Here is a 59010-nt window from a genome sequence, read left to right on the forward strand (position 1 = left end):
CGGGGTTCGGACTCTATGGGCTCAGGAGCTCCGGGTTCGCCGCAATTGGGGACCTCGGGCTCGACCTGTGGGGCTTCGTGGCTGAAAGTGCACTCGGCGATAAAATCTGCCAAAGCTTGGGCCTTGATAGCGGTTCTCGGTTTGTACTGGAGGTCGTACTCGCTGAGTTCGATGGCCCATTTCGTCAGTCGACCGGAGACTTCGGGTTTGAGTAAAACTTGTCAGAGAGGTTTGTCAGTTAGGACGATGACGGTGTGAGCCTGGAAGTACGGGCGGAGTTTACGAGTTGCTATTACTAGGGCATATGCTAGTTTTTCTATCTCCGGGTACCTTGCCTCTGCTCCCTACAAAATTTTACTAACATAATATATGGGTCGTTGGACCCGGTCTATTTCCTTTATTAGTACCAAACTGACCGCCTTGTCGCTCGCCGAGAGGTACAGTTCTAAGACCTCGCCCACCTCGGGCCGGGCTAAGGTTGGCACACTAGCGAGGTAACCTTTTAGTTCGTTGAACGCGAACTGGCAGTCCTAGGTCCACTCGAACCATTTGCCTTTGACTGCCTTGAAGAAGGGTAGGCAGCGGTCTGCTGACTTAGACAAGAAGCGGCTTAGAGCGGTTATGCGGCCGTTTAGCCTCTGAACCTCTTTTACTTTCCGAGGTGGTTTCATATCTAGAATGACTTTTATTTTGTTCGGGTTTGCCTCAATACCGCGTCGATTGACAATGTAGCCTAGGAACTTGCCCGAGGTGACGCCGAAGACACACTTGTTGGGATTCAACTTCATGCTAAACTGACGCAGGATTTGGAAAACAGAATCTAAGTCTTGTATTAACTCTTGTGAAAACTGAGTCTTGACGACCATGTCGTCTACATAGCACTCTATCTTCGCACCCATCAGGGGCCGAAATAGCTTATTTACAAGTCTTTGGAAAGTTGCCCCGGCAATTTTTAGTCCGAAGGGCATGACTTTGTAGCAATACAGGCCGAACTCGGTTATGAAGCTGGTTTTTTCCTCATCGGATGGGTCCATCCTAACTTGGTTGTAGCCCGAGTAGGCGTCCAGGAAGCTTAGCAACTCGTTTCCCGAGGTCGCGTCCACTAGGCGGTCAATTCTGGGGAGGGAGAAGCAATCTTTCGGGCAAGCTCGGTTTAGGTCGGTATAGTCGACGCACATGCGCCACTTGCCGCTTTCCTTTTTTACCAACACCGGGTTGGCCACCCAGCTCGGGTAGTGGACTTCCCTTATGAAGTTTGCTGCGAGGAGCTTCTCAACCTCCTCGTCGACCGCTCTCCAGCGTTCTAGGGCTAAGTTGCGTTTCTTCTGTCTAACGGGTCTGACTACAGGGTCAGTATTAAGCTTGTGAGTTATCAGTCCGGGGCTAATGCCCGCCATGTCAGCCGCGGACCAGGCAAAAATATCTAAATTTTGAAGTAAAAAACTCACCAGTTCGGCTCGTAGGGGGTCTTCGATGGAAGCTCCGATGCTTAGTGTGCGAGCTGGGTCCGTAGCTGAAGTCGGGATTGCGACTGTTTCCTCCGTGGGCGAAGCTCGCTCCTCACCTTGCTCCGCCGGCCGCTCCAGTTCGAGGTCGTCGGCCGCCTTGGTTTTTCCCTTTAGGGCGGCAACGTAGCACTTGCGGGACTCAAGCTGGTCGCCCCGCGCTACCCCTATACCGAAGTCCGTAGGGAACTTCATGGCCAAATAGTAGGTGGAGACCGCCGCCCGTAGGATATGTGTGATCGGCCGCCCTATTATGGCATTGTATGGGGAAGGGGTCGCGACTACTAGGAAATCATGGTTGAGTCTGACCGCACAAGGCCATGTGCCGACTTCCACAGGGACAGTTACTTTTCCGAGGGGCCTGACTTCCTCTCCGCTGAAACCTATCAGGGGAGTGTTCGCGGGCTTCAGCTCGCTCCTCTTTAATTGCAGCTGGTCAAATGCTGATTTGAAGAGGATGTCCGCTGAGCTGCCCGAATCTACGAGTATGCACCTGACCTCGAAGTCGCTGATCCTTAGCTTAATGACAAGCGTGTCATCATGGGGGTAGTGGACTCCTCGCGCGTCCTCCGTGAAAAAGATTGGTTCTTCGGTCTTTGGTCTCTTTGGGGGGTTCCGTTCTTCGAGGGCCGCTTCGCGAATTGAAGTCTGGGCTGCTGCCGAGGTACACCCCGCTACCACCGAACCTCCCACTATTACATGGATGGTTCCCCGAACTGGCCTCTCTTCCGGAGGCTGCTTCTGCAACGGTTCGGCAGGTCTGTTGCTAGACTCGGGGGCATCCTTTTCATGCTCCCTTTGCCGACATGCTTTATTGTTATTGCTGTGCTATACAAAATTTCTCAAGTATCCGCGACGGATGAGTCCCTCTATCTCGTCCCGGAAGTCACTGTTCGGTGCTATGACCATGGTCTCTATGGAAATTACAATACAAATTCTTGTTTCTTTCGTTCGGATTTCCTTTTAGGCGAGGTGGCCACTTAACGTACGGAGCGTCTTTGATCGTCATTAAGATCTTTGTCCGCCTCGTGTTTAACGGCGTGTAGTTCGTCCGAACTGCTAGGGGGGCCCGGAAGGACTGGTTCGGCTTCGGCTCCCGGGTCGGGTTTTTTCTATTCATCGGGTTGGAGAGCTCACCTTCTCTCTTTCTTTTCTCGTTCCCGCCTTCGGTTCGTTGGTTGATTTCTTCCTCTGTCCTCATGAACTTATTCGCAAGTTTGAGGAATTCGGTCACGGTCGCGGGCTGGTTGGCCACCATGAGCCATTTGAACTCTTTGTGCGTCACCCCTCTTTTGGCTGCCGCGAGCTGCACTGCGGGGTCCAACCGCGGTATTTGCAAGCATGCTTCGTTGAACCGCTTGATGTAGCCCCGAATAGATTCTCCTTCTCTTTGGACCACTCCGAAGATGCTTTCCTCTGTTTTGGGGCACCGTCGGCTGGTGACGAAGTGTGTGGTGAAGACTTGCACGAACTAGTTCCAGCACTTTATCGACCCGGGGGCCAGGTTCCTGTACCAAGTGCGGGCTACCCCCCTGTGGGTGGTGGTAAAGGCCACGCACATGCACGATTCGCTAGCCCTGGCGAGGTGCATTTGTGACTAAAAGGCGTCAACGTGGTCGTTGGGGTCGAAGGACCCGTCGTACTTGTCCAGAGGTGGGAGCTTGAAGTCTCTGGGTAAGGGGACCGCCAGGAGTTCCGATGCGAGGGGGGAAGGAACGGAGAGAGTCGGGGCAGCCTCTACCCCGTCTGGGCTCGTGTCTTTGCCTCTGAATTCCGACAAGGCGCGGGTGGTGGTTTGGCGACTTCGCTGGCGCCTTCGCCGTTGAGCCGGCCTTGTGCTGGCGCTGCTGGCCTCCGTGTTACCGAGCTTGATGGGCCCGGAGTGCTGGTAGTCTGCCGCCAGGGCGCTGAATCGGTTTTCGGTGAGCGGGAGCTCGGGCTGGGAGCGTCGGGGTGCCGACTTCGCGGGCGAGGTTCCCGACCCGCCTGCGGGTTGCGAGGCGTGGATGACATTTTTCTCTCTTCGGCCTGGGGACGAGGCCTGGCTGTTGGGGTGGTTCTGGGGCCGGGAGGCCTTCGCCTGGCGGGGGCGCCTATCCTACGGGGAGGCCTTGACCGGCCTCAGAGCGGGGTGGCGAGGTGGAAGTTGGGGGAACTGCTGTTGATAGTGATACTGGGAGATGTTGTGCAACACTTGGTGCTGGTGAAGCTGGTGTTGCTGGAACTGTTGCATTTGGGCTTGCTTTGCCCGCATGCACTGCATCAGGTCCTCCAATCGGTTTTAGCTAGCTGCTAGGGGGACGGCAGTTGGTTCAGTGAAGGTTGTCTCAATGGGGAGAGGAAAGGGGACGCTTGTGGTAGGAGGGTTTACGGGTGCCACTGCTTGTGGCGTGTTCAATATGGGGATCCCATCCGTCGAAAGGGGGATGGTGAACTGTCCAACGCACACTACGGGGACCTGAAATTGCTCCCCGGTGGCGTTTGTCTCCGTGCCACGTCCGGTGTTGCTGGAGGAGGCGATGAGTGTTGGGTTTTTTGAAAAAAAAAGGGGGTATCAAAGTTTGGAGGGAGGCTTTTTGAAGCGTTTCCCACAGACGGCGCCAATTGATGGAGCGCGATCCGGCTGGTCTTAGCTGTCTGCTGCCTTGCTTCCGAACGGGGTAGCAGGGAACCTGAAACAGAGGAGATGGGAAAGCTCCGGGGGGAACCCGGTGTAGAGGCTCCGAAGCTCAAGTTAGAATCCTTCAAAAGCAAGGTAATACCAGATAGCGCAAAGTTTGCATACCTCCATTGTCGAGGGGCAGGGGGCTCTTATAGTCACTTCGTGTACTCGTCCCGAGTCCCTTGTCAGACCGGGTATGATTACCCTTGTGCTTGTCAATTCAGCCGTCGTCCTTTCTGCTGAGACAGAACCGTCACTGCCTAACCGTCTAATTGGAGATGGCGGCGTCAGTGGTGGTGGCAGGTGGCCGTTTAGAGTGCTGCTGCCAAACGTCAGATCCCAAGTCAGTCAGGCGTGGTGCCCTCGGGCACGGACTTCCCTAGTGTCAGGCATGGTACGACTTGTTTGGCTTTGGTGCCCAGAAGGTGATGCGAAGTGCTGAGCGAGGCGGTCTTGAGCTTGGAGGTATCTATAGGGCAGGTCAGTTTCGGCGAGGTGTTTCCCGAACTGTTACAAGGTGGGTCAGTTCGGCGAAGTGTATCCCGAGCTGTTACAAGGTGGGTCAGTTCGGCGAAGTGTATCCCAACCTGTTACAAGGGTCAGTACGGCGAAATGTATCCCGAGCTGTTACAAGGTGGGTCAGTTCGGCGAAGTGTATCCCGAGCTGTTACAAGGGCCAGTTTGGCGAAGTGTGTCCCCTTGTTCCCGCCTAAGCTTAGCCACTTTTGCCGAGCTGTTGTTTCTGCCACGTGTCACATGAGAGAGGTCGGGCCAAATCTTCATCAATAACTATCTAGGCTATTCCTCCTAAACAATCAAGTCATTGTTAGTAACTATCAAAAGTACAACAATAAGAAAATGTATATATGAATAATTCAAATTTTTGATAGGTCCGAGGAAAGAAAATGCATTCATTGTAGAAATCCATGATGTATAAGGCTGATATTTGTAATAATGAACCTTATCCAGTTTATATGTACATAAACCTTACATATGCCATCTATAATTGCACTTGTTAAACAACCAAGTTAACCATTTCATTGGGTAGAAATCAATAAGTTTGTATCCTTTTTCCAAGTTTCTTAGCAAAATCCTATGCAAAGAAGATTAGGGCTGATAATAAAGTGAAGATTTTCTATGCAATCACTTTATGCTAAAATGAAAGCTATAGAAAGAAAAGTACAAATAAAGTTCATAACCCAAGGAGATCAATTAATCAAGAGATGCAAGAAATATTGGAATATAGTAGAAAATTTATGGGGATATACAACGCAACATAATAAATGCCATTGGTCCTTACGAAAAATATAAATAAATGAATAATGAATGCCTTGAGGACTCTAATGTTGCTAGGGGATCTTATATGAGTATGTACCTTTATTAACTAACTGCTGAAGCTTGTCTTTTTCTTCTATCAAAATTGTTCACCCTTGAATCCCAAAGGTGGGTATCAAGAGTCAAGATTATATATTATTCTAATTTGGGAAAAAAACATAGTAGAATTCTCTGTTTCCTTTTACAATTTAGATTATACAAAATTGAGTAGAATCTCATTCTCATATTTGAATTGAACACTTAATCATTAAAATATTATGAAAATTAAGTTAAGAAAACACAACTCTTATCACTATTGCTTTACCCAAGATGTGCTCAAATACTCGATGAGTTTATTTATTTATTTATTTTTGATAATTTGTGCTCAAATGCTCAATGAGTATGTTAATTTACAATTGTGCTACATCCCAGCTGGTTCGATAGAAAAACTTCTAAACTTCCCTTACAATGCCCTCTTTTCTCATTGGCAACAATGGTTTAACTTGATATTATTAGCTCATTGTGTCTTATTTGTCAGTTACAAGTCTTTGAAATACATTTATGAGATTCAAAATTTGAATCAAGAAAAGAAATTGAATATTAAACGGTATCTTTAGACTCCCAAACATGTCATGGAGACCACAAATACAATAGTACAAATTACAAAACCAGCATTCATGTATCAAAGTCCAATTCTTGAGCCGTATCTTATTTGAGATGTAAATATACAAAGACACATGTATCATATAAACATATAAAACAATGTTTTTTTAGGAATTATTTCAATAAAAAACAGATATATGCTAAATAGGATAGAATACGCCTAGCTTTCTACTTTAAATCACTAATTTGAAAATCTGCTTGTTCCATACTTTCATCTATTTGTATCAGGTTTTCCTTGAAAGTTTGAATTAAAAACAAAACCGGGGCAGGAAATCCTCCTAGCCTTAAACTCACAAATAGTGAAAATCTCTCTCACTGTTAGTGAAGGCAAGTCCCTTGTTGTGGTATGAGTCCCCTCAATGGAGAGTATTCACTGCACCAAAAAAAAAGGAAAAGAGAAAAAAATAAATGTTCAAACTCCTTGGAATTTGCAAATAAAAGCAAAGCGAACATTAGTGTCATCATAAAATTACTCTTGAATTGTATGCATTCTACAACATGAAGTTCCATCGAAAGGTAATTGAAACCCTTAGCTGAGCCTTCACTTGCTTTTGAGCAAATGTTGTTGTCAACTGAAATAAGTCTATGACTCTTCAGATCATAGCCGATATTGCAAAGCATTAATATTTGTACGTACTAACCTTTATGGGCTTATAAACAAAACCAAAGATTTTAGCTTTCGTTAGATTAATATATGGCCAACACCATACGCAAATTCAGCTTCATGATTTTGAACAAATTCATGGGCCAAACTATAAAAATAAGAAAATATTGTGTTAGAAATAAGCTCTAGATAATGAGTACAAAATACCAAATTAATTCCATAAGTGAATAACAAGACAAAAAAAAAAAAAAAAACATAAAGAAACCATCTTTAAACAAAAGCTACAAAAAATCCACTCTTCGAGGTAAGCAGGATGCAAAAAAGCCCACTCTTTGAATATGCATTTCCCCCTTTTCTGTGCCCTGAAAAGAGGGGGGGGGGAGCTCCCCCCTCCCTCTCCCCCCATCTGCGAATCATAAAAGAGTAGAAAGCTAAAAAAAACCTCAAAACCACCTAAATAATTCAAAATTCACAATTACTTTTTCCACGTTTTTTTTGGTATCTACCTACAAGAATTCTCTCACTCTGTCCAATTACTTTACTAATATTTATGTACATACCCTCTCTCCATCTTACTCCCCCATTGATACAACTATTTCTAACTTTTCTATTTCTATTCATCATTAACACAGCAATGTTGTCAAGACACTCTCTCTATGTAGTCAAGGAATCTTGGACAAATGACAAAATTTGTAAAATAAAAATTTCTTAAATTCCAAAATAGAAAAACAAAACTACAATTTCCTACTATCAACTACAGTCAGTTGAACAAATACAAATGCAAAACAAGACATGAAACAGTAATCAACAAGTTCCAATAAATGTAAAGAGAATCCTACCAGGGAATTAGACTAGTGCCTACATTCCACTATTCTTCTCAAATATAGAAATTTTCTAGACAATACCAAAGGTTGAAAATATATCGATCCCCCAAGCATATTTTTATTTTTATTTTTTATATGTTGGCATTCCCTCAAGCAGATTGACAACATAAATGTAAATCCAAAATCTAGGCTATAGCTATTAAAGTCAAACCCAAAACCCAGGCTATAGCTATTAAAGTCAAACATAAGACTAAGATCTAAGGTACAACTAACCCAAATATTAGATTTAATCTCATTGCCCCACTTCAAATCCATTTGCATGCCCAGAATGCACGAATAAGTCATACACAAAACAGAATACATAGAAAATTGAAATGCAAAGGGAACATACCAAGGTTACCCTTGCCTTTGGAATGCATCGGTTTCAAAACCTAGCTTCATGCAAGCCATTTCAAGAAATGGAAAACGAGAAGAAATCTAAAGTAAAAGATGGGATTTAAACAAAGGCTATTTCAAGTGTAGTAAAAACTTCCAATTGAAGCTCAATGTTGACTAAGAGAGAACCGAACTAAAGAAAACCTAAACCCTAACTGAAGCAAAGAGGAAAATCACCCCTGACTGGAGCTCGACCTAATCTGCAACCAACAGGAATAATGAGCCTCTAAAATACACCATGCAAGAAAGAGAAATCGAACCCTCAACAAACCCTTAAACAAAAAGAAAACAAAACCCTAAAAAGACAATGCACTTACAAATCCTAAAACAGATGCAACAATCCTTATAACCATGCAATGGTGAACATTTGTAGAGAGAGATGAAGATAGGACCATGAGGATATTCTTGCAATTGAAAGCCAGACCAATGAAATAATGGGCGGGGTTAGGAAGACATAAGTTTAGGGAGAGAAAGGGACAAAGGGAAGATAGAGACATGCCTAGGAACAGTTTAAGGCAGCAAAGCGATCAACATATTGAGGAGTAAACCAGAGAGATCATTCCTAGGATTTACTCCAATTCGGCTTATTGAGTGAACAATGTTGGATGGACAGGCTACTGAGGAGTGATGACAAAGAGAGACAAAGCTTTTATGCAATGCTTGTTAGGAAGAAACGATGAGAGAAATAGTGAGAAAGGGCTTGAATCGGCTTTTTCTGTTAGCTTTTCCAGTGAGGAGACAAGAAGACGATAAGAAGGAAATGGAGGTAGTAGAGAAATTTCAACGGAGGCTAGGGGAGGTAAAAACTCGAGCGGCATGTTTGAATGGCGTTAAACGAATGATACCATTCAATAGATTTCACACGCTTACTTTATGTCGCTCGTGGGGATACCATTTACTAATGATTGTGCTGCCATGAATCACCATATATATATATATATATATATAAATGACCTCAAGAATATTTCTGTGATTTTTTAAGGATAATATTTACCCCTCTATATTTAAATTTAATGATAAAAAAAGTGAGGGCAAATAAGGTAATTTGTTCTTGATATTAAATGGGTTGAGAATAGGTAATTTTAAGATATTCGATGCATTTAATTCCCTTCTCATTAAATCCAGTATTTAAGTTATTAATTTGCATTCATGTTCATTGAATCAAATATTTAAATCATTTTTATTTCTTCTTATCATTAAGTTCTATTAATTAAATCCATTCTTAATAAATTATTAATTCCAATAACATAAAAGCTTATACCTTTAAAATCGACCTAGCAAAAATAGTGTTTTCATCTATGTGGTGATAAGAAATTAAATCATTTTGGGTCAAATGGGTTAATCCATGTTGCCATGATTAAATAATAAAATTAAAAAATAAATAAAATTAAAAAAATTGGAAACATTTTTAACAAACATATTAAACAATAAAAAAGTATTAAATAAGAAATGTTTTCATTAATGAAGAAAATGAAATGTAAAATTTAAAACCAAATGGAAATAAAAATACTTTCCTATTCTCTCTCATTAAATCTTATATTTAAAATATATTTTTCTCATCATTAAATTCTTGTAATTAAATCCACAATATTGATTTTAATAGTATAAAAATAAATATTTTGAAAAGTAATTTGAAAACAAAACCATTTTCTTCCCTCCCGGTGGTGGGCAAGCAATTTGACTGTTTGGGGTCAAATGGGTTAATAAATAATGTCATAATTAAATAATAAAAATTTAAAATAAATAACTATGAAATGTAAGAAGTATTTTTATTAATGACGAAAATGAAAAGCCAATTTCAAAATCTACCTAGAAATTAAATGATGTTATAGTCAAATAATAAAATTTTTAATAATAGAAAACAAAAAATCACAAAAATAATAAAAAAAGATGAGAGAAAATTTTGGGCACATATCTAATGTTATATATTTATAAAAAGTAAAATATTGAGTACATCTCTAATATTGTACATTCATTATATTGAACAAAAATAAAATTTATACATGAGAAATAATTTTATCAATGATGGAAATGTAATACAAAATTTATTGTCAACCTAGAAATCAAACAATTTTTATTTTTAGATGGTGAGTTAGTGGTTTGAGTAAAATGATACTATAAACAAACAAAAATTAAATGTGATAAGTAAAATATGTTTTATATAATGTAAATGAAATATATAATTTAAAGAGAAAATTATACTCAAAGTCGGTTGCACATTTAAAATTAGGTGCAGGTTGGTCCATAAACCAACAAAACTTTGAAAACCAACTCTACATTTCAAATTATAAAACCCCCGCCATGTCATTAGAGGCTTATGTGGTAGTTTCCAACATGGGACTCTTATTCCATGTTGGACACAACAAAAAACCTATATCGAAAATAGGTTTTCAGTTTCTCTCCCACTCCCTCTGTCTCGATCTCCCTCTCTTCTTTCTCACTATCACATTCATCTCTCGATCTCCCGCTTCCTCTGTCCCCCCACTCTCTCTGCTTCGGTCTGTAGCCAAATTAAAACCTCTATCTCTCTATTGTTCTCCCTCAATCTCTCATTCTTCTCCCTCTCCCTCTTGGTCAAAATCTCCTTCTCCATCAATCTCTATGATCAATCACTACACTACATCCTCTCCTAATTTGCTTCCATTCCCTAAAACTCTTATTTTCTCTCTTCCACCCAAAAAATTATCCTCTCAGTTTGGGATTTTTATTTTTAATTTTGTTCTTCATGTTGTCATTTACACATGCATAGCTCTCTTATTAGTATGCATGTAAGGTTTCTCCTTCAAAGAGGCATTATATTGGTAATAAGGATACCCTTGTATTCATGGTTTGTGGTTGAAACTGAAAGAATTTTGGAATTTTGATTTTGACAACTCGTGAACTTTACAAAAAATACCACTTTTGACTCTAAATATTCAAAATAACCACTTTTGCCCTCAAACTATGGTGAAAAGGCTATTTTAAGGTAAAAGCATACAATGTTAAGGATGTTGTTCACAATTCTACTAAACAAATAATAAAATAATCAAGTTTTTCGTAGATTTACTTTAGCTCAGTTTTTTCGTAATTTTTTCTAGATTTACTTTAATTCAAATTTCGCAGATTTACTTTAATCCAGTTTTGTTTTTTTTTTTGCAGATTTACGTTAATCTTGTTTTTGCAGTTTTCTTCCTAGATCTAGTATTCACAGATTTACTTTAATCCAATTTTCATAGATGCACCCAGATCTAGTTTTCGAAGATGTACCCCGATTCCGTAAGGTTCTTGATACCTAGGAGGGGTCTTTTCTCCAAATAGTTTTCATATTATCAATCGTTTTATTTATTTTCTTTCAAGGCAAATGTACCATGATTTCGAAGGTTCTTAATACCTAAGAAAAGTCACTTTGCCAAGAATAAATTTGGCCCGAACACGATGAAACAATGTTGCAGAAGAACTTTTCCTTTTCACCTTGCCATAATCCTCTATCCTCGGCTCATCCCTCTTCAAAACTTGCCCTTTGCAAAAATCTTTGTGTGCTTCTTTTGGTCTTTGTTGTTCCATAGTTTCCTGCCCCACAACAAAGAGGGGCAGCTGCTAGCACTTGATTTTTGCTCAGTCTGCCGCCTGAACCTCCAAGGTACCCAAACACCCGGTCAAACCCTTCCGATCCCTCCAAAACACCCAAAAACCCAAAAATCCCAACTTTTACCCTGAAATCCCTCAGATCCACTATTAAACCTACCCGATACTTATCTGATAGCCCCGATCGACCTCCACTTACACCTTAACCATTGAATTGGACACAACCATCATACCCAATACCTCCCAAAACACCCACCTGTGAAATCTCAACCCAAAATACCTTCGTTACCCTTTAAACGCACCAAGATTCCATTTCAAGGTTCCAAGTTGATCAGATTACAAATTTGTCCAATCCGGGCCCAGTTGGCTCAATCTAACCTTACCAATCACATCATATGGCCCAAAAACCCTACCTTGTGAAATTTCACCCAAAATAAACTTTATTTACCCCTTGATCGCACAAAGATTCCATTCTAAGGCTCTAGATTAGCCATATCAAGCCCTTTCCAAATCTGCCTGATCTGGGCCCAAGTGGGCCAATCTTACCTCACTAATCAACCCAGAATACCAAAAACCCCACCTTGCCAAATTTCAGCCAAAAATACCCACATTTACCCTTCTACCTAAAAAGATTCCATTTTAGTCAGTCTCATTAGCCCATGGACACAAAACCCCCTTGGTGGTCAGACCCATCTCAACCCTCTATTTTCTAACCCAAAAATCCCCACCATTGGACCAGAAACCTAGCCCAACCCCCTTAAACCCAGTTTGACCCATTTTCCCAAAATTAAAAAAATACCCCCACCAAATTACCCAAATTACCCTTGACCTAATTTCCATATTACCCCCACTAAAATTACCAAAATACCCCCTCAAACCAAAATTACCCGAACTACCCCTTTGACCAATTCCCAAATTACCCCCAACCTAATTCCCAAAAATGCCCTCTTTCTAAAACCTTCCTAAAATCACCAAAAAAACCTTGACCAAAATTACCAAATACCTTTCACTTCAAATACCCTAAATTCCCAATTCCCAAAATACCCCTTGACCAAAATTGTCAAATATCCTTTATTTCAAATACCTTAAATTCCCAATTCCCAAAATGTCATGCACCAAATTCCCAAAATACCCTTAACCGAAATTACTTGAACTACCCTTATGACTTTGGTCCCAAAATACCCTCTAACTTAATATCCCTCCTACCAAAATTACCAAAATACCCCTTCTTCTATAATTACCAAAATACCCCTTCCATAATCACCAAAATCCCCTTGACCATAGTTATCTGAAACCTGATTCCCAAAATACCCTCTGACTTAATACCCTCTTACCAAATTACCAAAATACCCATTTCCCAAAATTCCCATAATCCTACCAAAATTACCAAAATACCCCATTTCCTTAAATCCTCAAAATACCCTTTAAACCTAAAATTACCAAAATGCCTTCACCTCAAATTACCATAGATTACCCTTTGGACCCCAAATATTGAACCGTCGTGTCCTTTTAAACTTGACTTACCTAAACCCCCCTTTCATTTTTGGAAAATTGACAGAACCATCCCTTGGCCTTAGACCTAGCAAAAAGTTGACCCAACCCAACTCGAAAAAACAGGGTTAGGGTCTCATATTTGCTACCCAAATGTGAAAATGACACGACCCGACCCACCCGGAAAAATGGGTTGGGTCATGGGTCAACCCGTTGACTCGATTATCAAGTCATCGAGATTATTTATGCATTGTTAGAAGTTTTCACTCTTTAATTTTTTCTATTTAGTCTTTACTTTTTATTGTTTACTCTAAATTGTTAAATATTTAAGTTTTTTATTTTAAATTTGGAATTTTAAGGTTAATTCTTTTAATTTTGACATTTTTCATTTATTTATTTTTTATTTTTTGAAATTTCAATTATTTTTGGGATGATTCGAATTGACCCATGGGTCAACCCTAACCCAAATATATAGGGTTAGGGTATAGCATTTGACAATCCAACCCAATCCGAACCCGATCCCACTCAACCCAATTGCCACGTCTACTTGGCCTCCATTATAAATAAAGGCGCCATTCCCAAGAGAGAAGAGAGGGAGAGTCTTTGGAAGAGAAGAGGGGATCGAAAGAGGGGAGTCTCTTTTGAAGAGAATAGGAGAGGCTCTCGGCTTTCCTCTTTAAGGAGCTGTCGAGTTAAGAAGAGAGAGAAAGAGAACGAAGAGAAGAGAGGGGAGATTTCGGGCAAGAAGAGAGCGCACAGGGTAGAAAGGGGACAGGTGAGAACAGAGGAATTCGAGAGAGGGAGAAGTTTTTTTTTTTCTTCTTTGAGAAGTCATCGAGGGTTTACAGTTCATCGTCCCCTTCCCTGAGACGAAGAGCAGAACGGCGGCCTTCCTTTCCCGCCATTGGTTCCTGGTCCTTCATTCCCTCTGAAGAGGGCGGAAGAGCGGCGGTGGAGTGTGTTTCCTTTCTTTGATTCGGCGCATATTCAGATTCCCCACCTGAACCAGTTGCAGTAAACTCTACCGGAAATCATCTCAAAGTTCTATTCCAGTGAAATTATTCAAAACCATTTGGGATTTTGAATAGGAAGAATACATTTGAGAAGTTCTATTCCAGTGTGTTTCGTCCCTTTGAGAAGTCATTAATGAGGTGACATGATTCCACTTTCCACCATTAGCTGTTGAACCGTGGTCGAGCCGCTTTACGGATCAACGAACGGTCTGAGTCGTCAAATTCTGGAAGGCGGTATATAAGAAGTTAAGAACTGATTGGAAGAATACAGACCCCTTTTGGGCCCCGACGACGAAACGGGATGCTGTTCAATCCAACCCTCTTTCGGGATAAACCCCTTTAAGGTCCCGGGGCCTCGACACGCACGTCTCCGTCTTTCTTTTAAGTCCGGCCTTCATCTTTCGTATCAGAGATAAGGCGTTAGGAAGAGAAGAAAAAAATGGCGCACAGATTGTTAAGAGATCCAGAGGCAGATGGTTGGGAACGCTCTGATTTCCCCATTATTTGCGAGTCCTGCCTCGGAGACAATCCCTACGTTCGGATGGTAATCTTCCCCTTATTTTGTTCAACCCTAATTTGCTTTCTTGGTTATTGATCTTTAGGGATGGTCGACAAAGAAGGAAAAGAAAAATATTCGCAGTTCGTCTTACTTCATCTGTAAAATAAAGCACTTTACCCCGGCTGATTAGTTGTTATTAACAAACTATGCACCGATTGGGAAATGGGCCTCCTATGTACTGGGTTTGGGAAGACGAGTTAATTGAGAGCTCGATTTGCCCTTTTCACGTTGGCCCAATTGTTTTGTAGTTTAATCCAGATTTTGATCATTGCTGAGAACACGGTGACTCTGTTTTCGATGTTTTGTACTAGTAGACAGTTTTTGTGCATATGATAGCGTTTGTAATTATACAAATTAGAAGCCATTAGATTACCCAGTACCCACATTAATGAGAGAAAAACTACTAGAAGCCATTGCAGAAAGCCACGTTAATGTTGTAGTCTTTATCTGCAACATCATCGGCATTGGTATGTTCAGGTCAAATTAACTTTATTTTAGTGTTGGCCCAGAAGAAGCCTATAACACTTTTTTTTTTTTTTATGAATAACCTACACGTTCACTTATGGCTATTGCATCTTTTTTCTCTCATGCAGACAAAAGCAGATTTTGACAAGGAATGTAAGATTTGTACACGGCCTTTCACGGTTTTCAGGTGGAGACCGGGTCGTGATGCAAGATTTAAGAAGACAGAGGTTTGCCAAACCTGCAGTAAGCTTAAGAATGTGTGTCAAGTGTGTCTCTTGGATCTTGAGTATGGGCTGCCAGTTCAGGTTCGTGATACTGCACTTGCTATCAACTCAAACGATGCCATTCCAAAGAGTGATGTGAACAGGGAGTACTTTGCAGAGGAGCATGACCGCAGGGTATGTTTGTGGCAAAATCCTTGTTTATCCATGTGACAACCCCACCCCTATTAGTAGCATTGATACCGAGTAATCTAGAGGCACAATAAAAAAATAGTAGTCAAAGTGATTCATGCTGCTAGTAATATTCTCGAGAATGTTAAACTAATCATCATTTCATTTCTGCTAGTTTTCTAATGCATCTAAGTGAGAGTATGCATGCTGTATCTTTTACAAAATTCTGGAACCTGTGAGCCATACTTTTCTTTTTTGATCAATAGGAAAGTTAACTTATTGATACTTTTTTGAGAAGTGCACAAGTAAGGAGGACATGGTATCCTCATTATACAAAGTTGAGATAAAACATATAAAAGCTGCATCAAGGCTTTACCCCCACATCGGTGTCTACTGAAATTAATCCATCTTTCAAGATCTAGGAGCAACTAAGTATTTTGGAGCATATCTGAGGAAAAAAATCTGAAGGCCCATTGAAGGGCGCTCCTATTTTCTTCTTTAGAAAGTCCTCAGATGATCTCAAATGGGGCAACATTCATATCATCGAGTCCTGTTTTTCTCAAACCTTTCTATCTACCTTCTCTATTTGCATCTTCATTTTGGGCCTGTTTTTCAGGGCCAGATTTCTTCTTTAAAGACCCCTTTTCTGATAGAATTTTAATGCCAATCAAGAAAATAAAAGATTAAATAAATGACAAGTTCATGCAGATCATGCTTGCGATTGCTTAGGGCTTACAGATTCATTGGTTTGTTTCAGATATTCAAACCAAAATTGTGAGATGTGCTTTCTGTTCTGGAATGGTTTTATTGAATATTCAATAAAAAATAAAAGATTAAATAAACAACAAGTTCATGCGAAACATACTTGCAATTGCTTAGGGTTTATAAATGCATTCATTTTGTTTCAGATATTCAAACAGAAATACTGAGATGTGCTTTATGGAATGGTTTTATTTCAATATGCAATGTTATTTTCCCCCTGATGGGGGCATTATCTTATGCTCATTGAGTGTGGTTATACTTGACAGGCTAGAGCTGGATTAGATTATGAATCTTCATATGGAAAGGTTCGTCCAAATGACACTATATTAAAGCTTCAAAGGACAACACCATATTACAAAAGAAACAGAGCGCATGTTTGCAGTTTCTATGTACGTGGTGAATGCACAAGAGGCGCTGAGTGTCCATATCGGCATGAAATGCCCATTACTGGCGAGTTATCTCAACAAAATATAAAAGATCGTTACTATGGGTATGTGGAATAGTTTACTAACTTCCCATTTTCATGTATGATAAAGCGTATCTTCTATTTCTTTTGTGCTTATATATCTTACTTGAATGCACTAAGTCATGGTACAACCACATTTTGTGATAAATGAAAAACTGCTTGGATGCATATAAGCCTTGGCTTTACTGAAGTTACATGCTAGACACATCATGGAAGGGATGATGTTTAAAATTTGATATGGCTTCCCATTAACTATGACATGAAGTTGGGTTGCCCGATTTGAAGAATTCCAACTACATCGGGCTCAGGCCCATTGAAAACTTAACAAATCCCCAAATCAAATCAACCCAATCCAACCCAACCCGAGTTGCAACCCCACCATTGTCACTTTTCTATGGCATTTGATATGGCTTATAAATTCTTGGATTTCAAAGTTCTCTTTGCTTTGAAATTGTCTTCCTACTTGATGAAAAAAAATGCCCACCTACTTCAAAATTGTGGTGCTAGACTGTGGATGACATGTATAAATACCAGCAAGTTACCATATGTAGAAGATTTTTGCTTGTGGATGAGTCCCGAAGCAAAAGTGTAAAACTAATAAATACCTTCTTCCTATTGTATCAAAAAAAAAAAAAAACCAGTTTTCTTGGTATGTAGTTAAATACTTGAATACCATACATAGTTGTCAAGGCAACGCCTAGGCGACAAGGCGCCCTTTGAGGCTTGTCTCGCCTAATCGCCAAGCAGTTTTCTACTTCCTACTATAAAATACTTTTTATTCATTATTTTTTGAGATTATAATTATAAAATAGACATTAAACTAAAATAATCATTTTGTGTGTTTATATACTAATTTCTTTTTATTATTTTCTTATTTATTAGTGATTAATCAAAACAAACATTGTTAAATGCTGTATTGAACCCTCAAAGACTTAAAACCTGAACCAATAAGTAATGAAGAACTTAAAATTTTATCTAATCAGCACATTTTCCTCTTCCATGTATTCTTCTTCTTCTACTTCTTCTTCTTCTTCTACTACTACTACCAATACTTTTTATTTTCTTCTTTTCCTATAACAAAAATAAGGGTTCAGCCCCTATATTTTTTGAAATTTATTTTCCTTCTTCCTTTTCTTTTCATGAATATGTTGATTTTCTATACTTTAATATGGAATTTATACTTCTCTTATGAAAATCATGAATAGTTATTAAAGAACTATGGTTATGATACCTAGGGAACTACCCTAGGATCTATGTTTTAACATAAAAAAATCCATTGCCTAGGCAACTAGATGCCAAGGCGCTCCCCAGTCGCCTAGCCTTGCCTTGGTGCCTTGAAAACTATGATACCCATATAAATGAGTTACTAATTTAGTTAGATTGTATTCTCTTATAGTTTTATTACCTTTTTGTAAATTGCATCTTTGGTAGATATCATGGAACTTGTAAAATTGATAATTAGCTCTCTTGAATCTAGGGGGTTCTTTTCTCCAATCAATAATACATATGAACAGTTGTGTATGCATGGCTATTTTTACAGTTGTATACAATGTACATATGCATTTACATATATTTGATAATACGTGAACATAATTAGTGCTACTGAGGTTCTGGTCAATCAATTATTTGCTAGTGAGTTTACTGCAAGTCGAGTCGACTCTTCAAGTTAACGTGTTTCAATCTCAAGATGTCAGATTGACCTTCATGTTCCCCTGGTAGAAAGTTGAGTAAGGTGGGGTTTACTTGTGATTTTAACTTCTTTTTGCATTGTATATTCTCTTTTCCCAGTACAGTGGATCAAGAATTAGCTTCCCCTAACCCTGCTTCGATGTGCTTAAAAACTTTGCCTATGGCATCAGGTCAAACTGCCATTGGGTGGTGAACCAAATCCTTAGTCCATCTTATTCAATATAATTCATTACCTTTATTCTCTTTCTGTCAAGGCATTGAGTGTACTGTAACAGTACCTATTGGTAGTAGCTTTTGTGTTACTTTGCAAATCTTACCTGTTTGTACCATGCTTATGATCTCCAACTTGGCATTAGCTCTGAGTCAAATTTATGATTATTGTCTCCATTTCTGCAGAGTGAATGATCCAGTTGCACTGAAACTTCTGAACAAAGCGGGTGAAATGCCATCTTTGGTGCCCCCTGAAGATGAAAGTATTAAGACTCTTTATGTTGGTGGGCTCGATGGAAGGATCACTGAGCAGGATCTGAGGGACCACTTCTATGCCCATGGTGAGATCGAGTCTATAAGAATGGTTCTTCAGCGTGCTTGTGCCTTTGTAACCTACACAACAAGAGAAGGTGCAGAGAAAGCTGCAGAAGAGCTCTCCAATAAGCTGGTCATAAAGGGTGTGAGACTAAAGCTAATGTGGGGAAGGCCCCAGGCCCCAAAACCAGAGTCGGAGAACCCAGATGATGAGGCCTCAAGACAGCAGGCAGTAGCACATGGTGGTATGCTACCAAGGGCTGTTATATCTCAACAGCAGAACCAGCAGCTGCAACCACCAGGGACGCAGGACCAGCCACAAACGATACACTACTTTAATATTCCACCTCCACTCCCGCCAGAGCGGACCTATTATCCTTCAATGGATCCTCAAAGGATGGGTGCACTTGTTTCATCTCAGGAAGGGTCCGGTAGTGCCCCAAGCGGATCAGGTGAGGCAAAAGCAGCAGGTTCAGAGAAGCAGCAACATGGAGGGCCACCATTTGGTTACCAAGGTATGCCTCCGCATGGTCAGTATCCCCCTTATTATCCACCATATGGATATATCCCGCCACCTCCACCTTATCAGCAATATCCCCCACCATATCAGTCTGTGGTGCCGCCACCCCCCCCAGCAGCGCAGCAATATCAACCACCTCCTGGCCCACCAGGATCTTCTCAGTACTAGAACTTTCTGTTATTGTTTAATCCTTTCTTTTTACCAGGATCTGGATTATCTATTAATCGATCTTGTATTTGGATGTTGATTTCCTTGTTTGTTCCATGTAGTTTTCATCCTTTATTCCATATATGATCCAAGGAAGGTATTCATGTTTGCCGATAAAAAAAAGAAAGAAAGAAAGAGGATGCTTGGGCTTCAATCCGTCTTGTATTTATTTGTTTGTGGTTATACTAGTTAGTGTCGGGTTAGCCAAAGCCAATACTTGAAAATATAAAAATTCGTCATATATTTCTCATCTTTGTTCTTTTTAAGTCATCAAGTAAAATGGATTGATTGATTGTCAACGGGAGAGGACATGTCACAGGGATGGCTATTTGTTGATGAGTATGGATTGTGTGATGGGTACCCATACCCATTGGGGTGGTTTCATATGCTATGAGGCTGGTCTGGTTTTATTAGTAAAGCATTATCCTGGTAAATGAAAAGCCCAAAAAAAAAAAAAAGATCACGATAACTTTGCCATATCAAAATATGACCCCTGCGTTCTTAACTTCTTATTGCTTGTATTGTCAATTCCTAGTTTTTTTCCATTTTTCGTTCTTGTTCTTAGTTCCTACTTTTTAGGAGTTACGAGTAGCGAAGCTCTCCCGTTTATGGTCCGTTTGGTTGCTGAGACGGGAGGAATGGAAAATTTTATTTTTTTCATTTTGGCATTTTGGTGTTTGATTGCTGAGAAAACTTTTTGCTTGATTTTTTATATTTTAACAAAAATACCCTTTAAGGATACCTAAATTTATAAAAATACCCTTAATCAGAAAAAATAAGTTTTTCATTTGATTTATTATATCGTTCATGGTCTTCCTTCGAACTCGAACCAGCATCATCTTCCTCCTTTTGAACTCAAAACTAGTGGCATCGAGGAGGTGAATTCCAATCTCCCCTCGTCTCTCTCTCTCTCTCCCCTCTTTTCCCCCTCTCCCTCTTTCTGTTTTTTTCCCTCTTCTTCATCTTTTTCTTCGCTTGCCTCTGCTACTTGAACCAGTAACGATAGCAAGACATTTGTCCCTCCCGTTTTCCTTGATTTCAACCACCCCTGTTTTACCATACCTTGTTCGCCGCCTCATCACTTGCACCTCCACCGGACCTCTCTCCACCTCTGATGATGCCACTACTATTTTAGTGCGGCTGTTTCAATGCGCCTCCATTGGATCTCGATCGAATTGGCTTGTATTTTTCGCGTGTTCGTTGCTTCATCACTTGTGCCTCTATCGGACTATCATCACTTGCGCCTCCACTGGACCTCTCCATCCCTAACGGTGCCACTGCTATTTCAGTGCAACCGTTTCAATGTACCTCCACGGGACCTCGACCAGCTTGACTTTGTACTTTTCGCACATGGTTTCCCTTCTCACTAGGGTCGCACCGTTTTAGTGCGAGCATTCCAAGTTTCGGGAAACCACATCTCACTATTTCTCGATCATTGCATCAACCAAACAGGCTGTTAAGGGATGTTGAATATCAAAATCCAACAAATGGAAGGCTGTTATAAATAAAAGAATTTAATACGTTAATTATTATTATTATTATTATTATTATTATTTGTATTGTTTTAATATTATTTTAAGGTTGACATTTATTTTTTATGAGATAATGCAAATTGAATTCGACATTTCCAAATAGTATGTTGTAGGGATAAAATAATAAAATCAGTAAATTTCATATGGTAAATGGTTGATCTAACACAAACTAACTCATGGATTTAAAGCCTCTGAAAAGTAGAAAATCACATATGTTTCTTTTCGGATTTCAAACACAATATATCTTTTTAACTTTCCATATATGAAATTTCAGATTTATCAAATGCCACCTTAGCCTAATGGTGGCACCCGATTGAGACAGCAGATTAATTAAATAGGGATAACTTATGGTCATGTTGGTACTCTTTTTGTTTCTATCTGTAATTTTGGGGTTGAATCAGTGCAGATTTGTGAGAGATTTGTTGTCACATTACATACAAGACTACAAAGAGTCTCTTGAACTATAATGATCAGGTAGAAACAACATCCTCCCTTTATGTATTTTTAATGTATCAATTATAGACAACCTCAAATTACAATTATATGCTAATTTATGTTGATAAACTCAAAACATTTCAAGTTGTACCTAAAACAACATTAATAAAAAAAAAATTAGGATCACAAGATAATTTTCAAGAAAACATCTCACAAAGAATTAATCAATAGTGGAAAGTAAAATATATGGATGGAGAGTTATACAGGTCCCAGCCCTAAACCCAGCTGCTCATATAGAATGGCCCAAAATTGCCCACAAAAAACAGATATAGGCAATGTTTGATTGTTTGGTATTATGGTATTGTGTGTCCCTTCCATTCATGCATCCTAAATTGAAAAATGCAACAAAGTATCAAAATGATATTTCCTTTAAAAGTGAGTTTTACATAACCAAAGATAAAAGATACAAAAACAGTTGTACTTAATCAACCTAGTAAACAAGGAATTCGACTTTATTCAGGGCAAAGTTCATTCAAGCAACCTTTACTGCCTTGCATTGAGAATATCTCCGTACTTGTGTGCTTTATTTCATGGAGAGATATTCTCAATGCAAGGTTGCAAAAGGCTGTTAGAATGGCGTGGGCACAAATTTTCCCTAATGGAAGTTGATCTCATAAACAAGAATCCGGCATAATCGCTCATTTATGTGTTACTAAAGGAAATGACAACAGTTTCACAACACCTTGATACCAAACACCACCTATATTGATGATGAGTTCAGATCTAATCCCAACAAGGGTGTAATCATACCAACACTAATATACCAAACCTTATCAGAATTCTGAAGTTAAATGTGCTTGGGTGAGAATTGTACTATGATGGGTGACCTCCTAAGAAATCCTCGTGTTGCACTCGAACTTTTGTAAGATGCCAACTAGTTGGTTGGTAAGATCTCCTTTTGGAAACTTGGGATCGAATCCCCCCTTGCACTTAGGTTGGGGGATGGGCTACCTCGTTGTATAGTCTTTCAAAAAAAATTAAAAAAAACGGGTCCCAAGAGCCATTGCACCTGTATATTGGGAATCTCTCTCCATTAAGGACAAGGGAGATGTTTCCAATTCACTGCTTTAAACTTCATGGTTTTAAAAAATGAACCGGTGATCGAACTAGTCAAGGGTTTGGTTATCGGTTCGAACAGTCTGATCGTTCGATCTGAACGATTGGCCCGTTCCGATAAAAAAATAAAAAAAAATCTAAAAAAATTGGAAAACGGTCAAAACCGTTTGAACGATTAACCGTCGGTTCAGCGGTTTGCTGGCCAAAATTGACAGTTTTGGGGAAAAAAACAGTTTTGGGGGAAAATGGAATTGGTCAGGTGATCGGTCCCAGTTTTTCTGGTCCGACCGTCCAGGTCGGTCTAGTTTTGAAAACCATGGTAAACTATATTGTGACCGGCTGTTGAGACCCTAGGTTGCTAACTGATTCCGCTCCCCAATGCCCACGCCATATCAATCGAGGGCTGGCACGTTGGTGTGTTAACTGGTTTGTCCCAACATTGACTCGGAATCAAATCCCGCAACCAGCACTTTGAGAGAAAAAAAGGGGGTAAAAGGGGAAAAGGGGAAAGTTATTGCTCTGATTAACCAAAAAAAATCCTTGGTCTGAGGTTGGGCTTGGGCTTATTTATTCAGGGCTCTCTGGGCCCAAGTCATTTGTTCGACTCTACGAGAAACCCGTGGATTATCTGATCGTGTTTGTAGGTTAGGTCCACAGGGCGTCCAAGTATCGGAAACCGCGGGGCATTTCCAAAAGACAATCCCGATCCCTGTATTCCAAATTTTTAACTGTTTCAATCATGTCCTAAGGCTCGACCAAAGATCATCCCTGTCGTCGCCGAGAAAGTCAGATTTCTCCTGAACCCTGTTTAGGGTTTTTGTTCGGATTGTTTATCACTCGAATTACACGATACCCTGGCTAGGATTTCTCTCGCATTTGATTAGCTAACTATCTATTAATTACTTGAACTGATTTTTATCTACTGAGACCGAGCTGAATCTCGGGTCAGGCGAGGATCTGATGAAATCTCCGACGACGACGGTTTTTTTGCTCTACTTCCTCCTTCTTGCATCTTTCAATCTCATATATGGCGTCTCCGGATCGCAACCGGATGAAGCGAAGAAAAATAAGTTTCGCGCAAGAGAGGCTACCGACGATTCCCTTGGGTATCCAAACATGTAAGTCAATATGTCTCTCTTTGGGTTCAGGGTTATTTTTTTGCTCAATTAAGAAAATGGAATCAAGTAACTTTTCTTTTTCTTCGACCACAAAGTTTGAATTTAGACGTAATATACAGGGAATTAGAACTGCGAATGACAACGCTTAGTTCATTGGGTGTTTTTTTTTTTTTATTTAATATACTTGAAGTGTTTCAATTGCTTCCTAGTAACATAAGGAAAGCCCTTTGGACTGTCATGATCGTGATGTTGACGATGTATCAAAGTGCTTACTAAATATTGTGGTGCTATTGGATCTTTTGAAGAGACGAAGATTCTCTGTTGAACACTCGATGCCCTCGGAATTTAGAACTAAGATGGCAGACAGAGGTCAGTTCTAGTATATATGCAACGCCATTGATCGCAGATATCAACAGGTAAATACTCTCTTTAACTCATATAAGATACTGAAATACAACTTTTATGCAATAAATGTGTCAAATGTGGTGCCTTTTTTCCTCTTATTTTCACTGCTTTTAGTTGATGGACAGCTTTTCTTTGTCTCCTTTGATTGGTAACAAACTGGAGTACTGGACTATCATATTTTTATTTCTAGATTCACATTGTATGGGTCTTTATACTTGGAATCAGACCTATCGGAAGTACTTACAATCTTTTTGAATTTCAGTGACGGGAAGCTTGAAATAGTGGTGCCTTCTTTTGTCCACTACTTGGAAGTACTGGAGGGTGCTGATGGAGATAAAATGCCAGGTATACTTTTTGATCTTTCAATTGGAAGACGGTTTAGTTACAGAAAATTTCCTGCCAATTGTACTGAGTTGAAGTGAGAACATTCTCTAATTAGTCATGGTAACTAAAACTACTGCAGAATATTTCCAGTTTAGAGGTTAGAAATCTGCATTTGCTTCTTTTATCCTTTTCTACTTTATTGCATCTTACAGGGTGGCCTGCCTTTCACCAGTCTACTGTTCATTCCACACCTCTCCTATTTGACATTGACAAGGATGGTGTAAGAGAAATAGCTTTAGCCACCTACAATGGCGAAATCCTCTTTTTTAGGTAATTATCTCATTATCAGTTATTAAGATGATTCTGGTAATTCTTTAAACTTCATTTCCTGTGTACTTTTACTCCAAAGCTTCCTGGGTTTGGACTAGTTCCTATTTTGTTGTATTTTAGGGTGTCAGGATACTTGATGTCAGATAAACTGGAGGTACCTCGGCGAAAAGTTCATAAAGATTGGTATGTAGGCTTGCATTCAGATCCAGTCGATCGATCTCATCCAGATGTCCATGATGAGTTGCTTGTTAAGGAGGCCGAGGCTGCTAGCTTGAAGTCAATGCTTCGTAAGTAATCTTCTATTTCAAGATAATTTCCATGAGAGGCTGATTGTATGATTTTTTATATGTGGTCTGTAGTTTGTATTACTATTTTTGGTGTCTTATTTTTCTTTTCTTTTCTTTTTTTTTTTCTTTTTTCATTTTCCTTTTTGTTCAAAATCAAGCTAATAATTGCTATCCAAAATATAGAGGAACTCACAAGTATATAGATGACACATGTACAACAAATTACTATACAATGGGATCCTAATTATCTCCCAACAAATTGTGAAACCTTTTCTACTCACCAAAAGACATATTGTCTTTTTGTGGAGTTTAGTGGTACTGGTTTAGTTTATCCATTTGTTACCTTCAATTATTTCTTCCTAATGATTTAAGATAGAAAGTTTCAGTGTCAGAACTCTTGCGGGACATACAGTTGCAAAAAAGTACATTATTCCCAGACTTAGGTGAAAATAACAAAGCTAAATCATGAAATTGTTGAACAATATTGTCCTTATCCCATTGTCTTTTGTTGACCCTCTGTGTCATAACATACATTTTTTGTCAGCCATTTATACTTCCTTAGCTTGTTCTTGTAAATCCATGCAACCTCCTTTGAATTATTTAGCCACCCCACTATCTTAGAGTCCCCTTCAATCAACAGCTGCTCCACACCCAATTCTTTTGCGAGAAGGATTCCTTGTATGGCAGCTAACAATTCTTCTCTAACAGAATTCCCAACTCTCAATGGGCCAGAGTAAAGAAGGATGACCTCTCCAGCCTCATTTCTCAGAACTCCTCCCAATCCAGAGGGCCCTGGGTTGCCCTGGCTGCTCCCATCAAAATTCTGTTTTAGAAAACCTTGTGGTGGAGGGGCCCAGTTTGTAGAAACCCTGTCCTTTATGGATGAGCAGCTTGCTACTGCTGTCCAGTTCCTCCATAGATCAATAAAGGAGAAAGGCTGAAACAGTTCCATAGACTTTAACCGGTGTATCGCCCTATTCATGATGCAACCCTTCAAGGCCTGGCTGCTCCTTTCCTTCTCTTGGAATAACCTATTATTCCTTTCTTCCCAAACTGTCCAGATCAAAGCTGCTCTTGCACACCTCCACATGCTTCTTCTTTTATGGGGCCATGAGAAGGTAGATGAGTTGAACAACAAGCTTAATTCTGTTGGCATCTCCCACCTACACCCAACCCAAATAAAGAGAAAAGCCAGACACAATGCTTTGCAACGACATCACAAGATAGAAATAAATGATAACAATCCTCACCATGAGCTCTGCAAAGAGTGCACCAGTTAGGAGAGATACAAAGAAAGGGTCTTCTCTTTGTAGGTTATCCAAGGTCTATCTTAACTTCAAAACTCTTTATTCTTTTCCTTCCAAATCCACCCCTTAATGGTCTATCTTAATCTATCATGCGACCTGGAAGCCACAATCCAATGTCTCTTGCCATTCTGCAGTTGGTGAAGAGATGGTTGTGCAATTTCTTCTCTTCCAGCTCCATTTGTTTGCAGTGCAAATTCATTTCACTAGTACAAATACATGGTAGTGCAAATTCTGGTTTTTTTTGCTCTAGGTTTTACTTTACTTTGTTTCAGGCTTTACTTCATTTTCAATGCAAACAAGCAAAACAAAGTAAAACCTGAAATGAAAGTAAACCAGAATTTACTCTCAATGCATTTGCACTCCCATGCTTTTGCACCAATGCAAATAAGCAATGCAAACAAACCAAGCCTCTACCACACAAAATATGATGGTTGGCTGATTTGAAATTGCTTCTTTCTATCTTGTTTCATTAGCAGCTTCCTTGAAGCCACAATCCAAGTATAAACTTCCATTCTATGGGCTATAGGAAAGCCCCAAATCTTTTTCTTTTAATTGATAACAAGTTCAAGAAAAATTCATTAATAATAAAATGAGAGAAAAGAAAGTATTTATTTGAAAGTGTAAACAGTAGAAGACAAAAAAAATGTAACAAAAGCCCCAGGGCTGACCTAGTCAGTTCCTCAATACTCTACAATTCGCTTTGGCAGGGCTGAGCCCTAACACAAATACCCTCTGCCTACACAACACTCCTGGCCAAGGAAAGCCCAAATCATTCCCACTTCATGAGATATCACCTGGCCTGTAATGAACCGTTAGATCTGTTATAAAATCTGACACTGAGTTCATCCTTGTGATCTTCCTTTCACAATCTTTGTTCCTCCTTAGATGGACTCAATGATGTATCCACCATTTTCCTGATGAATAATGTACATTCCTCAATTTCTCTTGGGGCAATGATGAATGAAATTCAGGATTGGTTAAAGTATCACTTACTAGATGTTTTGGAAGGTTTATCGCCTAGGCTACCAACTAGGTGGGCAATAGAGATACATTACTAACCTATTCATAAAAAAATAGAGATATATTACCAGGAAAAAAAAGGTAATCATGCACCCTTTGATACATTCATATGAATGTGTGTTTGTGTGTGTGGTAGCCTAGGGTATGCAACCTAAGAATTGTTGGCTATGGAGAAGGATTTAGGGGAAGAAAATAGTTGGCCGAGTCATATAGCCTTGAATTGGAGTGTTTGGTGTCTTGCCGTATAACTCTAATTCTAGATTGGAGTCGCACCAACCAGTTAGAGATGTCAACCTCTGAGAAAGTTGGAGTCACCACTGGGGCACAAAGTGCTTAATGAAAATTCTTTACTTAATTCATTCTGTTAAATTGAGTAATGTTCAGGAAGCAGCAGTTAACTGTTTCAGTAAACATCACTTTTCTTTGTAGAAACAAATGGAAGTAGTTTGTCTGTATCAAACACTTCGGTTTCATCACCAGAAGGTCATCTGGGTTCATCAGTGAATGTATCCAACACTGAAAATGAAGGGAAACTAAACTCTAGTCAAGCAGAAGCAAGTGTTAAGCTGCCAACTAGCATGAATAATTCATCCGAGGATACTGCAACAGCAGCAGTTGTCAAAGCAGAGAACACAACAAACCCCAAGAGGCGACTTCTTGAAGATAATGATTCGAAAAAGCAGGAGAGTGGTTCTGAATCTGAAGATACTAAAAAGGCTGTTCATGGGGCAACTGTGGAAAATGATGGAGCATTGGAAGCAGATGCTGACTCATCTTTTGAGTTATTCCGTGACAGCGAGGATCTAGCTGATGAGTATAATTATGACTATGATGATTATGTTGATGAATCCATGTGGGGAGATGAAGAGTGGACAGAAGACAAACACGACAGGATGAAGGATTATGTTAATGTGGACTCACATATCCTGTGTACTCCAGTAAGTATGGATCTTTAGATAAGTATTCTTGCCTGTAGTGTGTTGTGTGTGTGCTTGCAGACAGTATGTGTTCTTGCATGCACCACCAAAAATAATTTTGGCCATTGATATCCTTTCCTTATCAGTAAAAAAATGAGTATCTTGTTGTTGACAAGTATTTTTTCTTGTTATCCATAGATCATAGCAGATATTGACAAAGATGGAATATCAGAGATGATTGTTGCTGTGTCTTATTTCTTTGACCACGAGTGAGTTCTCTTCCTTGGTATTAATACACCATTCTCTTTATCCATCGTTCACATTTCTTTTTATTGTTCTTCTCTCCTTGAAAGTGAATGCATAAGAATGGGCTGGAATGGGATTGCGATTGAATCATAGTTGTCAAGGTGCCTAGGCTGCCTAGGTGATAAAGCACTCATGGAGGGTTGTCTTGCTTAATTTCTAAGATATTTTTTACACAGTGCTCATGGATACTTTTATATTCTCAACCTTTCAAGATTATCATAATCCTGGTGTAAAGTATTGATACACCCAGCTGTATGAATATTTTAAACCATTTCATGTTTTTTTCTTTTTTAGTTTTTTTAATTTTCATTTTATAGATGTTTTTATATTATTTCATAAATAAAAGAAATGGTTTCCTGAAAACAACTTTAAACAGATGTATCAAAAGCCTCATAATACAATAAGATACATCTAATACAGAACATTATTGTATCGATATTTAAGCCTTTAGTCATAATAAAATACACATTATTAAACAAAATTATTCAGTTTAAGTATGGAAGACTTGAAGACTTCAAAACTTGAACTAATAAGCATGGAAGAACTCAAAATTTTATCCAGTCAACACACATTCATCATCATCATCTCCTTTCACCCTTTATCTTCTTTTCTTGAGACAAAAATAGAGGCTCAGCTCCTCTATTTTGTAAAATTTCTTTTCTTTCTTTTGTTTTTTTCATGAATATGTTGATTTTCTATGTTTCAAATGAAGCTTATAGATTTTTTATGAAAATTATAGACAATTAATAGCAAAAGATGTTGCTGCTTGGCATGGAACCTAAGGAACTACCCTAGGAATCTAGGATTCAAGGTTCTTATTCCAAAAAAAAAAAAAAAAAACTCATCATCTAGGATGCCTTGATGTGTTTGATTAAGAAAAAAACATCACATGCCTTGATGACGTGCGAAGTATGCCTCTTAGGATACACTCCCTTTGACAATCAAGAAATGGAAAGAGAGCTAAATATGTGGAGCAATGAGTTATCATGGTCACAACATTTTTTTTTAACCCTCCAATAAAACATGGCATGCTATCAACCAAATAAAAAACCAAATCACCTAGTGAGTGCTTGCCTAGGTGATTTTGTTTCAATGTGTTCACATGGTCACAACACTTACTTGCGTCTCTTTGATAAAGCACATTCATGCTATTAATCAAACAAAAACCCAAATTATCTAGTGAGTGCATTCTACTATTGTTACCCCAGATGACACAACATCCCTAATGAATGATGAGTGTATGCCTAGGTGATTTGGTTTTGATGAGTTCACATGGTCACAGCACTTTCTTACAACCCTACAATAAAACACAGATATACTAACAATCAAATGAAAAATCAAATCACCCAATGAGTGCATGCCTTTTTCCTACCCCAAATAATACAAAAAAATAACCTACTAACATATGAAAAAGTAGAGGCTACCTCTAAGGTCTACTTCCTTACTATGACAATCAAAAAATGCCAAGGTAGCCTAACATGTTTTTTGATGTGTGTACATGGTCACAATACTTTCCTATGGCCTCCCAATAAAACACTTGCTATCAATCAAAAGAAAAACCAAATCACCTAGTGAGTGCATGCTTGGGTAATTTGATTTCAATGAACTCACGTGGTTACAACACTTTCTTTTGACCCTCCAATAAGCTATGAACATGCTAACAATCAAATTTAAAACCAAATCACCTTGTGAGTGCATGCCTAGGTGATTTGTTTCCAATTAGTCCACATGGTCACAACATAATTTTTGCAGCCCTTCAATAAAATATAGGCATTCTATCAATCAATTGAAATACCAAATCACCAAATGAGTGCATGCATGTTGTTGCTACTCCAAGTGATACATGAACTAACCATTATCATATGAAAAGTGAAGACTATTTCTGAGGTCCACTACCTTAGTAGGAATATCAAGAAATACAAAGGGAGTCTAATATGTGGATCAATGAGTTCACATAACATTTTCTTATGGCCTCTGAAAAAATGTGGACATGCTACAGATCAAAGAATAAACCAAACCACCTAGTGAATGCATGCTTGTGTGATTTTGTTTTGATGAGTTCACATGGTCAACAATTTCTTTAGCCATCCAATGGAACACAAACATGCTGCTAACAATCAAATGAAAATCCAAATAACCCCATGAAGGCATGTCTTCTAGTGTTACACCAAATGATAGAAGAACAACCCATTGTCACATGAAAAAAATAGAGGCTACCTCAAGGATATGCAACCTAACTATGACAATTAAGTAATACTAAGGCAAACACACAAGTTGTTTACATGGCTTTGATTGTCCGATTCTCGTAAGATGTTGTTCCGAGATGGTTCAGGTTTTCTGGGGAGAAAGGGAGGTAGATGGGGGGGGGGGTGGAGAATTGGCACAATCCAAACAAGAAAGGGGCAGGCTTGAGAAGAAACTTCTCCTTTAAAAGTGCGGTAGGTGTAGGGATTTGGCTGGGTTTGGAGAGACGATCATACAAAGGGAGGGGATTGGCAATTCCTGGAAACGAAAGAAAGGGGAGTGGAAGCTAGAAGGAGTTTCCTGAAGGGCTGCTTAGTGGGTTGCTTTGAGAGGAAGGTGGGGGCGGAAGAAATTGAATCTTGGGTGGCAAGAAGTTGGGGGGAGGTTGAAGGGGTGAGGATAAAAAAATTAATAGATGATCGATACTTGTTTATCTTCTCATCTAGGGAGGAGGTGGAATGGGTGTTGTACAATGGACCTTGGAGGTTAGGACAAAACCGACTGGTGATTGATTGGTGGGCAGACTAAGCAGGGTATATGCTAGACTAAATCCTCCCGGAGGAGCTAGAGAAGATTTGGAGCTGGAGGTAAGTAGAACAATAGTTCTAGAGGAGGAGGTGGAGGATAGCGGAAGTCAAGGGCGATTACCAGAGGAGAGGAAGAAAGAGGGAAGGGAGAGGGGTCTTTCGAGATTCATACCTGAGACGGGGTCGGAGGCTATGGGGTCAACCAAGGGGGTTGGCTCGAGAAGTCAAAAATCCCTCCACCACCGTGTGATGGAGCCGAGTATCAATGGACAACAGGAAAAGGAGGTTCAAATTTTAAACAAGGACCAAGGAGGAGCAGGCTTTTCGAAAGAAGCCTTTGAAGAAACTATTCTGGAATGTTTAAAAGAATTGGATTGGATGCTATGCTAGAGCAACAAAGGGGGGGGGGACCACTGAATTTGGCAAGCCCAATAGGTAGAGAGACCCTTGGGGGTGGTTCAGGTGAAAGAGAACCGAGGGTAATTAGTGGGGAGGACTACTCTACCCCAAATGGTCCAAGCAACCCGAAAAAAACTTGGACCCATCTAGTTTCTCCTCAAGCCCATCTGGGAACTCGGGAGGGTGAGTGTGCTTGACCACCGGGTCCGAATTGGTTAGCCTTGATAGACAAGATTTTCCTTGTAGAAAGGGATAATTGTGCTCGGTTGCAGGCCGATGTGGAGCTGAGATGCGCAAGAAACCCGTTGGCCAGAAGAAGTTACCCCGTTGACCATAATTGAAGCTAGAGAGGAAGCTACCCCATAGTTACATACGTTGTCCAAAATCCCAAATTATCAGGTACGCAGTTCCGTTTTGATTCAAGAGGGTGAACAGAGAAGGGGAAAGGAGGTGGTTGTGGAGGGGGAGAGGGGTGAGAAAATTGAGTGAAGGAAGAAGGTCAACTCTACTTCTGCCTGGGTGACTTCAGAGTTGTTGGGGCTGGGGAAGTTTTTGGGGGTGTCGATAGAGGGCCTGAAGGAGGAGACAGTTAGCTATTTAGAGGGGATAGAGAAGTGGTTGTCGGCAGAAAAGAAAAACTGAACGCTAGAAAAGGGGGAAGTTCTTTCAAGAAAAATAGGGAAATGCTAAGACTCTATTGGGGTTTGAATGAGAAGGTGGGGAAAAGGGAGGGTCAGGTGAGGGGAAGGGGAAAGAAGGGTAGAGAAGAGTGAAAGGCTGGGATAAAAGGGGGGGTGTTCTTATCGAGTTTCTTTATGGAGTTAAAAATCTTGTCTTGGAATGTGAGGGGTTTAGGGTTAGGGAGAAGAAGGATGGTGGTGTGTGACTTATTGAAGAGATGGAGGCCGGAGGTGGTTTTCTTGCAAGAATCCAAATTGGAAGTGGTGCAAGCTGAAACAATCAGGAGTATCTGGGGAGAAGGGGAAGTTAGATGGATCTACAAACCATCTAGAGGAAGTGCAGGAGGCTTAATTACCATGTGGGATAGATCGAAATGCAAGATGATTGACTCCCATGTTGGGGATTTCTCCATTTCAGTTGAATTAGAGTGGGAAGGGGGGGGGGAGTGAGGGGTTTATTTACCAATGTTTATGGCCCAACTTTAAATGAAGAAAAGGAAAGAATTTGGGGGGATTTATCTGAAGCAAGAGGGTCTTCCACAATTCCTTAGGTAGTAGGGGGAGACTTCAATGTAACTAGATTTTTGGAAGACAGAAATGGGGGTAGAAACGGAGCTAGAGACAGAAGGCGATTTGCAAATTTTGTAAATCAATTTGAACTGATAGATCTTTTACTAATTGGGGCCCAATTTACGTGGACAAACAACCAAGAGAATCCGGTTCTATAAAACTTGATAGATTTTTGGTGTCCCCGGGGTGGGAAGACCTATTCCAAAACCTGAAATAGAAGGCTTTGCCACGGCCAATTTCAGACCATTCCCCTCTTCAACTTGTTTTGTGATGGGCAAGTCCAAAGGAATTCTAGCTTTAAATTGGAACATGCTTGGTTTGAAGAAGAAGACTGTACTGTTTTGAAAAAACACTTGGTCTGAAACTCAGGTGGTTGGAACAAGCTCTTACATTTTAGCAAAAAAATTGGGTGCAATTAAGGAGTCTTTGAAATCTTGGAAGGCAGAAAATTGGAACAAATCTGAAAAAGAAAAGAGGAGTTGTCTTGAGGAAATCAAAGAGATAGATTCAGCAGAGGAAAGAGGCCCCATCTCAGAGGAAGAAAAGAAAAGAAGATTGTCAGCAAAGCTGCTCCTAGATAAACTAGCATATAAGGATGAACTGAAATCGAGACAAAGAGCAAAGGTGAAATGGCTCAAGGCTGGGGATAGAAATTCTAGCTTTTTTCACAAAATGGTAAGGGCTAGAAATATAATAAATAGAATAGAAAAGCTGGAACTGGAAGGGGAGGTTGGGGAATCTTGGAGATACAAGGAAAGAATGGTTATAAATTTCTTCGCGAGACTCTTTAAGGAAGATCGGAAAAAAAGACCTCTGCTAGAGGGAGTTAATTTCAGAAGAATTTCTGAGGACCAACAAAGATGCTTGGAAGCTCCTTTTTCAGAAGAGGAAGTTTGGCAGGTGATAAAGAATCTAGATCCAGAGAAGTCCCCGGGTCTGGATGGGCTTACCAATTTATTTTACAAAAGCTGTTGGGAAGTGGTGAAATTAGATGTTATGCAGGTTTTCCAGGAATTCCATAGGAATGCCTCATTGGAAAGAAGCCTAAATGCCACATTCATCTCTTTGACCCCGAAAGTTGAAGCAGCTACAAACTTGAAGGATTTCAGACCTATTAGCCTCCTGAACAGCTTCTATAAGAATGTGGCCAAGGTTTTGGCAGAGAGGTTGAAAAAGGTGCTGCTGAGTCAGATCTCTCAAAATCAGTTTGCGTTTGTCCCCGGTCGTCAAATGATGGATAGTGTCTTGGTAGCCAATGAATTAACTGATTCAAGGTTAAGGGAGGGAAATCCGGGCCTGCTTTGCAAACTTGACCTCGAAAAGGCCTATGACAATCTCAATTGGAGATGTTTGGACTGCGTGTTGGATAAAATGAATTTTGGGCAGACTTGGAGGAACTGGATAAAAGTTTGTGTCACCTCTCCTAAGTTTTCAGTCATCCTAAATGGCCAATCAGTAGGCTCTTTTAAAAATTCTAAGGGGCTCAGACAGGGAGACTCTCTCCCCTCTTTTGTACATTTGTGTGATGGAAATACTTACAATTTTCATTCAAAAAACAGGGGATGGGGGTGGTGGAAGGGATTTGAGGTGGTGCCAAGAGGGGAGAAGGTTCTGGTACTGCAATTTGCAGATGACACCTTATGTTTTATGGAAGCCAATGAAGAACACTTGGACCTATTAGTGGGAATTCTAAGCTGGTTTGAAGTGGTGACAGGACTGAAAGTTAATTGGAGTAAAAGCTGTTTGATCTCAATGGGAAAAGTGGAAAATGCAGAGGACTTGGCAGAGAGATTAGCTTGTCAGGTGGGGTTCCCTGGGACTCCCACTAGGAGCAAAATGCACTTCTGCATTGATCTGGGAACCAGTCTTAGAGTGGCTAGAAAAGAAATTGGCAACTTGGAAGGCTAAATACTTGTCCTTGGGGGGCAGAATTACCCTGTTAAAAAGCTCCTTATCCAACTTGCCGGCATTTTATCTCTCCTTATTCCCAATTCCAAGCAAAGTGGCCCAAAGAATTGAGAGGCTGCCAAGGGGCTTTTTATGGAAAGGTTGGGAGGAAGATAGGAAGAAAACCCACTTGGTGAGTTGGGAGAAGGTGCACTCTCCGAAAAGTAAAGGAGGTTTGGGTATTAGGCGAATGAGGACCTTTAATAAGGCTCTTCTTGGGAAATGGATCTGGAGGTTTGGGTTGGAAAGAAACCACTGGTGGAGGAAGTTAATGGCAACAAAATACAACACTGATAGAGGAGATTGGATCACCACTTCTTCTCCCCCATCCTTAGGCTGTTTGGTATGGAGGATAATAATGGATACTCTTCCCATTTTCAGTAGAGGTTTAAGCCCCAACCTAGGGAAGGGTGACAGTCTGTCCTTCTGGAAAGATCCCTGGTGTGGAAACACTCTTTCAGAGTTATTCCCACATCTATTCCAGTAGTGTGGATGTCCATTCTGGCTGCAGTTATCAGTACCATTTGGGCAGAAAGGAACAAAAGACTATTTCAGAATATCTATAAGGATCCGGAAGACCTGATATCTATTTATTTTGGAAAGCTGATTTCTTGGGTCTCGGCTTCGAAGGGAATTCAGGCTGCTCAGTTGGGGGCTAGGCTGAATTCTAGGAGCCTATGGCATCTGTAATTTTGCTATGTTTGGGTTGTTTCCCCTTCTAAGGTGTTTAGTTGGGGGGGCTTTGTACTAGTATTTTCTATCAATAAAATTACATTACCCTTTCTCAAAAAAAAAAAAAAATAAATAAATAAATACTAAGGTAGCTTAACATGTAGAGTGATGATTTCACATAATCACAACACTTCCTTGTGACTCACTAATCAAACACAAACATGCTACCAATCAAATGAAAAACCAAACCACCCTTTTAGCGCATGTCAGCTGTTGTTACCCCAAATGATACAAGAAAAACCTACTATCATATGAAAGAAGAGACTACCTGTAGTCATAGTTGTCAAGGCACTGCCTAAGTGATAAGGTGTTCATGGAGGGTCACCTTGTTTAATCGCTAAGATATTTTTTATAGGGTGCCCTTAACTTTTTGAGACTATAATATTAAAACAAACATTTATTAAACTAAATTATTTGGTTTGACTTGTGCTGAACTATAAATAACTCTTGCTGAGATTTCTTTGATTTCATTTAAGAAAATGTCAAATCTCCAAAGGACCTTTCTTGGAGCTTAATAGTGTGCCGATAGCCTTGTTAAAGCTTTTTGTGCATCCTTCCCCTTTCTTTTGTAATAAAAGTTATCCTTTTTCTCAAAAATTCATTTTGAGTTAAAATACTAGTTTCTTTTTATTATTTTTCTTATTTGTTAGGGTTCAATCAACATGTATAGTGTCTTGAACCCTCAAAGATATCAAAACTTCAATTAATAAGTATGGAAGAACTCAAAATTTTGTAATATCAACCCATATTTATTATTTTCTTCCATTTTTTCATGAATATGTTGATTTTCTATGTTTAAATGAATTTTATACATTTTTATGGAGATTATAAACAATTAATAGTGAAAGATGATTACTGATTGCTATGGAACCTAGGGAATTGATTATTTTCTTCCATTTTTTCATGAATATGTTGATTTTCTATGTTTAAATGAAGTTTATACATTTTTATGGAGATTATAAACAATTAATAGTGAAAGATGGTTACTGATTGCTATGGAACCTAGGAAATTGTCCAAGGATTCATGGTTTTTATTTCAAAAAAAGCCATTGCCTAGGTGAGAGGCAATAAGGTACCCATCTATCGCCTAGCCTTGCTTCATTGCCTCGAAAAGTATGCCTCTTGGGTCCACTCCTTACTTTGACAATCAGGAAATAGAATGATAGCTTAATACGTGGATCAACAAGTTCACACGGTCACAACACTTTAGGTTGTTCCTCCAATAACACAATGTGCTATCAACCAAATGAAAAACCAAATCACCCAGTAAGTGTTTGCTTGGGTGATTTGGTTTCGATGTGTTAACATGGTCCCAACACTTACTTGCAACCCTTTAATAAAACACAAGCATGCCATTAATCAAACGAAAAACCAAATTATCCGGTGAATGCTTATTGCTGCCCCAAATGACGCGATAGCATCCCTATACATATGAAAAAAATAGAGATTGTCTCTAGGGTCTATTACCTTACTATGACAATTTAGAAATACTAGAGTAGCCTAACATGTTGAACGATGAGCTCACATGACCACAACACTTTCATGTGACCCTCCAATGAAACACAAGCATGCTATCAATAAGATAAAACGCCAAATCACTGAATGAGTGCATGCTTAGGTGATTTGGTTTTGATGAGTTGACATGGTCACAACACTTTCTTACAACCCTATAATAAAAAATAACGAGTGCATGCCTTTTTCCTACCTCAAATGATGCAAAAATAACTCAATAACATATGAAAAAGTAGAGGCTACCTCTAAGGTCTACTACCTTACTATGACAATCAAGAAATGCCAAGGTAGCCTAACATGTGTTGTGATGTGTACACATGGTCACAATACTTTATTGTGACCTTCCAGTAAAACACTAACATGCTATCAATCAAAAGAAAAACCAAATCACCCAGTGAGTGCATGCCTAGGTGATTTGATTTTAATGAGTTCACATGGTCATAAAACTTTCTTTTTTTTGTCGAATGATTAGGCAGTTTTATTAAAGAGAGAAAAAAAGGGGAAGTGCAAACAGCCTAAAAGGTATGAGTATAGACTCAAACACTGTGAAATCATAAATTAGCCCAATACAAAGATACCCGAGAAACCCCTTGCTTAGCCAAAGAGTCTGACAAAGCATTAGCTGATCTGCTGACCCATTGGAAACTGAATGTCGTGCTTCTTGTAATCCATTTTACTTCCCTCAGAAGATCTCTGTAGCCTCAAGTGACAGTGTCCGGATTCTGCAACCAATTAATTATGGCCTTGGAATCTCCTTCAACTACCAGATTTTCCACTCCAAGTTGGCTTGCAATCTGTAAGCCTTGTACAGCTGCTAGTAATTCAGCTCTTGTTGAATCTCCAACTTCCATTGGGCCTGAGAATAAGGAAATAATGTTGCTGTTCTTATCCCTCAAGATTCTACCAATTCCTGAAGGCCCTGGGTTACCTTGACTGCTAGTGCTACCATCAAAGTTCAGCTTAATTACCCCTTCTGGAGGAGGAGTCCACCTTGCTTGTACTCTGGATTTCTCTGAAGCTATTGATGCCACTGCTGCCCAACTCTCCTGAATATCATCACAGGAAAAGTCCACAAACAGTTCTGAGGTTTTCAGCCATAGGATGGTCCTTGTTCGTAGCATTCCTTAACTTCCTCAAGACTCATCTTTCTTGTGACACTCCAATAAAACATTGACATACTAATAATCAAATTTAAAACCAAATCGCCTTGTGAGTGCATGCCTAGTTGACTTGGTTTTGATTAGTCCACATGGTCACAACACTTCTTTGCAACCCTTCAATCAAACATAGACATTCTATCAATCAAATGAAAGACGAAATTACCCATTGAGTACATGCTTCTTGTTCCTAGTTGCTACCCCAAGTGATACATGAAGTCATGAACTGCCCACTATTATATGATAAAATGGAGACTACTTCTAGGATCCATTACCTTACTAGGAATATCAAGATATATGAAGGTAGCCAAACATGTGGAGTTATGAGTTCACATAATCACAATGCTTTCTTGTGGCCTCTAAAAAAATTCCAAACATGCTATAAGTCAAAGAATAAACCAAATTACCTAGTGAGTGCATAGCTGATTTGGTTTTCATGAGTTCACATTAGTCACAACAATTTTTTTTGTTAACCATCCAATGAAACACAAACATGTTACTATCAATCAAATGAAAAACTAAATAACCCAAGGCATGTTTGCTATTTCTACACCAAATGGTACATGAACAACCCACCACCATATAAAATAGATACTGCCTCTAGGATATACTACATAACTATGATAATCAGGTAATATCAAGGTAGCGTAAGGCGATAGGGCACTAATGGAGGGTTGCTTCGCTTAATCGCCAAGATATTTTCTACACAGTGCTGTTTTATAGTATTAAAACATACATTATTAAACTAAATTATTCAGTTTGAGTTAAAATATTAGTTTCTTTTTATTATTTTTCTTATTTGTTAGGGTTCAATCAGGATATATACTGTCTTAAACCCTCAAAGACTTCGATACCTAAACTAATAAGCATGGAAGAACTCAAAATTTTGTCCAATCAGCACGTATTGATTTTCTTCTTCTTTCATCTCTTCTTTTCTTCTTTTCCCAGGTAAAAATTAGAGGCTCAGCCGCTCTATTTTCTGAAATTTCTTTTCTTTCTTCTGCTTTTTTATGAATATGTTGATTTTCTATGTTTTAAATGAAGTTTATACATTTTTTATGAAGATTATAGACAATTAATAATGAAAGATGGTTGCTGCTTGCTATGGAACCTAGGGAATTACCCTGGGATTAGCTTAGTTTTCTAACAAAAGATATTGAATTCAAGGTGTCTTGGGTCAGAAGAAGTGCCAACTTCTTCGCTGATGGGATAGCAAAGCAAGGGATGAATAGAGCCTCTATTTTCTGGGTTCAATTGAAATGATTTCTTATGTTGTATTGGCTTTGTTTGTTTTTTCTGGGGGAGAGATAAAAGAGGTTATCCTTCTTTTTTCCATGTAATTGTTTTAGTTTTCTAATAAATTTCACTCGATATTGACAAAAAAAAATCCTAGGATTCATGGTTTTTATTAAAAAAAATCCCATCATCTAGGCGACTAGGCAACAAGATGCCCCCTATCACCTAGCCTCACCTCAGAGCCTTGAAAATTATGGATTGAAGGTCACTGTCGGGTAGTTATATGTTGTCTGCAATCTGAAAGGGGCCTTGAGGCCTAAGATATTAGAGAAGATCTAACTTAATATCTTCTCTAATATTCAGTATGAGTTGCTAGTTTGGATGTAACTCCAGGTCTGCCAACAATTTAGCAGATACTTAGCCAAGATGGGAGTGAAGACTGATTGAGAATGGGGAATGCAAGGATCATGTGCTAATATGTAACTGTTTACATTTTACTGTGTGAAAGTGTCAACCGATGGCTGCGTAATATGTTCTGTCTAACTCTCCCTGGGCCACTGGAGAGTAATGGTTTACTTTTTATATCTACTTATTCCTCGAAATTACTGATAAAAATATGGGTGCTTCTGTAAGGCCTATCTTGTGAGACATGAAGTGGGAACCAAACCAAGTGAACCATCTGATTAGGTAATGCTGATCTTTCAATCTCTTTGGGGGGATATAAAGAAAGAGAGGCTCAGAGTATTGCATTAACACTCTTCAGTCTTGGTTGACACTGATATTTGCAACAGATGCATCTGGGAAGCTTAAATTCTATTTCTTCTCTTTTATAATTTGTTGGGATACATTTGTTGCTCCACATTTCCTTCATTCTTGCTGTTTGGTGGTATTTTTGTTAATAATTTGTGTATATATATGGGAAGATGGGAGAATTTGTGGAGGTAGGCTGTTGGAAAAAAGCTTTGAAGATTGAATCTAAGGAGCTCCTATTTGAGGAACTGAGATTAAATGGTCAGCTGAGCTTGAAAATGAGGGAAGCAAAGAGAGGGATGGTGCTGTTAGAAGGTTTGGGGTTAATTGAAGGGTTCAAGGAGTTTGTGGAAGGTGCAAGTAACAAAGGCAAACAAAATAGTTGGAAAGAGCTTCTCTCAGAAACTGGAAGAAGGTTTGTTGTAGAGTGTAAGAGAAACCTTAAATGTTATTTTATTTCTTTGACAGAATTTTTTGGCAAGGGTAGAAAGCAGATGGTTTGCTTCCCAGAAGGAAGGAAGAGTCAGGGCTGGAAGGCAGTTCATGGCGCCTTATGTGAACTGCTGCAATGCTTGGGTGCTAAAAGAGAAGTAATAGTAAAAAGGAAGATAAGCAGTTCTAATAGTATGGTGAGCAATAATAAACAAGAGACTCTTTTAGTGATAGCTGGGGCAGGTAAATACAGAATGGGAGTAAACATACAGAGAGGTGATTGGGAAAGTAAACTGATAGTTAAAGCTTCAGCTCACATTCTAGACTGGAGGAAAGTTGCAGATCTGTTAACAGCAAGTTTAAAGTTGAAGAGCACATTTATTTTAACACCTTTTGAGAAGGACGAGGCTTTGCTGGATCTGCTTGAGAATAGAGTAGAAGTTGAGGCTTTAAATATCCAAGCTAAACTTGGAAACTTCACAGTATCAAGAGGGTGTCCGGGATCAAACTCCAAAGATTTCTTTGTTGAAGATGGAGTGCTGGTGCGTCTCTTAGGTCTTCCCTTTCACTTGTGGAAGCAAGAAACTGCTGAAGCCATTGCTTTGATGTGTGGAGGATCACTAGGAGGTGCCTTTTGGGGAGACCTTTGTTCAGCTTCCATTTTATTGAATGGAGTAAAACCTGAGGAGATTCCTCGGAAGATAGAGGTGCTAGTTGAAGGTCAATGCTACTCAGTGTGGTTGGCTTCATCCATTGAATCGGTGCTCTGGAAATAGGCTCGTAGGGAGGGAGATGAGAAGGTTGAAGTGGCAAGAAAGGGTTGGAGGATTCAAACAAGAAAAACACTTTCACTAAAATGGAAAAACAAATGCTGGAGAAACAAAAAGGTAGCATTCAGGGGGTGGGATTTTCGCGTGTGGAGGCAGTGAATAGTCTGGAGGGTGGCAGGTCCTTTGCACAGGTTGTAACCGGCGTCAATCTGACTTTTTTGAACAAGGAAAAGGGGTTGGCCCAAGGAAGAACCGAACCTAGACCTGATAAAACCAAACCGAGCCCGGGGTTGGACGTGCATGACCTTCTTAAAAGTCACGTGAGCTCGCGGGTGTTTAAGAATGGGCCAAAGCAAAAGCCCATGCGACTGTTAGTGGTGTTATTAAAGGCCCAAACAGGTCAGTGGGCCTGACCCAGTTTGTTAAAAAGGCGCGTGACCCTTTAATGAACCACGTGACTGGGGTTTCGACAAAGATGGACAATGTTAATGGTCCATCATCGTCCCCAGTCGCGAGACAGGGGGGAATGCGCGCAGCGCCAGAAACCAGAGAAGAAGTGGGCTTTACAGTGGGTTTCCCGACGAAGTCTGAAGGAGCTTAGCCTCTTGTGACGCTTCTCAGAGAGGCCGAAGCCAAGTTTCGCTAGGGGAAGAACTGGAGATTTAAAAGAGAAGATTGAAGGCTGGGTGCAGGGTAGTGAAGGCGATGATGAATCGGAGGACCTTTCTGTTGATGGCACTAGCGTGGGCAGTGTAAACGACGAAGGTAGTTGTGTTGGAGGTGACATGGATGGATGGAATATTGCAAACTTATTTCAGGGTGAAGATGGCAATCGTCTTATCTCATTCCCAAGACTACAGAGTGTGCAAGGATTATCAGAAGGGGCAAACCGGGAGAACCGGAAGCAGAGCAGGAACACGCCATCTAGGGGTGAACAAGGGGTAGAGTGGAAAGATCACCAGGTTGACCAAAGGACAGAAGTACTTCCTAACCAACTCAGGGAGATAAATGTTTACCAACCTATGGAACAAGAGAGGGAGGCCGGGAGCAGTCATTTTCTAGCTTGTCCATCAGTCCCAGGTAACCATGTGATTTCAATTTGTGCTACTAATGTGTCTCCTGTGTCTTTGGTTCCAGATTCCGTTTCTGTTCCATGTCCTGTAGCCCATGAATATGCAGCCGAACTAGCAAGCAGGCTCTCCGAGGAGGGGGAGAGGGGAAGGAAGGAATGTGGGAAGGTGTGGGAAGAAAGGTATGGGAGTGGAAAAGTGTGGGAAATCATTGAAAGAGTGTTTAAGGAAGTGGAAGGGAAGCTAATCTGGAGGAGGGAAGGGGAGGAAGGAAGAGAGGAGGGGTTAGTGGAGAGGAGGTAAAGGAATGACGGTAGAGATGGAGAGGATTACGGGGAGAGAGTAGGGAAGGAGGGAGGTAACATGAAAGGGAGGAAGGATGGAGAGGAAAGAACAGAGGTGGGACCAGAGGAGAGGAAGGAAGGGCAAGTAGACAGAGATGGAGGGGATTCTGTAGGAAGGGTAGGGGTGGAGGACTCGGTGAGAGAAGACACGATAGCAGAATTTGTAGGGAAGTTAGGTTGTAGGCTGGAAGATTTGAATGAGTTGAAAGAAAGTTTACAGAAGAGGAAGAAGCAAATCATAACAAAGAAGAGGAGATTGAGTGAAGTAGAGAGATTGAAGAGAGATGTAGAAGGAGACAAGAAGCTCGGGGTAAAAGGAGATAGAAGGAAAGGGAGAAAGTAGTGGATAGGTGGCAAGGGGTTTTAAAAAAGAAGCGGAATGAAGATTCTTAGTTGAAATGTGAGGGGAATTGGGAGTGCAAAGGAGAGAGCAACAATAAAAGAGGTAATAAGACGGTATGACCCAGACATTGTGCTGTTGCAAGAGTCTAAGAGAATGGAGTTTAATGACAAGTGGGCAAGGAGTGTATGGAAAGCCAGGGGGATTAGCTGGGTGGCGACTCCATCATGGGGTGCTTCCGGGGGGATTGTAACAATGTGGAAGAGGGATGTGGTTGAAGGTCTGGAGGAGTTGATCGGAAAGTACTCGGTTTCCATGAAGTTTAAGCAGTAAGGGGATGATTATATGTGGGTGCTCACAAATGTTTACGAACCGAATGACTACAGAGAGAGAAAGGAGCTGTGGGAGGAACTGACAGATGTTAGAGGGTTGTGGGATGGGCCTTGGTGCATGGGTGGGGATTTCAATGTGATCAGATTCTCGGAGGAGTCCAATAAGGTTAACTAGAGGGTGACAAAAAGCATGAGGAAGTTTAACAATTTTGTGGATGCCTTTGAGCTTAAAGAGATTCCCCTAGCACATAAGGCATTTACATGGTCAAATCTCCAATCTAGACCCATTTGCTCTAAGCTGGATAGATTCTTGTTCTCTTTGGATTGGGAAGAACATTGGGGAACCTTAGATTCTAGAGCTCTCCCAAGGGTGACCTCGGATCACTGGCCCATATGTAAGGAGGAAAGAAGGTGTGGAGGTCCTACCCCCTTTAGATTTGAAAATATGTAGTTACTTCATCCAGGGTTTCCTAACAAAGTGAGGGAGTGGTGGCACGAGTGTAACCCGCTGGTGGAGTGGGAGGGGAAGAGATTCCATAAGAAACTACAATTCTTGAAAGCAAGAATCAAGGAGTGGAATTTGATGGAGTTCGGGAGGATAGAAGAAAGAAAGGGAGACTTGATGTATAATATTGAAAGCCTTGACTCTAAAGAGGAAAGGGGAGAATTTGGAGAGGAAGACAATGATCTTAGGAGAGACTTGAGAAGACAGTTAGAGGACTGCCTGCACAAGGAGGAATTTAGCTGGAGGCAAAAATCTTAGTGTAAATGGTTGCAAGAGGGAGACAGAAACACTAGGTATTTCCACTCTCTAGTAGATGGCAGGAGAAGGAAGAACTTTATTTCCAAATTGGTGGTAGATGGAGTCGAGTTAGTACAACAAGAGGAGATTACCAGGGCCTGTGTGGAGCATCAAATCTATTCTACGAAGGCCTGTGAGTACAAGGGTGTGGGTAGAAGGTTTGGATTGGCCAGATGTAGGGGTGGAGAATAGGAGAAGGTTGGAAAGAAGCTTTAATCTAGAAGAGATCAAGGAGGTTGTGTTTTCTACGGATAGAACAAAAGCTCCAGGGCCGGATGGGTTCACAATGGCTTTTTATTAGGATTGTTGGGATATCTTGAAAGATGATCTCTTGTGGGTGTTTGAGGAGTTTTTCAGGAGAGGAATTGTCAATCTAGGTGTGAACTCTATATTTATAGCCTTAATTCCAAAAAAGAAAGATGCATCCCACCCGAAAGATTTTAGGCCAATTAGCTTGGTTAATAGCTTGTATAAGATCATTGCATAAGTGTTGTCTTTGAGGCTGAAGAAGGTACTGCCAGATATCATTGCACACTATCAAGGAGCTTTTGTGAGTGGAAGACAAATTACATATCAAATTTTAATTGCTAATGAGAGTGTGGAGAACTTTAAGAGGGATAAGAAGAAGGGAGTGGTCTGTAAGCTGGACTTGCAAAAGGCTTATGACTTGGTGGACTGGGATTTCTTGAGGAAAGTTTTAACTAAATTCGGGTTTGGGGCTAGATGGTTTAAGTGGATCATGGGTTGTGTTCAGAATTGTCATTATTCAGTGCTAGTGAATGGGACATTGGTAGATTTCTTTCCAGCCAGTAGGGGTATAAGACAAGGAGACCCCCTTTCTCCTTTCTTGTTCATTCTAATTGCGGAGGTTTTGGGGAAACTGATTCATAGAGCAGATTCTAGAGGGCTCATTAGAGGCTGGAGAGTTGGGAGGATGGAAACCCCCCTCACTCACTTATAGTTTGTTGATGACACGATTCTGTTTTGTGAAGGCGGTAATGTGAGGTTTATCAGGAACTTAAAGTCGGTTATACAACTATTTGAGCAAATGTCCAATTTGAAGGTTAACCTTGGGAAAAGCTGTGTAGTGGGGGTGAATTTGGAGGAGGGAGAGATCAGGGAGAGTGCTGAAGTGTTGGGGTGTGAAGTTTCGGGGTGGCCTTTGAACTACTTAGGGTTGCCATTAGGTGATAATCCCAAGAGAGACAGTTTTTGGAACCCGGTGATGGAAAGGTTTGAAAAAAGACTGGTATCCTAGAAAAAGAACTACCTCTCTCTTGGTGGGAGAACTACACTAATTAAGGCCATGCTTGCTAACTTACCCCTCTTTTTCATGTTGGTGTTTAAAATCCTAGTGAAGATTGCTAACAGTTTAGAGAAGCTAATGAGAGATTTCCTGTGGGAGCCGGGAGAGGAGAAGAGGGATCATAAAGTTAGTTGGGAGATAGTGTGTAGGAGTAAGTCATGTGGTGGTTTGGGGCTTGGGAGTATTAGGAGAAGGAATATGACTCTGTTGGGGAAGTGGTTGTGGAGGTTTCCTATGGAGAAAGAGAAGCTATGGGCTAGAATAGTGGCAAGTATACATGGGTTGGAGCACAATGGATGGGACGCTGGAATCAGAGCTAGGGCCACAAGCAATTCTCCTTGGAAAGCCATTCATGACCTACTACCAGTTTTCTTCCCTAATATCAGGTATGACTTGAATTCCAGTAACTCCATAAAATTTTGGGAACAAACCTGGGTGGGGAGTGCCTCTCTAAAGGATCGGTTTTCGTCTTTGTATGCTCTTTCTGATTTGAAAAGTGAGTCGATCTCGTCTTTCACCACCCCGTCCTCTTCCACTTCTGGGATTGGGTGGAACTTGGGTCTAAGAAGGGATTTGAGGGACTCAAACTTCGACAGTATTTCGAGCCTTATTGCACTTCTTGATAACATTGTCTTAGACCCCACTAGGGCGGATTCTAGAATTTGGACACCTACCCCCAATGGCATTTTCTCTTGTGCTTCGTTCTTCAAAGTCTTAAGTCAGTCCACCAGTCCTATCCTTCCCCCTTTCCCTGTTGGTGAGGTTTGGTGTAGAGCTATACCCCCTAGGGTTGGTAGTTTTTGTTGGGAAGCCTATCTGGAAAGAATCAACACTGGTGATCTACTCCAAAAGAAGAGACCCAATACTTGCTTGTCACCTCAGTGGTGTGTTCTGTGTAAAGTAGATGGGGAGACTGGTTTTCACCTATTGGTGTCTTGCCACTTCGCGAGGTCAACTTGGGATTGGGCTTTCTCCTTATTTGGATGCAACTAGAATCCCCCATCAGACTTGCAAGGCCTTTTCTCCCCTTCCTTTTTCAGGTGGCGGATAAAAAGGGGAAGGACAATGTGGAGAGGACTAAGGGCTGTAGTATGTTGGACACTGTGGGAAGAAAGAAACTCCAGGATATTCTCAGAAACTCAGAGAGGAGTAGTAGATATGAGGGCTATCATACATATTAGGGCGGTACAGTGGCTGAAATCTTTGGAACTATTCACAAATTACACTGTGGATGACATGTTGAGGAAGTGGGGTGAAATTGCAAATTGCACGCAGACCAAGTCAGTAATGAGTGTGGCTTGGACCCCCCCACCTAGTGGATTCTTGAAATTAAACTTTGATGGGTGTAGTAGGGGAAACCCGGGACAATCGGGGATCGGGGGTGTTTTTAGGGATGAAAGTGGGGTCATCTCTGCTATGTTCTCAGGCCCAATTGGAGTGGGTGACTCCCTTAGAGCTGAGATCTTTGCAGTTATGGAAGGAGTCCGGAAAGCTAAGGAATTGAACATCAAGAAACTCATAATTGAAGGGGATTCAGAGGTGGTGATAGGGTGGCTGACTAAATATCAAAATGATTTATGGAAGTACAATAATGAGAGGAGGAACTTCAAGTGGCTGGTGCGGGAGATGGAAGTGAATACATGTTGGATTAAAAGATTGGCTAATTCCCTAGCTGATGGTTTAGCTAAACAAGGGGCAGAAAGGGATTCATTGTTTTGGGCTAAGCTGTAACATTAGTGTCTTTTTCTTTTTTCCTTTCTTGAAGCGTTTTGTGATTCTTGGAAGATAAGTGTGTTTGTCTTCCACTTGTAAATTTTCTACTGATGAATTAATGAAAGTGTTATTGATCAAAAAAAAAAAAGTGTATATATATGGATTTATCAAAAAAAATTTGTGTGTATATATGGATTACTTTCTTTTTGATTCTGTAGTAATTGGTCACTTGTAAGCTGACAGGTACTATGACAACCCAAAGAATTTGGAAGAATTGGGGGGTATAGATATTGGAAAATATGTGGCAAGTTCTATTGTAGTTTTCAATCTTGATACAAGGCAAGTCAAATGGACCGCAGAACTAGATCTAAGTACAGATACTGGAAATTTCCGTGCGTACATATATTCCTCACCAACTGTGGTTGATTTGGATGGAGACGGGAATTTGGACATTCTTGTTGGAACTTCCTATGGCTTATTTTATGTTCTGGATCATCATGGTAATTTTTAATGTTATATGGATGTTATTATTGCTTGTAGTGTCATTGTGCACTTAAATATGATCATGTCAAATCAAATTTTCATTCCTACTGCAGATTTTGCAGATTCATGTTGATTGTTATACTTTATGAAATAGGTTGTTCCATTAGAGTTGTTTATGTAACCTACTCTTGTCTAGAAGTTCTTGGTGATTGTTTATCTGATTCCCAGTTTTAACCATTTGATTGTTGGCATGCTAGACAAATTTTCAGTTTATAAAAGCCTTGATCCTTGCATTTACTTGGGCTTGGTATAATGGATCTTTCATACACAATACTTATTTGACTTGGCTTGGGACTTTCTAATTTATGGTACATGATTCTGGTTGAAATCCATTGGCTTGCTAGAGAATCCATCTTTTCTCTCAGTTTTCCCTTTAGAGTATGTTTGGTTGCCGCAACCGGGATGAGAAAATAGGAATATTCACATAAGATTCCTATTTTCTCTCATTTGTTTTGGTTGAAACGATGGGATGGGTTGAGAACTCACATCCCAAAAGTAGAGACATGGGGTCTCACCAGATAGGTGCGACCCCGCTGAGAAACGAAAACAATGAGAAGTCGGTGGGAAAAAATGTTGAAGGTGACATCTCCATTCACCTCCAACCACTGTCAAAGGTGTCATCCCCATTCGCATGTCCCTACGATCAAATTCCAACCAATGTTTTCTTCACCTCTAACAATTCTAAGACCTCATTCACCATCTCCATCTTCATCTCCATTTCACATTTTTGAGCCATTTTGTATTTTTTTTTTCTCTGAGAACTCAATATCTTTTATCTTCCAAGTCGAGATTCAGACCCTATCGATAGGTTGTTTCATCTCCAGTGAAGTTAAGACATGGAATCTCCTCCTTTTCTTTCATTGAACCTTTTCTTTTTGTATTTTTTTTTCTCAAAAACCTCGTTGTTTTCTTCCTAGAAGCTTCAGAACCCCAACTGCCAAAGAGTCCAATCACTGTTTTTCATCTCCAACGAAGGTAAGACCTATCCATGCTCCGTTTCTCTCCGGTAAATTTTTTTTTGTATTTTTTCTCTAAAGTTTCGTTGCTTTTCTTCCCATCCCTGATTTCTTAGCCTTTCAACAACCAAATATTGGTAGATATGCTTAAACCTCTGTTCTCATTGTTGCAGATCTAACAAGTTTGTAATTTTTTTCATGATATATTGGTTAGATTTCTTAGGCATTCCTGATTTCTTGGCCATCACCATTGTTGCAGATATACTAAAACCTCTATTGCAGATTTGTTATCATTGAACCTCTGCTATTAAGTAGAACAATTTATTGTTGCAGATCTAAACCTTGCTAAACTTCTGTCATCATCATTGATAATGGTTGAAGGGGAATATAGAAGACAACCATGGGTGTTCATGTTCCACCGTTGTTAATGGTTGAAGGGGAATGAAACCAAGCATCTTGCAAAATTTTCTCAACAATCAAACACTGGAAAACAAATCTTTCGGAATAATTGGTCTCAGCAACCAAACATAAGATGCCAAACTGAGAAAATAAAATTTCCTTTCTCATCCCATCCCTTCTCATCCCAGTATTTCTCCGCAACCAAACGGACCCCTATATTCTGCACCTTTCTGAGAACAACATTCAGGGTGATAGGAATTTCTTAAATGATGTAAACCGTTGATTTTCTAGTTCTTTGTTGTTTAATTGCATTAACATTTTGTAGTTGCTATGAATTGGCTGCATACTGCATTACAACCTTAGGGCAAATGTTATTTGGCTTCTGTAAAGTGTTTAAAGATAGGAGAAAACCGACTCCAGATGAAATGGTGAAATATAAAGCTCAATGAACCCCTATAATCTTAGGTTAAAATTTTCCATTTTTGAATGATTCTCTAGGCTTACCCCTACTCTGCTACATAACTTTGTTATACATGAAGCAAGTTTCATCATAAGCTATTCTCTCTCTCTCATATTATTTAATGTGCTATAGATATTAAAAATGTCCAGTCATTCTGTGCATTTCTTTTTATCTCAAGTTTCAACTATATAGGCTTATATTTGACCTACCTTAATATACTGACTAAGAAATGTCAATTGGAACTACTTAGGGTGGATTGTTCATCTGTGACAAATATAACCTTTATTGTTGGTTAATAAATTGAAAATATTTTCTTTTTGACAAAAATTTTTTACAATTCATTCAAGTTTAATGTGGCTTAGAGTTTCAGTTAAAAAAATAGGCATTATCTAAAGTTTCTAGTTGTACCCTTAACTGTTGTAACATGTCCTAGATACTGTCATAAATCGCTGAATTTTTGTATTATTAGTGTGTGCCAAGTATGGTTCAAACTTCAAAGGAGTCGAAGAGAAATGGAGAAAATGTAAGGATGTTTGGAAATAGGTAATAATCTAAAAGAGGCTGTTGACCCTGTAGGAAGAACTTGATTTGAAAATTTCCATGGTTAACATACATGAATGACATGGAAGGGAGTGCATATAGGTTTTCATCTTGTCACAGGAGAGGGGGAGTGTAATGGGAGAAAATGTAGGAGAGAAATATTAACTACAATAGAAGTCCATGTAACATTTTACTAAGTGACATTTAACTTTTTTCTTGTTAATTTAAACATTTAATACATGGAACATGATAGTTTCTGAAATTCCACTTTAATGTGAGCTAAGGTCTATATACCCATGCACAAATAGAAGAATGATACACACTGGCTATAGGGGTGATCGTGGGCCAGGCTGGGCTTTAGCACCTATGATAAGGGTTATAGCCCAGGCTCGGGCCCAGACTTTGGTTCTAAAATATAAGCCTGGGCCCAGGTCTGCTTGGGCTGGGTTTGGGTCTATGGCATTAAATATTGAAAGCTTAATTATTTATGAAGTTTTAAATTATATGTTGTGTAATACTTGAGAAAAAAAATAGTGTGGGCCCAAGTTGGACCAGACTTGGCCTGGCATTGGGCCTATGACATCATAGTTGTCAAGGCGACGCCTAGGCGACAAGGTGCCCCTTGAGGCTTGCCTCGCCTTATTGCCAAGCAGTTTTGTACTTTCTATTATAAAATACTTTTTTATTCTTTATTTTTTGACATTATAATTAGAAAATAGACATTATTAAACTAAAAATATTCATTTTGTGTGTTTATATACTAATTTCTTTTTATTATTTTCTTATTTGTTAGGGTTTAATCAACACAAACACTGCTAAATGCTGTATTGAACCCTCAAAGACCTTCAAAATCTGAACCAATAAGTAGTAGTAGTAGTAGCTACTAATTTTCTTTTCCTTCTTCTTTTTCTTCTCATGAATATGTTGCTTTTCTATACTTCAACATGAACTCTATACTTTTCTGGTGGAACTTATGAATAATTATTAAGGAAATATGGTTATGGTACCTAGGGAATTACCCTAGGATCTATGTTTTATACATAAAAATCCATCGCCTAGGTGACAAGGCGCCCCCCCCCCCTGTCGCCTAGCCTTGCCTTGGCGCCTTGAAAACTATGTATGACAAAAGAAAAGGGAATGGGCTTCAACACGTGGTTGTCTATCCTTATATAGATGAAGGCAAGGCCTTCATTCTAACTCCTAGGCAAAAGTGTGTCCAGATTGAGGATATGAAAGTGCAATATTTGCTATTCCCCTCCTGTTTGTTACCTTATAATTTAGAATGCTCATTGCTTTTTGTATCTTTAGCTATTTCAAACAGGAGCAATGTGCAGTGGCTGTGTATTTGTCAAGATTTGATTGTCTTATGCAAACTAGCTTGAGCCTAATACCTATAAAATCAACCCAGGCAAGGTGAGACAAAAGTTTCCTCTTGAGATGGCTGAAATTCAGGGAGCTGTAGTTGCAGCAGATATCAATGATGACGGCAAAATTGAGCTGGTTACAACTGATACACACGGAAATGTTGCTGCTTGGACTGCACAAGGTGAAGAAATTTGGGAGACACATTTAAAAAGTCTTGTGCCACAGGTAAATTCTGTATAGGCAACTTCTTTTATTATTTAAACTTTAGGGCACCTATCTCAAATTTGGGGGTATGGGGCTACACAACAGGGGGTACCCTGTCCCCTACTCCCATAACCCCCAACCCTGGTGACAGTGGGATTTGATCCCAAGTCTCAGCTATAACCAGCCAGAGAACTTACGAATTGAGACACCATGTGGGTTGACATATAATACTGTGTGCGACATATTGTCTTGTTATCTTATTGTTTTTCCCATTCATGTAAGATCTTGATCTCTAGACTCTTCTTCTTTTTTTTTTTTTTTTTTTTTTGATAAATGACCTCTAGATTTTTTTTTCTTATAGATTAATGATCATAAAGATGAGGATGTCAATAATCTATTGTTTTTTGTAAAAATCTCAAATATCAGGTAAACTAAACTTTTTCAGCGATTCGTTCTATGAAGGTTTTAATATAAATTTGTAGGATTTCACAGTTGATTTCATATGAAAGTTCTCTGTGAAGGATATTCTAGTCCTTCTGCTAGTGTTGCTAATTTCAACTAAGTGGACTTGGAGGTTAGAATCATATTATTGTTGTGGTTTTTAAATGCGCAATTGCATTTGGATTTGACCTAGATTCCCTGTTATTAATGCCATTCATGCTTTCTACCTAACCTAGGTGATTTCATGGAATTGGAGAATTTAGGAACTGTTGCTGGTATCTTTGTTCACTAATATTATGTTACTGTGCAAGTAGAATTTAGGAACTGTTACTTTCTGAGACGGTAATAAGTTGTTGAGTTGGTCAGGCACCAATATAACAGGTCACCTTTAATTTAAATACAACTCTATCTTCATTTTATGGGAAGTAGATGAATTCACAAGAGAACAAAGTTACATTTCAAGGTAGTATGTGTTATGTTAATTTTGCTTGACTGCCGTCTTGGTTTTTTGTTTTATCTTTTCTACTTTTCCTTTCTTTTGGGACATGCATTGCTTTGATGATCAATTGATAAATTATTTATCAACACGTCAATCAGGGTCCAACAATTGGTGACGTTGATGGAGATGGTCACACTGATGTTGTGGTTCCAACACTATCAGGGAACATATATGTTCTCAGTGGTAAGGATGGGTCACAAGTCCGTCCATATCCGTACCGCACTCACGGGAGAGTGATGAATCAAGTTCTTTTGGTTGATCTAACTAAACGGGGAGAGAAACAGAAGGGACTCACTCTTGTTACAACATCATTTGATGGTTACTTGTACCTTATTGATGGGCCCACGTCTTGTGCTGATGTTGTTGATATTGGCGAGACTTCGTAAGATGTGCTTAATCCTTTCATGCTATAACATAATAAAAAGAAGTGGAAATAGAAAAGTGAAAGAGAACTCTAAAATTGTCTTTTGCTTTTTCTGTTATTTTCAAAATGTATCTTATTTTAAATCTTTATGCAACAGATATAGCATGGTCTTGGCAGACAATGTTGATGGTGGAGATGATCTTGATCTCATTGTTACAACCATGAATGGAAACGTCTTCTGCTTCTCAACTCCTGCACCTCATCATCCCCTCAAGGCAGGATAAAATTTTCAATTCAACTTGTTATTATTACTGGATTTTCCCCTTGAGTTTTGTTTTGAATCTTTCTATTTATTTTCTTCAGGCGTGGAGATCACCTAATCAGGGAATGAACAATATTGCAAACCAGTACAGCCGTGAAGGAGTCTATGCTTCGCATACATCTAGAGCTTTCCGTGATGAAGAAGGCAAGAACTTCTGGGTAGAGATTGAGATTATAGACAGATACAGGTTTCCATCAGGGTCTCAAGCGCCTTATAATGTCACTGTAAGCACTTCCTGAAGCAATACCACTACAAAATATGTTTTAAAGTTACTCATCACGAAAATATAATTTAATTGTTATTATCTGCTTTTATTTAAAAAATAATGCAGACAACCTTATTGGTCCCTGGAAACTACCAAGGAGAGAGGCGGATAACAATCAACCAGGTTTTTTCTCAACCTGGAAAATATCGAATAAAGCTTCCTACAGTGAACGTAAGGACAACTGGCACAGTTTTGGTGGAGATGGTTGATAAGAATGGACTCTACTTCTCAGATGAATTTTCCCTCACCTTCCATATGCATTTCTACAAATTGCTGAAGTGGCTTCTGGTTCTTCCAATGCTTGGGATGTTTGGTGTGCTTGTTATACTCCGTCCTCAGGAATCGATGCCATTGCCATCTTTCTCACGGAACACTGACCTATGATATGCTAGAGTGGAAGCTGAACCACAAATTGATTCCAGAAGCTAAGAAATGTTCTTTGACCAAGTGCCATTACAGCTGAGGGTTTGTGCTACTTGCTGGGCCTTGATGCAAGTTCACTAACAACCTAGTGAATGGTTCCTAAGTTAACCAACGTCGCAGATGGTATGGTGTTGCCTGCTACTGGGGCAATTCACAAAATGGGAGGTTAGTAAACTTGGTTCTTGGTTGAGACCAAAATAGTTCTCAGATCTCATTGTCCTGATCATCCTTTCTACACCCAATCCCATAGGAATATCAATGAAACAAGTAGATATTTTGTTTTTAGCTACTTGTCTTTGTTCCTTGAAGGGTCATTGACAACTTTTTCAGTAAGAGCATTTTAGTTGGGGATTTTTTTTACCGCTTGGGTAAGGCCCTGTTTGGCATCAATTCTGAAAACTTTGATTCTCATAATACTTTCAGAGAAGAATGGATTATGAGAATTCTCATCTTCGGAATTTGCAGAAGTGTTTGGCACACTCATCTAATTCTTGTTTCTTGGAATCAAAATTCTTAAACATAAGTGAACTTCAAACTACTCTACTATGTTTAAATCAATCTATTTTTGAGTTCTATCCAAATCCATATGGGAATAGAAATTGGATCTAACATAAGCAATCCAACCCTCCCCCTTCTACATCCATACATGAGAATCACAAACACTAGACTTTTCAAAAAATAAAGAATAAATCAAGGGAATAAATGTCTAACAAGGAGTTCAGATCTGCTCACAGAGCGCACCTCACACCGACTTCTCAGCACGTTCCAGCCATGCATTGAGAACATCCCCCAATGAATAAAAATTTACAATTTCGAAGATGATCCAGATGCACAGCTGAAATGAGTTTCCTGTGCTTGCTTACAAAGAGGGCATGTAGTATCCACTCGAAAACTAACTGAGACCCGGTATGTGGTTTTAAACCACCATCCCTAAAAGTGGTAACCAAATTGGTCAAATCCTTTCTCGTATCATGTCTCCTCGGCATCATAGATTTTCCCCTCCGTTAGTGTTTTTTTTAGATTTTTTTTCCGGATTATTAATCTTCTATTGAGGCAATGGATATTGGTACCCATGAGCCATGATCTCTACATGAGCCACATGTAAATTATGGGGCACCGACAGTTCTTGGACACCGTGACTTAAGATTAAAGATCCTGTCTACTGTCTAGAAGAACCATGGTCATATAATGGGTATAAGGTTAAGATTAAAAAACTGGGTATTTCCACCGGGGAGTTTTGTGAATTCAGACTTTCTTTTATTGATTCATGCGAGCCTCTATTGAAAGTCGAAACATGGCATTTTGTTTTTACCTACACTTTGGGGCCTTTGGGATAGCCTCACTTTAGGACCCAAACTTTCGAATACGCCACTTTAGTACTTTAACTCTTAGAATTTAGAAAGATACATCCATTAAACAAACATTGCAGTGAGGGGTAAAATTAAAAAAGTGCCCATATTCTGACTTTTTTTTTCACTATTCAGCTTTCGTTTACCTTTGGACTCTGGATGGTAGATGTAAACCAACAGCAGAAAAGTAAGTGTCCAAAAGTGATACTACCTCCAATGATCAGTCCGGGGTGAACTTACTTTGTCACCACTGGTTTGAGTCCAAAGTCCAAAAGTAGAAGATGAATAGTGAAAAAAGAGAAACAGAAGGCATTTTTATAATTTTACCCCTCACTGCAAGGTTAGTTTAACGGAGTTGGACTTCAATGCATATTTACCTCACACTGCAATGTTAGTTTAACGGAATTGAACTTCAATGCAGATTTCTGGAAATTCAAATACTAAAGTGGCAAATTTGAAAGTCCACACCATAAGTGAGACTACCCCCAAAGTACAGTATACCTATATGTAATTTAAGTCTTATCATAAGAGATCAGGTGGTGTGCGGTTTGCCCCAAAAATGAGATATATGAAACATAATTTGTCATAGGCGCAGAAAACGTTTTTTGTGAAGGTGCATAGAAACATAGTTGAAGCATAGCAAAAAGAAGAGGTCAAATTGCAAAAACAAGGCACGCGCACACTTTGCGTTTGGTTCCTTGAGGCATGGTTCTTAGTTAATTGATGCTGGGATGCTTTGTATAGATATTTGCCAGTTTTGAAATTTTGCTACATGGGAACCTAATCATGGTGCACAGGATGACAACTGTCAACAAAACTTTGTATAGATATCTGACTTGCCTTTTCTTTGCTGGAAAAATATTTTTATTTGGTAAGCAGTTTCAAACTAAATTTACAACTTAAGATGAATAAATTTGGACATCCCCTTGCTGCTGCTTTTAATGGATCTTTAATGGATTTAGGGGTACTGACCAGGGTTCAAATCTTGGAAACAACCTTTCTGTGTATCGGTCGGCGTAAGGCTTTGTACATTTGTCCTTACCCATACCCTGCATTGGCGGGAGCCTGGTGCACTGGGCTGTGATTTTTACAGTGTGTGGAGAAATGAAAGGAAACTATAGAGGAAGACATCAAGTTTCAATAGATTCTTGCATCAATGGAGGTTACATAATTTTGGGGTGACAAGGATTTTGGTCAACTTAAGCTCCTTAAAAGTAATTTTTTTAGTTTGTTGAGGCCATATCGATGGGATTAATCATCTTAAATGGTCAAATTAGTTTAAAAGATTTATTAGAGAGGTTTTATGATTTTGAAAATTTGATGTTGCAATCATGTTACTCTTCTTTCTTTCAGCCTATTTTTCAGGGGTCAAAGCTTGTTTATTTACTTGACTTTAGTATCATTGGATAGCTTATTTAGTTCTATCCAACGAATCTAGATCTTGTAAATATTACATGTTTTGAGAGAGTTATGGCCATTGTACTAATAGGGTGTTAGACTTCTGACAAATATTGAAGTCTTTTCTAAATTCTTGGTCTATTTTAGAATTGCTTTTGGTTTCTTTACTTGTATGATTAGTACTTTAGTAGTGAGTGTTTAGGATGCAATTCCTTGAAGTGTCCCTATAGGCTATAGGTTAGTCATAGATATGCTTTAGTTTTAAAGCAACTATAAATTGTATATGGTCAACTTTTCAGTCTAAATTGGAGTCTATAAAGGGTGACCTGAGCCTTGATGTTGGGTCTATAAATAGTCATTGTAATTGAATTTTTGAAATAGAATTAATGGGAAATCTGAAGTTTGTACAGTGACAAGGATTGGTATTCTTGGAGTTCTCTATTTTCTGCTATGTTTTTTTTTTATGAACTATTTTCTGCTATCTTTCATATCTGAAACCCTTCCATTTCTCCTTTATTTCCCCCATGTCAGATTTGGTTTTCTTTATGCACCACATATACCCAATTAGGACTTCTCCCCTTCCCATTTTACATCAGATAGATGAGAAGATAAGTAGTAAGCTTATAAGGTTTTCTTGACAATTCATTTTTTATATTGCAACATAATTCTATGGAGGAAGCCTTTTAGTTTGATTATTTACCTCCTAATTTTGGTTTAGCCGTTTTTCAATGATTAAAGGGTTTTCAATATTTTTTATGGTATAATTTTTGGAAATTATTTTGCTGTTGTGGAATAACTGAAAATAGGCTTCTTATGTTCATATTTCATATCTAGCCAACAAATTTTCCCCCTTTATTGTTTTAACAGTTTTCCATTTCAATGAACTGTGGCATTCCATGGTTGGTTCTATTATGCAGAAGAACTAGGATTTATTAAGTGGAAAGCAGAAGTATGAAGAATTGACCAAAAGGGGTGTCAAACTTCCTTTTTGTATAGTAGTAATAATAATATTTTCTATCAACTGAACAATTCCAAACAATTTTGCATTGAAAATCTACCTACTCCTTTGGTCTTTGGCATTACTTATTTCAGAGAGCTAAAATCACATTAAAAATGAAATCAAATTATTTCTGTGCCCCAATTTCGCCACGTCACACTCTGCTAACAACTATAGGGAGTATACGGACAAGGATTCAATAATGAAAGATCACCATAATTTAGCTTGGCCATGCAACTTGGAGGTTCTTTCTCCCTAGAGGTTTCTTCCAATACATTCTGCTAATTGCCACTTAACTCAAAATTTCACTGACCCAGCAAAGAAACACGGTTCTCATACCTCAAAATTATTTGCAGATAAAGGCACATTCTAGTAGCATCATCTTACACCTCACCAGAAGAAATCAGTACCCCTTAACCTTCAAATACCCCAATAAACGGAAGATGGTGGTATATATACCATAATGACCATCTGTTCACCATTGAAATAAAGAGTATAAATCTGCTCCATGCCAAAAAGTGATAAATGATACCAAATCGTGCTTATTGATATCACATCCATACTCAGTTTGCTTCCATTACAAATTATATATACATCCGAATAAGCAAAAAAATTGGTCTAAGATTGATCCTACCTCAAAAGTATTCCATCTGAAAACTAGGCACCATTGAGACACGCCTTTACTGGCAAATTAAAGAACAAGATACAGGTGGTCTTCCCAAATTCAAATTCATGTAAACATTTTAATCTTATAAATGAAGCCCCTTTTTTTGTACTGAGCTAGTCCATAAACTAGAAAATTTAACAGGTTGTGATGGAGAAGATTCATCACCCCAAATTTAATGATAGACTTATCTGGTCAAAT

The 59010-nt window shown here is 39.5% G+C and overlaps 2 protein-coding genes across 2 annotated transcripts; both read left to right on the top strand.

The window, feature by feature from the left end:
- The first annotated feature begins 13650 nt into the window (after window positions 1–13650).
- Window positions 13651–19814, top strand: LOC148870751 (zinc finger CCCH domain-containing protein 40-like). Its single transcript, XM_088970172.1, has 4 exons — window positions 13651–14619; window positions 15228–15497; window positions 16520–16743; window positions 18805–19814. Exons 1-4 carry the CDS (start codon window positions 14515–14517, stop codon window positions 19619–19621), a joined length of 1416 nt encoding a protein of 471 aa, XP_088826298.1. The 5' UTR covers window positions 13651–14514; the 3' UTR covers window positions 19622–19814.
- Window positions 19815–23341: 3527 nt separating this feature from the next.
- On the top strand, window positions 23342–54939 carry DEX1 (defective in exine formation protein (DEX1)). The gene is made up of 13 exons (XM_088971208.1): window positions 23342–23861; window positions 24167–24277; window positions 24529–24611; window positions 24803–24920; window positions 25041–25207; window positions 27964–28472; window positions 28650–28720; window positions 47864–48120; window positions 51927–52108; window positions 53126–53409; window positions 53549–53666; window positions 53755–53937; window positions 54045–54939. The coding sequence occupies exons 1-13, from the start codon at window positions 23704–23706 to the stop codon at window positions 54360–54362; spliced, it is 2559 nt and encodes an 852-aa protein (XP_088827334.1). The 5' UTR covers window positions 23342–23703; the 3' UTR covers window positions 54363–54939.
- Window positions 54940–59010: the final 4071 nt, after the last annotated feature.

This window comes from Nelumbo lutea, chromosome 2 (genome assembly GCF_056320005.1).
Source record: "Nelumbo lutea isolate HS-2025 chromosome 2, American lotus-T2T, whole genome shotgun sequence".
In the NCBI taxonomy this organism is placed as follows: domain Eukaryota; kingdom Viridiplantae; phylum Streptophyta; class Magnoliopsida; order Proteales; family Nelumbonaceae; genus Nelumbo; species Nelumbo lutea.

What these genes read in the sequence shown, in the direction of transcription:
- LOC148870751 (XM_088970172.1), top strand. Translation starts at nt 14,515, where the DNA reads ATGGCGCACAGATTGTTAAGAGATCCAGAGGCAGATGGTTGGGAACGC. An exon ending in ACAATCCCTACGTTCGGATG is followed by an intron (nt 14,620 to 15,227) that starts GTAATCTTCCCC and finishes TCTCTCATGCAG; the next exon opens with ACAAAAGCAGATTTTGACAA. An exon ending in CAGAGGAGCATGACCGCAGG is followed by an intron (nt 15,498 to 16,519) that starts GTATGTTTGTGG and finishes TATACTTGACAG; the next exon opens with GCTAGAGCTGGATTAGATTA.
- DEX1 (XM_088971208.1), top strand. Translation starts at nt 23,704, where the DNA reads ATGAAATCTCCGACGACGACGGTTTTTTTGCTCTACTTCCTCCTTCTT. An exon ending in TCCCTTGGGTATCCAAACAT is followed by an intron (nt 23,862 to 24,166) that starts GTAAGTCAATAT and finishes GATCTTTTGAAG; the next exon opens with AGACGAAGATTCTCTGTTGA. An exon ending in TTGATCGCAGATATCAACAG is followed by an intron (nt 24,278 to 24,528) that starts GTAAATACTCTC and finishes TTTGAATTTCAG; the next exon opens with TGACGGGAAGCTTGAAATAG.